We start from the raw sequence: 60,948 nt of genomic DNA, 5'->3' as shown, positions 1-60,948 counted from the left end.
TATATATTTGGCACTCTGTGTGCAAATGGAACACAAGCCCGAGTATGACAGTGACAGCTGTTGCTAATAGGAACATACAAATGCACTGTAAGTGTTCCAGCTCCGAGTAGCATAATTCATTGTTTAGAATAAAATGAAATCCCAAACTGAGATCCCAATGGGATCCCAGTGCCAGATCCCAGTGCAATGGATCCCACTGATCCCAATCCAGGCAGGATCCCAGTCTTGGCAGGATCCCACCATAAATGGGATTGAATCCCACCTTCAGATTCAGGCGGGATCCCAGTAACTATCCCAACAAATATTCCTGGTGGGATCCCACCCGACATCCCAGTGGGATCTCAGTGGGATCCTGTGGGATTCCCACCGGGATCCCAGTCACTTTTTTTCTGGGGAATAGGGGGCTTTGTACATAGTCAGTTCCTTTGATATGGTACGTTAGCACGGGCAGTGGACAGTCGGCTGGTTGCTAAAGACCCGTGAAAACCGCAGTGACTGAGTTCAAATCATGGTTCAACCTTTTGGACAAGCTCCCTTAGTCAGCCCTGTAACTCACCAATACTATTTTCACTGCTTCCCTATTCCAAACTAATGTCTTACTGATTATACAACATTTCCTCTCAGTGAACAGCTTCAGGTGAAGAGTTGCAACCTTTATTATTCTATACCAGGCAAGATGTGGGACGGAGGGGTACCCCCTTACCTGTCCAATGCCTACACACACTCTGGACTATTGTTACCAAACACATCCCCCCTAGAAGTCTGTAAAGAATTCCTGAGATTCTGAGCAAACAATGACCAACACAAGGGTGGGGGGGTTCTCTCCACCCCATATCTTGCTTCAAATGTATTATTCCATGCATCACACTTTTAGTTCTCCTACATTTGGTGCTCTTTTGCCTCCTGATAATGGACTGAGCATACTGCCAACCCCCACATGACTTCCCTGGATCTTTTAAGAACCTCCCTGACAAACATGGTACAACTACGGTACATACTAACTCATATGAAATCAACACATCATTAATACTCACACAAGGGCTCTCTGCCCATGACTATGAGGAACCTCTGTGCTTCTGAAGACAAATTCCTGCAAATATAAAAGAGATTGATCAGTAACATCAGAAATTTTATATGAAATTATTCGCAAGTTTTAGAAAGCTTGATCAACACTCACAGAACATTTCATAAGAAATTACATGTAAAGGGTCCGTGCAAGACATTGTTTTAACAATCCTTATCCTTCAAAATGCACTGCTGTTTCAAATAACTGGACTAAACGTTTTGCCTGGCTATTATTGTCCACGTTTTTGGTCTTTTATGCTTGCGCCTTATTCTTCACATGGGTTTTTGTTGTTTTGCTCTTTTTTCCAAAGTACTAAGAAATATGTGCAATACCTTGCAAGGAGTGCACAGTCTGATTGGCGGTAGCCTCTTGCTTATTAAAGTGAGACATGGCGTAAGGCCTCTGCTCCCAGAAAAGATCCTGTTTAACACAGATTCCACCACTATATGTACAATGTACGAGTATACTAATAAGAATTGAAAGGCTATTGTGACATAAATTGAATACACTGGCATCACCAAAAAACACAACAAATATGCTGTGGGCAGTGTGGAGGGTATACATCCGTAAAAATGCTCATGTTTAAACAGACACCTGAAAGATACCAGTAAAATATGTGCGCATGCGTACAACGCTTGGCAAATGAGAACGCCCCATTGAAATTATGCGTAGCAGTCAACGTGTTAATCACTTAGTTCATGAATTCTTAACTTTGAATGTTTTTTTGTTTACACCCATGAAATTTTCTATTTATTATTTATTTCTTTATACTGTGCATATATTTACTTCAATATCCAGATATTTCTCACGGGTACCCTCTTGCGAAAGCAAGATTTGTTGTATTACGCTTCTGCTCCTAGGTGAGATTCCATACCAAATAATTTTACTTAATTATTGATTTATTTACTGTCTTAGTTGTCCTGGATATTTCAAAGGTCAAATGTTCTCATTTCAGTTTACTTAATTTCCAAAAATTATTTGTTTTGATTTTGTACATTTCTGTTAACAACAGGTGTTGGGTTGAGTCCACAACCTCCGAGGCCAAGGCCGAGTCCAAGTCCTGGATCTCCAAGCCAAGACCGAGACGCTACTATTCGAGGCCAAAACCAAGGCCAGAGTTTCCGAGACCAATGCCAGTTATTACTCACATCCATGTATATACATGTATATAACATAACTCTACACTTAAATGTGATTTTCTCTGTTTTTTTTTAGCACTGTAGGCTGGACGCAAAATTTGTGCAGATTCTCAAAAAACTGTGGTACAAGACAATATCATGACAAACTTGTTTAACCCCTTCGCGCCGGAAGATGGTAAGAGCCACCGTAAAAATTGAGATCCTCAGCCCACTTTTCAGCTATTATTCTCAGCCCACGCTGGAGCGAACCTGGTGAAAGAAGGCAGACCCTTGCTCTTGTATATATGGCGATTGGCCTTTGTGTGTAGCCCAGAAATGAAATGACTGAATTTGCATCATAATCACCAGCTTCACAATAGTCCCCACTTTGAAAAGAGGCAACGGGAATGTGGAAGCGTATAGAGACAAGCGTGGAAGCATGTACAGTATAGAGACATGGTACAAAGTTGCCTGTAGACCTGGCTATGTTTATCCTGTCGTAATTATGTTAATAACCTGTTACATCGGGTTAGGCTTGGATTTTAGTCAAAAGTTATTGATGACAATTGTCATGACACTAGGTTGCTGTTTAATATCACTTAATATAATACAATAAAGATTGCTTAATGGTCTAATTGCTAAAAGTACTGATGAGCAGTACTTTTACAGCTTATGACTTTGGGCATTTTTTGTTAAGAAAATGAGCAATATTCACAAAACTTTGAATGGTTTAACGTTTCCTGTGTCAACTACATTGTTTTTTGAAGTGCGCAATATAAATGTTCCCGTTGTTGAATTTAGAGCTTTTTCATCATTAGTTGAAGTTGATATCAGAAAGTTAAAGAATTCTGTGCTAAACTGGCCGCTTATCTTGATCCAGCCCCCACAGGTTTAGTCATTGATTGTGTAGGTGTTTTACTTCCAATCATTACTGAAATTATTAATAGATATTTGGAAAGGGACATATTCATTGACACATGGAAAAATGTTATCGTTACTCCGATTTGTAAACAAGTTGATGTCGACTTAACCCCAGAAAATTCAAGTCCTATTAGTATCTTCCTCTTTTGTCAAAAATGGTTAAGAGGGCAGTACTGAACAGTTTCACAATCATCTCACCCTCAATGGTCTATATCAACCATTTAAATCTACTTATCAAAAAATGTTAGTTACAGAAATGGTTTTGTTACGTATTCAATACAATATTTGCATGAAACTCAATAATCAATTATAGTCTTGCTAGTGTTACTTGTTGAAGTGCTGCCTTCGACATGGTCAATCATGATATTCTGTTGAATGAATCAGATTAAATGTAAGTTTGGTGTCACTGGCTTGGTTTGAATCTTACTTGTGAGGATGCAATCAAAATGCTTTTATACATAATTAATATTCTGATGGGTTTGATATACATGTAACATATGGGGTTCCACAAGAGTCCTGTTTACATGTGGGTCCTCTGTTATTTACATTGTATGCATCTAGTGTTTTCTGATATCATTCAGCCCCCATCTTCTTAACCACTTGCCGCCGGGGACTCCGGTTTCAGTCACAGTGTGTTAACCACTTCCTGCGGGGGACTCCGGGATTGGAGACGTATGGTTTATATGGGTGGCCGGGGTCTCCGAACTCGGACAAAGGAAACAGGGCCCTGTAACCAAAGACCGTACTCCAAACAGAAGACAGGCTGCTGGGCATTACCGATATTTTTCATTCTCAAAAGTGGTGATAATCCAGCCTTGTTTTGAAACCATATACCAGGGTTTGGGGCATTGAGAGCGAGTGGATTACCACCAGGGACAAAAGTGCTCCACCACCGCAGCGATGAGCCACAGAGCACCGCTGCACGCTAATCTGGCCCCATTGAAAAGAGGTCAGCAGTGCACTAAGCCAGGTTCGTGAACAAAAGACAGTTATATAACACCGCACAATCTGGGCTCTGTTTACAAGGCTGCAGGCCTGGCTGAAATACTTGGGTGTCAACTTAGAGAAGTGCCTACAGATTACTTGGTGCGGCTATAAACGACCGTTAAATGAATTTTTGAAGGATTTTAAAAACGGAAAAAATGATAGTCATGCCGGCCCAGCATCATCAACATTGAAAAATACCCTGGCATGAAGTGGTTAATATGTGTGGCCAGGGGTCTCTGAAATTGGACAATGGGAACTGGGCCTTGTAACAAAAGACCGTACTGGGAACAAAACACCAGGCTGTTGAGCATCACCGACATTATTCCACTCTCAATGGTGGAGATAATCCAGCCTTGTTTTGAAACAGTATACCACGGTTTGGGGCATTTAGTGGAAGCGGATTACCACCAGGGACAAAAGCACTCCACCACCGCAGCGATGAGCCACACAGTACCCCTGCTCACTAATCTGGTCCCTATTGAAAAGAGGTCAGCGGCGCACTGTGCCAGGTTCGTGAACAAAAGAAAGTTATATAACACTGCACAATCTGGGCTCTTTTTACAAGGCTGCAGGCCTGGCTGAAATACTCCAGCATCAATAGATGTTGTCTGTCAGCTTAGAGTAGAAACCAGACAGTCCTTCGTGTTGGTGTAAGTGTCCAGTAAATGAAGATAGCCATTTTTAAAGAAATTTGAAAACAGAAAAAAAAGATCATTATAAACACTGATGAATGTAACCGGCACAAGGTGGTTAATATTTATTGCTATGCGGACAACATGTAATTGTACCTTTCCTTTAAGCCTGATGAATCATTTAATCAAGATGCTGCTGTTACCACTCCCGAAAATTGAATTTCGGATATTCGAGATCAGTCACGCCATGATAGGTTACCAAGAAAACAGAATTGTTGGTTTTGGGGACCAAAAAACAACTAGAAAGGTGCACATTCCTCACATCCCAGTTGGTAATTTCTTTATTAAACCAGCTCATTCTGTTGAAAATTTGGAAATCTGGTTTGATTGTAAACTAATTTTGGACAAACAAATAAAGTCTGCTTCTCAAGTTTTTTTCTACATACATAACTTGTGGCAAATAAGTAAATATTTAAGTCAAAAAGTCTCTTAACACTTTGATTCATGCATTTGTCACCAATCACCTGGACTATTGTAATAGTTTGTATTTGGAATTACCAAAGATTCAACTCATTAAGCTTCAACAAGTTCAAAACACAGCTGCTAGGTTGGTTGGCTAGGTTGGTTCAACATGATAATAAATTCTGTCATTATACTCCTTTGTTGATGGAATTGCACTGGTTGCCAACTGAAGGACAAATTTTAGCTGTTTCGGACACTGGCCAAAACAGCTTTTGGTTTCATAAAAAAATTTCTTTGTCTGTTTGGGGGCTTTTCCGCATTGCGCACTATGAGGAAAAGGCTTCGTTTTTCTTCGTCTTCCAGTACTTTTTTTAATCACCTCTTTTCACATTAAACAAAGTTGATGAATTTGAAACTTCACACATTAAAGTATTATAACAAAGGTCATTTGCAAAACATGACATCATGCAATCATCACCTGATTTATGATGGAATTTTAAATATTTAATATTTCCCTGTGTTTTATACATGTCTTCAACAGCCATGGACGGTGAGCGAAACTTCCATTCCTTTTCCTTATCACCTTTTTGGGCATTAAATAACGTCATATGTGACTGACTCTACAAAAAGGTGTATAATGTCACATTTTTGGGATTTGGAGTTATATACATGTATGCTATCAAATTGCTCACATCCTAAGCTATCATCTGATATATAATTCATCCCAATGGCATTTTGCCTTTTTTGAGTTATTTGTCATTTGCGTATTCATATAATTTCCTTTTATCACACATGCTTCTTGAGATAATGCTCTTTAACCCTAATACTCCTCAGTCCTCCAACAGGTGAAGGATTGAGGAGTGTTAGGGTTAATATAGTGGACAGAACATTTAACTTAAATTAGACACTCTTGGTTTTCCTTAGCAACATAGGCTACGTTCTATATTAGGCGAATGATGTATAAATGGCCACGCAAAACGAATTTTGATTGGATACTGATCATAGTCGGACTTGTGCTCAAGTCCGACCGGCCTCCACCGTGCAACAAGATATGATTCAGGGGTAGCCTAACTTGGCCTTCATTCGATCATATTTGATCCAAGTTGTCATGTGAATGCGTTGTAATGAAAGTTTGCCAGATCTCTAAATTGCCTGCAAATCTCACAAAACAAAATGCCGTCCATTCGAAATGAAAAAACAAAACTGATGATAAAATGCCCCTTTGGCCATGTGGGCGCTGTCCTGGAAAAGAATGCTGACTTGATACCAAGTGTTTGTGATTTGGAGCTAGGAACTTGGCCGGTGGTAACACATGTAAATTCAAGGCTTCGTGCCAGTTAGAAACAAAAGTCCGCCTAAGTACGGCAAGTTTTCCAGTTCCAGACTTTTTTTTTGTTTCTGATCGCTTGTTAACAAGAGCTACATGTACATGTACATGTACCTTTCTTAGTTTTGTATATCACATTTTCAGATGATTGCTGTTTTTAAAGGTAAAATGTAAGAAGCTTCTTGTGCAAAATTAGTTTTCAAAAAATTTACAGTTGAGGAATTTCAGCTAGATTTATTTATTTATTAAATATCATGGAAGCCAAAACATCGACCCAAGAATTACAGGGCAGAACGTCATTCATTCACTATGTGTGATTCTTAGTACGTTTCTATACCAGGCTTGGGCGAATCCATGCTGGAATCGGGTAGAATCAATTCCAAATTAGGAATCGGAGTCACCATTCTCCTTTTTTGAGGAATTGAATCCACACCACCGCTGATTCCATAGCCTTGAGATCCGATTCCAGGAAACGTCCAGCTATTCCAAAAGACTCCCGTTTCTTAAAAACGATCAATCAATTTTTGAAGAAATGTGTGGTTTTATACCAAATAAAGGAACCTAAACCGTGCGGCTTTAATTTCATTGCCAAAAATTGAAGTCCATTATGAGACGTGGCCCACATGCTTTGCAGAATCATCGCAGCGCCGTGCACAGCGTGCAGTAATGCAACCCATTCGTCTGAAGCACACCGATGGCCAACTGTTGGCTTCCTGCCAGTTTGACTCCTTAACATGCTGAGCATTTGGGTGCTACATTGTGCGTGATGAAAACTACATCAGAGTTTTTCCCAGACGCCAAATTCCTCACAATGAAATTCCTTGTCTCTGATTACCCTGTATTTCTTATTGGAAACTCAACTGCAATATCTGAAAGATCAACACCAATCAGAAACTCATTCCTTGGAGCATGGAGGAATGTGTTTTATTCCCCATGCTTGGACTGTTTATGTCTTCCGAGAAAATCTTTCGCTGGACCAATGTCACAGTTTAATCTTCAAGAATCAAAGCAAACTGTCATGGAAAAAGTAGGCCTACTTTGTCACATATTACAAAAATTTGCTCAGAACTGAAAAACCTAAATAATGCAGCCCTCAGCCCAACATTTATTCTTCCTTTACCATAAAAAAACTCAAAATGCAAGCAATTGCTGAAGCACTTGAAAATTCCCATGGTACCAGCTTTTGGAAAATTCCCCAAATCCCAAAAACCTTGGCAGTGAAATCTGCCATAAAATCAGTGATCCAAAGTTATTTAGAGTCAAACAGGGTTTGACAACTACACCTAAACCATTCATAAAAGAGAGCAGCTGGCGAGATCGGCAATGGCATCACTCCAGGTGGAGATCAGGGTTCATGCATGTTTCTAATAGTCATGCATGCATCGACCGCTCTCCATTGGTGCATGGACATGTGGTTTTGGGCCGGCTGCAAGTGTTTCGTTGTGGATGCTTCGTTTTTGAGTCTGTGAGATATGCACCATAATAACCGTCATTCACTCTGCCAAACACAAATCTTAGACTACTTTTCATCCTTCATTTCTGCCACAAAGGAAACAAATTCTGCTCAACCTATTGAGTGAATTGAAGGCCAAATGAGCAATTCTCAAAGTTTTCCATCTCCCCCTAGAAACAAGACTAACCGCCACGTGTTGAAGCTGGTAGTCGGCACAGACATAGGAACGTGTGGGTCAAATCACATGACCCTTCCTTTCGGTCGAAACCAGAAGTGGGCTTATTGTTTAAATGTGATAATAGGTATCAAGTTGTTTTCAACGATGTTAGTCTGTTGGGGTATAGCATTCTTCAAATCATCTATTGATGACATCATGTAATTGTCCAGCGCCCTCTGGCGACAGGTTAACAATTCTGAAAAAAGAATTTTGAATAGATTTCTGAGGCAAAGTTTGTCTGAATTGCCTGAAAATTGAATTGGATGATGATCTTTACTTAGTTAAAGGTACATGTTGGGTCATACTTTGGTAATTCCCCCAGAAAAAAATTGTTGGATTTTTATCCGAAAGCATAACTGGTATAACGATGGTAATAGTACTAATCAGACTGTGAAATTGTTTTGTCTGAAATGTCCCCGTTAATTAGAAATCAATAAAAGTATGTCAAAAAATTCGAATCTCCAAAAGTGCTGGCAACTTTTGGAGATTTTTGTAGTGGCTGTTGGAATGCTGCCCTCATGCAGTGAAAATCTGCCAGCCGACAGAGCCGATTTGCAATCAGGGCATCAGTGAATGGGCGCACTGCATTCCCATTGACCTTGTATTATGCAGACACACTGCGTTGTTTCAATGCAACACTGCTTGCACTGCACAAAGTGGCAACTTGCCTTGATAGACAGCACACCATACCGGTGGCGCACAGTCCGAATTAACTTTGGAGTTGGGTGACCGCTGCACATGTGAGAACCAAACTGAATCAGATCGGTAGAAAAACTTATAAACTCATAAGTGAAAACCAGCCCAATGAGGAGTACGATTGCTGTCTCTCACTTAGATTGAGTGGCTGTTCTTCTTTATAATTCTAACAAACTATTCATGAGGCACGGTTTACATGCAGAAATGGGATTAGCGTGCAAACCATGATATTTTGTTTCATTTCAAAGAGTGATGACACTAATGAACTAGCAAGTACTGTGATATCTTAAAATTCAAAACAAGTCTTAATTTCTATACAACACTTGAGACTTTGAGTATATGCACATGAGCTTTGCAGAAGTCTGGGAGCGCCACTATTTTCGAATTTCCAGATTTCAGTTTATAGTTTAGTTTCCAGTTTCCAATTTCTCTTTTTGAAATAATTCCTCAAAAATTCAGACTTCCAGCAAACCAATGCCTCGAGAATTCAGATTTTCGATAACAAAAATAGAGACTGGTTTATGCATTTATTTTGTGCCAGCTTGATTGCTGCAATAGTCTGCTTGTTGGTCTGCCTGATTCCCAAATTGCAAATTTACAACAAATTCAACACTCAGCTGCTAGACTTGTCACGTGCTCGTCACCCCAAAAAACACATCACCCCAATTCTTTGTTCACTCCACTGGTTACCTGCATCCAAACGCATCAAATTCAAGGTGTTTCTTCTCACATACAAATGCTTCAAGGGAAGTGCACCATCATATCTCCAGCTCACCCGTGTTTATCAACCCGTCACACCGTCAGTTCTTGCTCCTCATCTCAACTCACACCAGTAATGACACGCACTAAGTCCTAGGGTTATCAGTCCTTTACCTTCTCGGCTCCAGCACTCTGGAACTCTCTCCCAACATACATCAAGACTGCACAAGCTGAAGCAGATTTCAAATCTCTGATGAAGACTCATTTGTATAACTGATATGTTTTTCAAATCATCATTATTGGTCCCTGTAATATATGTTATATATTGACATATATATTGACAACACATAATTGAAAACTTTGTTTCCTTCACTGGATTAACTTGTAAAGCGCTTCGGGACGCAAGGGGGAAGCCCTATATAAGTACTGTTATAAGAATTTTTATTATGTGTGACGTACTCATGAACTGACGGAAAATTCAGACTTTGAATGAATAACTAGAAAATGCGGCTTCCCTTCCCATTCAGACAGTGAATGATAGCTTGAAATTCATGATTTAAATTTATTGTCGCGAGTCCATATCTTGTATTTTTGGAATCATGCATTTCTTGAAGAAAATGAAATGTCTGGCTATGGGCAATATAATTAGGCCAAACGGCTTTTCAATCTCAGTTTCATCATAATCCCTCAAAACAGTAACTGTTATCAACTCAACAAAACTATGCCTCTTTTGCTGCTTTGTCCAAACTTACGTTTTTATTGTTGAAGAGAAATATGTCACGAGACTCAGAGATGCATATACATACATGTACTGCGTTCTTTCCGCGGACTGGCCAATGTTGAAAAACATGATCAACTCGGATATACACTTAACCACTTGCTGCCGGGTAGATTTTTCTTGAGCAAGACAAGATACCGGGTCATTTTCAAAATGTTCCGTTTTCAGAATTCTTCAAAACTCCAACGGTGTCTTTGTGAAGCGTGTATATAAGTGTTGCGGAACCTGGACGAGTCGGCTGGTGCGCGAGTGTGCCTGGAAATAAGGGCCCCATGCCTACCCTGCAATCGGACGTTCCGTGTCCGGAATAACCACAGCGAGTGCAGTGCGAGTGGCTAAAACCAGTCAAAAGAGGGCGCCACTATTACCAGTATGTCCGGGGCACAGAGATCGGCGAGATGAAACAACATTACGTTGCAGTTCTTACAAAGGTGCACTGATAAGGCGTTGACAGACTTGGAAAACGTATGATGCCCTAATCGGGACAAAAGGTTTGTCGTTTACAGCTTCAGATAATACGGTTTGGGAAAAAAGTCGCTGTAAATGGGCCAAGAACAATAATTTTGCTCGCATGGGGTCAACACAAATCGTCGTTGTAGGCAGAGTCTCGCAGTATTCATGCACGTAATAACCAAATATTTCTCCACAGCAATAAACACAAATTGTTCGGGACTCGGCAAGCCAGCTAGGTAAAGTTGCTTGCAATCTCAGAACCTCTTCCGTGTACAAGAAATGTTGAAAACCTGTCGCACCCAGTCCCAGGAAACCAATCCGAAAGCCAACGCCTGTAAATTCCAGTGGTAACTTACTGCTACCGAAACAGCTTGCCGATAGGGGGAAAACTATCGTAAAATTCAGCAATCCATAAGGGTTTCCTCTTCCATGTGTAATGGAAATATCGGACACAGATCAAGGGAACCATTCCCTAGGCCAAATGACTGAAACAGCTTGATGGTTAAGAAACAACTGTCGTAAAAAGCAGCAATCAAACCAGCAGAGTTTTAATTTGTGTGTTGCCCCTTCAAAAATCTACTGTAAGCCGAAGTGGCCATTTTTAGCACCTAACTTACCATGGTTAAACAGTAATTTCCTTGTGGCCTTCTGGTTTCACAAATTATTACCCTCGAGACAGTTTTAGGTGTCTGGGTCCTGAAGAAGTACTACATTCTCTCAACCCTGTGAGGCCTCTACTGATTGATGCAAAGCCATGCAGCCAGTTTGCTGAACCCATTAAGCCAAATATGTCAGACAGTAATAGGTGAGACATAATGAGCTAATCTGTATTTTGAAAAATACACTACAGAAAGTTGTAAAATTTTTATGGACATCCACGTTTATTTCTAAACAAGTGCTAAAATTAAAATTGGGTGTCAAAAATTTTTCAAATTAGGTAATACATGTACATGTACATAATAATCAATCCAAATATGTTATAGGGGGAATAAATAAGAATAATTACGAATCGAGAAAATATCCAAATGAAGTACATGTATGGGCGTCAAAAATAATAGAAAAATAATCAATCCATACACCTTATATAGGGAATAAATGCTAAACTGTTCAAGGAGACTTTTTTCTTATTTCCCTTTGGTTTTCTGCTTATTCTCCTGCACCCTTCATCAATAGCAATGACAAATTTCTTGACCTAAAATTCCTCATACTCTTTCTTTGGTACTGTTGCATATTTCTCGATTGTGTCCTTCACGAAAGTTAGCCAGACAGAATCCAATGCCTGTTTGCTCTTTAACCCCCTACAGTTGAATTTAAATATTTCTTCCTCTGAAAATAACTCTCACACAAGAGTTAACGCAAAGTTGGAAATAGAGTTGTACATTCTCATGAGATTTTCTTGAGGAAGTAATGAATCCTCAAATGCACATATATGTACCAGTTTACCCTCGGTGGGCTATGCAAATGTGCCTGTGCTCTGCACAGAATAATCTGGCTGGTTGTTGCTGACATTTTCTTTGGGTAGAAGTCACAGAAGGCGATTGTTCTTAAGAAGCAGCTCCCTGTTGCTCAAAGCCTGTCTTTGAACGACATTGACTGTCTTTGAGCAGACGCAGTTGCATGACTCCCTGCATGCATTCAGCTATATAAGAGAATGTAAAAGGTGATGCATGGTTTATTGATGATCATGTTAAGTAGAGAAAATTTATTCTTAGCGTACTTTGTATCCAAAAATCATTTACTTTGTGTTGGTATTCATTTGAACTTAACTTTGACATACCAAAAGTTTGTTTTCAATTTGAATTTATTACAATTAAGAGCTACATGTAGACACATCCATGTTTGTGCACTACGTCACAGGTATTAAGGAAAACTTAACTGAATGCTTTTATACACAATGCATCATTGGTTGGCTGCCTTTCTGCATCATTGAAAATCAAAAACAGACTGCAAGATCATTTAATGAGCAATCCATTTTCATTTGCTCAAAAACGCAAGTGTATTTGTAGGGGATTGTTTGGCCATGATATACACATATGGCATGTTTAACGTGCAATTAAAATTGCACATACATGTACATGTATTTAATTTGTTATTAAATACACACAAGAAGTCAAAATGTTTGCACAATGAATAGCTTTCAAGGATGTCCGCAGAAAAGAACGACAAATACTTTTCTCTTAATTCAATTCATGATCTCTGGCTGTCCTATTAAAAGTTTCACCAGACCAATATTGATGTCTTCAGGTTAACAAGTTTTCAGCAATAGTCTTGCTCAGAATGCTAAAGTTAACAAGTGCCATACCTCGATGGAATGTCTGCTTGCACACTGCTAGAAGGCAATGGAATTGGAGATAATGGCCAGTCGTGATCTTGCATGTGGGATGCATTGTCTGCTGGTGTTCTGTACTTTGCCTTCTGCATCCACTTCCTCATGCTCTTGAGTGCCTTGGCTGTCTTGCAGCTCTATCTCCATGGCAGTTTCCTCATCCAGGGTTGGGGCAAGTCAAGTCCATACCTGCTTCAATGAGATATTACAGGAACTAAGTGTAGATGTACATGTATACATCGGCCTTTAATAACAGTAAAAGCCCTGGCATTTAATTTTTTTCAGTGTTCAAAATGCCACCAGCCATTTTTATGATGATTTTCAATTTGAATGAACTCATCAGTGTAAAATCTCTTAACACTAAACATGGTGAATATTTAACCCTTGTATCAATCTCATTTTACAGTTCGGGGAGATATTGTGGCTAGTGCACTTGTACGCGTACTCTATGTGAAGGACCAGACCGTGTGGTGAGCAATGTACTCATTGTTTTTTTAAGTAAACTCTATTGATAGGAAAACTTAAACTTGGCCATTATGAATACTTTTTAAAAGGATGTAAAAACACTGGTAAAGAAACATTATTTTCAGTCCTTTTCCTGCATCCACACAAGCAATTACAGAAGAACATGTAATTAAGCAGTGAACCAGGAAACAAAATGAAAATGAATCCTTGCTTTCAGAATTAAAGTCTCTAAACCAAACATATTGCTGAGTGGTCCCTTACGGCTAACTCTCGCAGTCTGAAATTGAAAGAGAATAGGAAGCATTGCACCACTTAATATGGTACATTGTACTTGGATTTGAAGATGGCAAAAATATAAAAAAATAGGCTTTCATAAAGTAAAATATTTTGACAACAAAAAAAATATCCAGTACGGAATCCATGTCAACATTTTGACATACATGTAGTGGAATTTATTGTAAGGATTGAATGGCATCCTTCTAACATTTAATAGGAAAGGGCCTGTGATGCAGGCATGTCACACTTTGTTTACACATGCAGTTCATTTTATGGGAGCAACTTAGGCCAGCACTGTGTGAATATGATTAGCCTTTGTTTATTTTATCCCTAACTGCGTGGAAAGAAACTTGTACATTGTGATATTATGTAATACTGAAAGAATGGCTCAACTTGACATCATGAACCGTTTTTTAAAAACACATTTAAACATACCATCTTACCTCTTTCTTGGAACTGGACGTTTTCTTCTGTAGGTCCGCATCTTTCCAACTCCTACTTTTCTTTGTGCATGTAGTGTCCTGTGAAAAAGTGCACAAGATCTTTGATAAACAGTATGTACCATACATGTAGCTCATAACTGCTCATCCCTTTAAACATTTATTACTCATGCCAGTGCTGTATCCACAGTAATCTTTGATATTGGTAAAAATTATACAATCGCCCTTTATGGTTTTGATTAGAAATAATTTTATTTGCCCATGGGTATTCTGCCCCATTTTGCTATCACAACTGATTTGAATAGAGATTGGGTAGGCTTTGGACATTGTTGAGCTGAAGTGATCTATCCTCGGTGAACAAGTACATGTACACAATGTTTGTTAACAAAAGGGGCAGTGTATGCATGTTACTTTCTTGTAACATGTACTTATGTGCACTCTACATGTGTATTTAAACAACATACATGTACCTCTGTGTCTTTCCGTTTAACATCATAACTCTTCGGCTTCCTCGCGTTCTTCATCTAAGTCTTGCTTGCCTGGATAGAAATATGACCAGAACAAATCTAAACAGAACTTAGACCATCAGAGGTCTATTCAACCATATCACATGTTCCAGTTAAAAAATAAAAAGATTTTCATCTGTTTTTCTAATAAAGCCAGAAGAATACATGAAGGTTAGAAACTCATTGTCTTCAAAATATTTTCAAACCGGTACATGTACTCCAAAATTTTACAAAAGTTACAAATAGACTAAGTTTAAAATACTTACACCAGTCTGGTTGTTTTCATCCTGGATTCCTGGCAGCCCTGTCATCACTTCAGCTGAGTTGACCTTGGTCACAAAGTCATCATCCCCATTCCCCGAGGCTATTGTATCCTGCATAGAGTGAATTAAAATTAAAGAACTAGATGTGCATTCAAACTTTCACAAAGGGTCATGATTTTAAGCGTCAACAAGCGTCAACAAAGCATCAACAAGTTATTCAAGTATACTTATGAAAAGATTTTTATCCAAAATGTTAATCTGGATCCTAAATATCAAATTCTATGTGTTATATAAACATGAAGTGATATTTGAGTGTTGAAATTTGAGTTACAAAGTCATGCCTGGTTGTGCAGTCCAATCGGCCACCATCTTGTTTTCGCGTGGAAGCCTAGGTAGAGGAAAGAAAGATGGCCCCCATACATTATGAAAAGTTCGTTTTCCTGCGAGAATCTGGCAGCAAATTTGGTCCCTAAAATATAATAAAACCACTTTTAATCCTCTCATTCCCATAAGCGACTTTCGTCGACAGCGTGCTCACCCATGCTCATTCCCATGGGCGACTTTTGTCGACGCGCGGTAACCTGCGCTTCGTTACCATAGGCGACTTTCGTCAACAGGCAAAATGCCCATGTTCAATTAGGTCTAAAAACTTTATTTGCTGCCCTCTGTTGATGACCTTTATACAATTGGAAAGCCTCTAGCATGGGCTTTTCAATGACGTATAATTCAATAGGGGTTCCCATTAGATAATTCCGAGAAAACGTCATGCGAACTTTGACAAAAAACCCAACTTTTTCAAAGATTTGCAAAGTTCTCGACATGGATGAGAGAGATGCCCGAATTCTTGAAGAGATTTGTGCCGACAGTGATTCCGACTATTCTAAGGAGGAATCTGAGGTGGAATCTGCCAATTTTTCGTCAGATTCTGAAGGGTCTGACGACAGCAACACGTCGGGTCCGAGCGGTGCAACAGCGGGTGGCATCGGTCGTGGGCACGCAACAGGTCCCGGCGACGCTGGTCGCAGGATTCATGGCAGAGCACCTGCTCGTGGTGGACGTGGAGTACATACTCATGGGGGAAGCGGTGGCGCTGGCCAGGGCAGAGCTGCAGCAGGTCGCCCTGGTAAACCCAAGCAACCAACCTTCCGTGAGGGATGGCGAAGCATGGCAGACCATTGGAGGGACTGATCTTGCTGATCAGTTCTTCCAGTACTACAATCACACTCATCGTAGTGTGAAATGGTGGAAACGTGTGTTTTTCCAAATGCTGGAGGTATGCCTCGCCAACGCCTCCATCGTGTGCAACAGCTTGCCAGACAATGCATCTCTGACCACAATCAAATTTCGGCAAGCTGTGATCGAGGGCGTGCTTCGGGGATGGGAACGCAACCAGACTCGTCGGGGACAAAGAGCTTCATGCGCTTATCTCCCTGCAAGAATGACAGAAAGAGGGCACTTTCCTTCCAAAACGGACAATGGCCGAAAACCAGACTGTGTCGTTTGTAGAGACAGATCCAAGCAGGGGGGACAAAAACGGACCTCCATATGTTGTCAACTTTTTTGGGTAAAATGAATTCTTCACCAAGAAAAATGAGCTTGAAAAATGAGGCATTGGATGCCCGCATTCCGCCAAAAACAATTCGGTACTGAAGTGCACACACCGTGCACACAATGCGGTCACCAACCACTTCCTGTGTCAACACAATGTGGTACTGATAGGGTTAAATGCGTGGAGGGTATTTTCAAGTGTGTGTGTTGATGCTTGTTGACGCGAAATAGCATGACCGTTCACGAAGGGACATATTCAACCTAATGATTTTGTTTTAAACCCTTGTTTCCAGCTCAAACGACCAGAGCAAAAAACACCCTCTACAGATTTAAGAGTGGTTTTATTATATTTAAGAGACTCTTGCCAGTATGTAAAAGAAACACCGAACTTGTTTCCAGATTCTCGCAGGAAAACAGAAATTTTTTTAGATGTATGGGAGCCACCATCTTTCTTTCCTCTGCCATCCACGCAAAAACAAGATGGCCGCCGATTGGACAGCACAATCAGTCAACTTTACAGTATCATTTAGGATAGATATTTGGTATTTGTGTCAACATGGGTTACACTGGTACTTAAACAAACATACTTACTACACATTGTTCTAAAAGTGAGGGTACTGTCATCTCGCATTGAGCTCGGAGAAGCTCAGAATGGTCATCTGTAATGAGAGCCATTGAAAATTTAAACGTAATTTTTGCAATAGTTACTGGGTCATGCAAAGTTACATGCCATTGAAAAGGGCCAATACAGTCAACTCATTGAGATCTCTCCAATTCCACTCACAGTTGTTAGAAAATTGAATGAAAACAATTTATCACCATGAGATTTTCAACATTAAAGGGATCTCTTCAACTTGGACCCGTACAACATGTAGCTCTGAAACCCTAATCTGGTCTGACATTTGAGCAAACATGTGTTGGCAAACATACATTTGTACATTTAAAATCTGTTTGGCTATCCTGGAAATTATATCGATATCGTAATATTAACTTCTTTTTCTTTTCTCTCCAGTTACTGAACTTACCAGAAAGGATGGATGATTTTGCAAGGGACTATGTTGTTTTCCCAGCAAACCTCTACTGTCTCACCGACTTTCAGCATTGCGCAGGCCATGCCCCTCGCCAAATTCGTGGCAATAACGGCAGTTGTAACTTCTTCAGTAAATGTACATGGGCTTCATGAAAGACTTTGAGTTCATGACGAATCGACATGTTAGAAATGAAGCGACTGAAGCATAGGGAATTGGGAAGAACTCTGAGTTGTGATTTTAGCTAGCTGTAGTATAAGTATTGGCATCAGGTCACCTCTGGCTGACGCACCTGTTCTTCTTTTGTATTGGAGATAATGCCATAATGATCATGGACCTTTCAGTTTAAGGTCACCCCCCTTCCCTGAATTGTTAACTAACGCTAGGCGGCTTGTTTTAACTTTGACACCATCCAGATCTTCGTCGCAGTACTCAAAGAAACAAAGCCTTTCATTTGATAAGGCTTTGATTGGGAGCAGGCAGTCATTCCAGGTAAAGCCATGCAGAATGTGACGCTGTGCGACTGATTGTATCATTAATCATCACGAAGTTCTTACAATACAGGCAGTAATTTGTGTAGAAAAAATCTTTCTTGCTATGCAGAATTGGAGCATTTTCATGATTACTCTTTGGTGATTCTTGATATAGGTATAGAAACAGAGTCAACTTGTCATACTGGATGTACATGTAGATGTATCCACAAATCATCACATGAACACTTCATATGGACGTCTGAAAGGAAATCATTCTCACTACATGCTACACATTTTCTTTAATCACACAGCTTTAAAAATGTCTTCGAATGATCCTGTGCGAAAAGTGATAATTTGATCTGGTTGAACACGGTGGGAGGAATGTTTAGGGTAACCTCAATGTTGAAACCCCTTTTCAGTAGTTTAATTTGCAAAGCTATTGATCTCAGTTAATCCAAAAGGAACTTGTCTGTAATCCTTGATTTGCACTAATCCATTCCCTGATTTGTGGGGTGCTATTTTATTGTATTAAGAACCCAGGTGATGGAGCACGTACAAAATTGTACATGTAAGAGTTGTGACGCAAAAGCAATGTTCAATCAAAGTTGGTTTTTAATGTGCTGAACAATAGGTAACTAAGCCCCATGATTTCAAATTGGAACCCCAGAATGTGCTGTCGGACATTTCCTCAGACTCTTTTGCGAGGGGATATATTTGGCTAAAATCAGAATTGTCGATCAATGAAACCATAGTTTTATTTTCTAAAAGAGAGTGTGATCTTTAGGTCCTTGAAAGCACTGTGCTCAATTGGTGAAAATTCGAGCATGTCCATTGTGGCAATTCGACACGTACGGAAAAGCAGTGGAAACTTTAGCTCAAAGACCCTGGGATCTGAACCCCAGTATAGTGGGGCACTTACGTGTACATACATGTACATCAGTCGACATGCCAGTACATGTGAATACAATCAACGTGACTTATGTTTAAACTCCATCATGTTTAGGTTTTTGTAATAGTGATGTGAAGTTGGTTTGATGCATCACTGGAAAAAGAAGGAGTGGGTTTGAGCTGATCTGTCTCACGAAAAATGGCAGCTGCGTAAGAGCAGTGAGACTGCTTTCACCAAATGGCTGTCAAAGTGGCTGTAAATACATGTAGTTACAAAAGGCTCTGTATGGGGAAAATGCACAGCGACGATGTCGGCAAAAATGAGTAGTGGAGTCTAAAAAGTTCGGCATCAAATTTCAGGATAGGAGCCTTGGGGTCCAATTTCTCTGTTTTTCCTGGTTGTACTGTAGTAGGTTAAGTTATTTAATAGTAGTAGTTCAAACCCATTTTCTGGGAAAGTGGAAGTACTTTCTGGATATTACAATGCCCTTCACTAACTTAAAAAAGCCACACCCTTATTACTTTGGCTGAAGTCCACCAAAGCATGATTAATAAAAGTGTTTTCTTTAGTTTGAATGAAGATCGCTGCTTTGTAACTTAACATGGAAATGACCACGTCCTATGTTAGAAATGCTTATCCGTGACCATCTACATATCATAAGTATCTATAAATACACGTCGGAATGGGCAAAAAATCCAAAATTAATTTCATCTCCCTGGCGCCAATCCATCTTTGAAATAGTCATCTACATATCACGCAATATAATTGTACAGACTCAACATTCTTCTTTCAACCCCTTTTGTGGTGCTTTTTACAACCGAAGTCTCTGTATGTTGACCCTGTCCTTGTTTATTCCAAGTCTTTTGCAGTGACTTTCACGTACGGAAAAACATCTACAGTCATGTACTCTGATTCAAATTACCATAACTTTGATGCTTGGTTTAGATGAGTCAAACCCCCTATATAATCTGATACACACGTACATTATAAACAGACAGAAAGCAAGTCAATATCTCTTTCCTAGAGGTGTTGGCTCTGAAAACAGCTGTTTAGCTTGAATATCAGCTTTGGGCGTTAATACCCAGATGCAGAGCCTTCCCTCTCCACTGCTGCTTGCATAACGTTCTACAGGTGGTCTATGTACAGTACATTTTGTACAAAGTTCATGGGTCGGTGTTGTGTTCCAGAACTACAGGATACCTGTCTTGAACTGTTTGGCAGTCTTGGGCTTTACTTGTCGTCGAAGGTGGTAATTGAGCTGATGCCACAAGTTTTTGATGGGGTTGAGGTCTGGTGATTCAGTGGAGTTTTAAACCAGTTTATCCCTTCGCTTTCATAAACTTTTGTTGAAATCTGTACCCCTCGAGAACGCAGATGCCACAAATGGCAAAAGAGTATTTTTCAGGATTTCTTCTCAATAAAATTTGCTGTCCATGATTTTCTCAGAATAAGCACTTGAGTGACTCCTAGCTTCGATATTCCTACCCAAATATGAACCTTATGTTTTGCCTTTGTTTCAATTTTCTTGCACGGCCAATTTTTCTGTATGTGAGTTTGCTACATGTATGGGACTCCATTTGGATCGAATACTCGTCGGTAAAAATTACATCATCAAAGTTCTTGTGCCAAACTAATGCAGTTCTGCAGAATTCAAGCCTTGACTGTCTATTGGGGATGCGAATCAGTTGGCACTACTTGGTACCTGTTTTGACCCATTGGGGTTTTTTCTCACCCTCTTGATTGAGAGGGAGACCTTAAGGAGCTTGCCTTGAATATCTTGGGCAGTAAGCTTGTCATCCTGATAATAAAAGGGTCTATGAGGTTAAGATGCTGTGGTAGAAGTCTTAAGCTTCGCCCGGGCCTTGGCCTGTCGGCCAATCTTCCTTCCTCCCTGTTATCACAAGAGAAAGCGTCAAACTGTTCTGTCTCAGTCTTGAAACCGTCAAGGAAAAGTTTTCGGCAAATGACCGCTGGGGAGTGTCCATCTTTATTAAGACAGCCGATTTGATGTTTTACTTGTAGACGCAGTCGCGACATGATGCTGTGTTAATTTGCAAACTCTTGCAAACGTGCAAGGAAGCCAATTTACCAATTGCTACCACCTTCCTTTTGAATGCTTACCTCAGCTTAAAATTCGTTGCTTAGCAACTACAGGTGTTGACTTTGTTCACCCAATCACAGTGTCACCATCATCGCCGCACAGAGTCAAAACATCATTAACAAATTTCCATTGGTTGGAAACTTCCAATTCATAAGCTTTAATCATGATACCCTGCATGATATGCGGTAAAGGGGGACCCCCCAATGTAATGCACAAGCTGTATACCCTAAGGCTATTGTGCGTACTGCATCCCCTTGGAAATCTGAAAAGAATTCCAAAGAGTCCACCAACACAAAAGAAGACAAAATAGAGGGGGTCTCCTTTGTCGCATATCGCACATCGCATGTTAATCCCCTGCTCATGGCCAATCGAACCTGTGTAGCAGTATAACACTGTTCCTGAAAAAGCTCCTGTCAGTTGCCATTTTGATGTCTTGAGCCTTTTCTCAGCCGAACCGCATTCTGCCAAAGCTATTCCACTTAGGACACGAGCGTGTGGTGTTAGCGGAATCTTCTATATGGTCTGAAAACTGGTCCTTTCCATAGATTTGACGGCCTAAACCTCAAACTAAATCTTCGGTCGAAATTTTTAAGCATTTCTACACTGTACATGTATTTAGTGGGCTTCATGTTAATGAGCGGTCACATGAGCTGCGTGGACAACCGGCCCTCACATACATGTACAGTATACAGGAAATTCTCGGACAACAGTGCACAAATGCAAAGCGAATATCCTGATTTTTGAGAAAAAAGTGCCTTACATGGCTCCTTTAGAGGTAAATTTCGAAAAAAATTTAAAGATCTGCTGCCAAAAAGGTTCAGGTTATTCCTTGCAATACATATCCGAAAATGGTGTTCCCCATACGCATATTGTACAGTAGTTGCAGAGTAATACATATTTTTGAAGTAACCGGAAACGTCCTAAAAGCCGCTGAAATATTTTTGGGAAATCTAACTTAACGTAACATTTAGGCAGTCGACAGCTTCCCAGACATGTGACCCGCCTAACATGCCTAAAGGGTTGGATGGCAAAACCAACGACCGACCACGTGACCATGAGCAACACTCTAAAAATTATTTCATACAGGAGTATCAAAGAAATGTTTCGGGGACATTGGAAAAAGAATCAACAACCTTTTATTTCCAGCATTTTTTTGTTTTGGGGGTCTCCAAGCATGTTTGTTTTGACAAGTCACCCGCTTCCAACGTGAGAACAAAATGATTAAACTTGCTTTAGAACTTTCTTTTTAAAATCAACCGGCCCAGTATGTCGAAGTTCATGTCAGCACAGTTAAAACTGAAAGTTAACCTTTTTGGAAATTCAAGATAATTTTGTCATGTGTATTTCTTTCAAAGTGTGAAACAATTTAATGCACCGGTATTTCGTGATCCTGTTATCAAGTTCATGTACATGTACACGTACAAAACAATGACATTAGGAACATTAAATAAAGATAACTATAAACAGAACTATGCATAGGGCAGGTTTCATGAAAAACAGACATACAGTAGAGAGCCATTAATATGGCTATTAGCTATTAGCTATTGTTTCTCTTATTTCTCAGACAGTGCTTTGTATCTGGCTTCTAAGAGTGTGAGGTGGAACGAAGGATATATATACATGTAATTATGACACATAGTTTCCGTCTCCTGGCTCCTCTTAATTTAACACAACTTGACTTCAAGTTTCGAACGTCATGGTTTTGGACGGACACGAACTACCTCGCAAAAATTCATCTAAATAACTTGAGACATCAAAGACCCTGCGTGTAAATTTTTTATCCATACTTCAGAAGGTTTTCTAGGGTACATGTTTATAATGATGACAACAAAGGCGGTCTTTCCTTCACAATGTGGTGTCATACTTCTTCCTAAGTTTGCGAACGTTATTTAGTTCCGTCACAATGTCAACTTTTTAAAGTACCAAAGATATTTAAAATAATGAACTCATCAACGGGTTGCCAAATTGGTACGGGAAGGACCCATCTGTGAACGAGTTCAAATGATTTCAGTAAAGCTGTAAGTCAGTCACAACCAACGGCACATGATTGTGAATTTTGCGAATGTTATTTTAAAAAAATGTCTGTCTGAACGAACCCATAACGCTCAGGAAAAACGAACTCCAGTTAGTGCGTTGACCTTCTGTCGTGATCGACCAAACTCAACCGCCCTCTTTCTTCCGACGCCGAAGTCATCAAGAATGGGTAGTATGGTGCTCCTAAATTTTCAGGATTTCTGGTGAGTATGATTGAAGAAATTTCATCAAATATATGACGTACTGTAAAGAATGACATTACAGACCAGTTTGAATGTATCAAATTAAATAGTCAGTCCCTTTATAGCCAACGACATGTCAAAATTCTTTCTTTGATAACATTACATTAATGCAACATAAGCAGCCACAGAATAACTGAAGCACGCAAACTACGCGTTAGTCACATGACAGAAACATTCCCTAATATTATAAAATTTCAGACTGATTGCGAGCGTCATTATATATTGACGGACAGGCAAATCGCACGTCATTTTTGACAGACAGGAAAGTGGACTTTAACATCAAGTTTAACCTTTTTGATGATACATTGTACATGAACATGTATATTAAGGGTAGCCAGGAAGTAACCATGATTTGTTGTGTAGCTCAATTTATTTGCTATTATATAGGCCATTAACTGCTTATTTTTGAAATGACACGGGTGTCGGTAATATGAAATAAAGAAGCAGACAAATTAAAAACCCAGCAATTGTTGCCTCAGTTTGTTTCACATTTATTTCTGATTTAATTTTTGTTAAGCTAATTGTGAATGAATGGATTATTTTGTAGACTGTTGGGGCTCCAAATACGAAACTACCAGATTGTTCCTTTAATACTGTCATTGGGGTAAAGTGGATGCGGGTAAATAGACCTTTTCACAAATAAATTTATAACAGTGCTATCCATGAGGGGCTTTAGCAGGGCAGCCCGCACCGCCAAAATTTGTGTGGCCTGGTAGTTTTTTCTTTCCTGGATTTTTCCCAATCTTAACTGTCTTCACGGTTTATTTAAGTGCAAATTAAGAAACACGAAAGAAGACTGGCTTAGATACGGCAATCTCATGCGCACGTGCACACGAAAAATCACAGTTGTAAAATCTTTTTACAGGTGCACTAAAAACCCGGCTTGAATTAGAAATTAATAGCAAAACGATTTAATTGGATTTTCTGAAGGAATTACTTAAAGCCAGAGAACCTGAAAGAAAATAATCAAAACTGCATCCTTGTTCGTTTTCAGTGGCCTGCTCACACTTCTTGCCGCCAAGGCTATTTGCGCATACATGTTATGAATTTATTAGTGAAAAGCTCTATACAGCTTGAAGTCCAGTATCACCAGCAAAATGTACTGCGCTCAACCACAGCCTTTTCATTTCCAATGTAACAGGTCCTTTGCACATCACTGCTACCCATCAGCACCACTCCCATGACTTAAAACCACCTTCCTTTGCACAAACTGCACCGGCTGCTCGTTTTGCTTGTAACAAGTCAGCCCACAAAAGTAAAGATGCAGTTTCCCAAGAAGTCTTCATCCAGTGTGGCTGCAGGTCACGTGCCGGCTAGAGCAGGAACAAGGGCGGGAACAGAGGCCAGGAGAGCCTACTGGCGTGAGAGAAAACAACCTGAAAGGAAAAGAATGAAAGAAAGCAAGCCGCAAAAGCTGAGACGAGTAAAAGAAAAAGACAGACAGCGTAAACGAGAACAACAAGCCAAAAATCTGGATAGAAAGAAAAACAGGCAAGAAGATGAACGGAGTCCAGGTTATCATTCAATTAACACACTAAGAAACCATATGACGAGAGCACGAAAAGCTCTTCCCGGAACCCCAGAAAAGTTTGCGACAGTTGTGCATGGACAGATAACAAACTCGTCTCCCTGGAAGAAGCAGGCCCTGAAAGAGCAAGGACTGACGAAACCCGAGGTTTTTGGCCCCAAAGTTCGAGAAATAGCAAGCAAAATCAAGGACAAAAAGCATTGAAGCGATTTGCTTGTACCTCCATTAAGTTTGCCACGCGAGTGCAGCTAAGTAAGCAGCTAAAATTAAGCACTGTAACTATCACCAGAGCACTTAGGACCAGTGGGCAGCAACAGGTGTCAGGGTGTGGAAAGGTGGCCCCTCGACTGCAACAGAAGGTAACTGATTTCTACCTTCGTCAAGATATTTCAAGACCGCTACCAATAAAAAGATACGCTACAAAGCATGGGCCAGGGCACGTGATGCAGATGTCAATGCAGACTGCATAACGCTTACATGTATTTGCATCCAAAAATCCAGGAGAGAAAAAAGGTTACACAAAATTCACATATTTTAGACCAAAAAATGTCCGACTGCTCTCCAAATTTCACCATGAAGTCTGTGTCTGCGTCTACTACACAAACATCAAGTACAAGCTTCTCGTTGTTAACCGGGCTATTGACGCGACATCAAGTACTTCTAGGAAAATGACCGATGAGTTGATGTTAACAGATACCATCCTTTGTCCAGTATCAGATGCCGAGAGATTCCAGAAAGGAGAATGTATGTTCGGTTCTTGCAGTAAATGCGGAAACCATGGTGACAGCATCCGAAAAATGTATCAGGATATCAAGCAGAAGTCCAATGGAAAACTCACTTGGCTGCACTGGGAAAGAGAAGAAGTAGTTGACAGAAAGGCACGCCGGGTCCTAAAAACGAAGCATGGGTCAATAAAAACCATGGTAGATGAAATGGTCAAGGATGTGGAAAAACCTGTCCAGGGTGTGTCTTTTGTCAGGCACTTGTTCACGGCACAATGGCAGTAGAGGCAATGCGAATTTGCGGGGAAACCTTCAAGAAAACTGGGCATTGATTATTATGGAATTCGGACAAAATAGAAAGGTCTTTTATCAAGATGAGGTCAAGGCAGCTTATTACGGCCACAGGCAAATTACAATGCACCCGATAGTTACATATTACAGAAGCGACAACACTCTTGTTTGGGATTCCATCATCTTTTTGTCTGATGACATCAATCAAGATTACCATGCTGTGGAGCATTATCTCAACCTGGCTTCACAGCAAATTGCCGACAAAGTGCATGTGAAGAGGGAGGTGGTTTGGAGTGACGGATGTCAGAGCCAGTACAAGGGAAAGGGCACATTTGCAGACCTTAGCCTTTTGTCTGTCTATAGAGAGTGGAACTGCTTTGGGTCAGAACATGGGAAGGGAGAAGGAGATGGAGAAATTGGAGTGGTTAATAGGGCAGTGGATCGTGCAATACTTGGCTGAAAAGTCGTGATCAACTCGGCCAAGGATATGTGGGAGTGGTGCACAGAAAACATTGCCAGTGATGAAACCTACTCAAAACGCACTTTTGTCTATGTGGGTTAAAGTGAAATCCAACGGGAGAGACCACAGAGAGAAGTGACTACACTAAAGGGTTCTCGAGGCTACCATCAGTTCCAGATTGTGGGCCCATATCAGCTTAATGTTAGGAGGTTGTCTTGCTTTTGCATGCAGTGTCTAGCTGGCAATGCAAGTCAGCGCAAAAATGCCAGTTAGACCACTGGTGATTTCAAGGTGAAGCGTCTGACACAACAAAGGGAAAGGTTAGCAAGAAACAAAATTGTAAATCCTGGGTGAACAGAACAGCTTTGTACGGTGGTAATCATTTCACTCCTTTCACTTCGTCCCTTTCGTTTCATATTTTAATCACGCACCCTTCACAAGCACATCATTAAAAGTCACATTCAACGTATTTGCACAAAACTTACGAACAGCTTAATTCTTCGTTTCCCGTTACATTCTGTTTTGATTAATTATCGTTTAACGAACCCATAACTTTTAAAAATTCTTACCTGGTGTTGTCAATCGCTTTCCCACATAAATACGTTACTGAATTTGTGGCAGGAACTGTGACGGAGGTTGTGTCTTCAGCTGCCCAGTCCAAGAATAACTTCACTACAAATGCCCAAGTGGCAGCACCAGATGAGTCTCAGGTGGCATCCACGTCTGGCCTCAACACTTTGCAAAATGGCCCAGCTTCATCAGGCAATTTATTACATAAATTGTTTCCATTTTGAGAGCATATTGTTCTTGAATAGTTGCAGTTTGCGAAAGATAATGCTTCCCGCAAATGCATTCATAATCATTTTTACGGGGTAAATTAAAAAAGTTCCTGTATCCGTAAATGCTCGTAGGGAAAATTATGACGTTGATTTCAAGTTTGCATTTACGAAAAGCGTGAGTTTTCTTTTACACTTTTTATTATATTCTTTTACCACAGATGGCAAGTTCGCAAGTGAACCAACAGACGGAGACTTCATACCTGTAAAAGCTACAAGGGCGCCGTGGTTCATCGGACTGGTATTTAGCCAAGGTGAGGTTATGATCTCAAAGTTTGATGGAAATACAAGATTATACCAACTAGTGATTACTCTGTGTTTTTCTTTTCTTTACAGGTGATTGATGTATCAGGGAAATCGATGCTGCTGTCGTACTTGTCAAAGTCAGGATCCAGACAAAGAAGACATACATGTATCATGGCAGAGCAACAGTGACTACCAATGCCATGTGAAGCCAGAGTGGACTGTGATCGGCAGCCGACTTAAGATGTCCCTTGGAGCCAAAGATCACAGATGCTGTGTTGAAGCTCACGCCAAGTCAAACAAGCGGCCTTAAAGCAATAACTACGGACATATTTTTTTTCAATGTTTCGATCTGTGGTTTCGTAGATAAAACTGCACTGGAATTTGGACTTTGCTTGTTTGAGTGAAATGTTGCTCTGTTTGGGATGAATAACGAACTTGTATAAATGAAAAAATTTGAAATGCTTGTGTCACTTTCAGAGGTTATCAAATCATTCCATTTTGAAAAAAAAGAATTTCTCTTGTTCAGTGGTGTTCTAATTACTTTAATCTGTAGTTTGATAAGACCGTCCGCTGGTGCCATGCTACATCACCCTGGAAACCCAAAAGTTTAAGTTTAATATGCAGTTTTGATTATGAGTAAACGTCATATTCACGTGGCATTGTTTGCCGCGCGCAATTAAGATTAACAACCAATTATTTCATCTTTAGAATGGTAGGCCTATTGTTTTTGAAAGTTTGCTCTTATTCCTCATAGTGCCTACGTTGGCCTAATCGATTACAGTTCAATAACGTTTGCACACATTTGCAAAAAGTCCAGGAACCTGACGTATAAATCTTTGTAAACAAGAACGACGTTGACTTGCAAGTGTTGGAGGAGACACCAGCTTTTGTGTGTCAGGAAATTTCATACTGGAATAAACATATTCAAAACTGCATGACCTCGGTTTATCACCATTTATTCTCTTGGACGATGGAATAAGAAAGCCTTCACGTTTAAATACAGCATGAGTACTGTTTCTCGGACGAGCGTAGTGAAGATACCACATGTGCTTGAGTTAAATAGGGCCGTTTTCCAATACTCAACTTCCTCTCCGTCGTAGCCTTCGTTCCCAAAACCAATCCCCGATTGTGGGCTTGAAGCGTTTAAATTACATTGGATTACTGTAATTTGTGGTTTTCTTGCATCTTATTTGATGTTTTGTGGCACTATTAGACTGATTAATGCGCTTACAGCTTCAAAGTCAGCTAGTAAAAAAAGAGCCAAATTGAGGATTGGAAGACGGCCGAGACTGTATTCGCAGCGTCCCCAACTTCAGTCGTATTCCTGAACGTACGGTATAAATTATAAACCCATAATGGGGCGGTACCAGGTGATTTTGAGATGAAATCATAGATTATAGTCTGGTTCTTTGAATTTAACGTTTCCCGATAAATACACTACGTTGGGGAATATGACTGAAATTGGGGACGCCGCAAATACGGTCTGTTAACGGGCGTCCCAAACGTCACTTGCTGTCCGTCAAATAGTTTGAACGTCATTAAATTTCCGTCAACTATGACCAGGTTCTACAGAATGTCTCTTTACAACAAAGGAAGCTACATATACTGCTTATTTTATGGATATGAAAGGTAGGTGGGAAGGAAATTGTGTTTGAGGAATTAATGCTCCATTGCATTTACAACAACGGAAAACAAGGAATTTTCCTCTTTTATTTTCGGTCAATTTTACACATTTTTTCAAAGGTTCAAGCAACTTTTCACGGCTACTTTGACATCTTGTAAGTCCAATCGCAGCATAGAGGGACCCTTGTTTCTCATATACAGCTATGGAATGATGTAGACACCTTTTATTTTCATCATGCTTTATTTGACAAACCACAGCACCTACATGTATGTGATGGGGTGGTTGACACTGTGCACTTCAACCTTGTCATACTTGCAAAATATACCCAATCTTATATTTATTTGTTTCTGTAAATGACAAGACATATATCGTCAGTTACAGTGCGTCAGAACTGCATGGAATCTGTTTTAAAAAATGACAGCAGAGGTTGCGCGCCTGTTCACTTTTAATGAAATCTGTCACAGACCTGCAGGATCACTAAGAACAAACTTTTGCCGTCAGTATTGTTTCGAATTGTACTCTTCTTCACGAGAGGGAGAGTAGGCCTACTGTAATCCCTAAGAGGTGAAGGAACTGAGGACCAGTTTTTTTTTATTATGTGAGTTATTTTGCCTTAGTAAATAAGATAAGATACTTGTTATTTCTCTAGGAAAACACAGTACAAAACAGCGCTTAGTGACAACCATGAACTCATGACACCATAGACAAAAATCACATAAATCCGGCCTGTATACGGTGGCACGTGTGAGGCTACCGCGTGCGGACACAAGTGCAAGTTGCTGCACAAGTTCGGTTTGGACACGGTTCTGAAATTTTTGCCGAACTTCGGTTCGGGTTCAGACACACACACATTTACATGTACGTACATGTTCGTACATTTACAATGCACATTGAGACATCGAAGAGCACGCTACAACCGTGCTGTATAGTACTTCTATCGGTATGTTTAAGCTACGTTAACACAAGCAATGAATCTACTCTCCATCCCCATCCACAGCCAACTTCAATGTGAGCATAAGTTCTTTCTAAACAGTTTCCCCAAAGTTTGTTTAGGCATTAAAATTGCATAGAAAGTTACCGTTGGAAGTGTGACAACTTCCAACTACATGTACATGTATGTTTTGCCAACCAAAAGCGGTGTGTTTGGACCACGTTTGACTCAATGAAACGATCGTACTACAATCGATGAAACAGAAAAAAAGCATGCTTAAATGGGAGTTTCCTCCTTTACAGGATATAAGATCAAATTAGATTTCGAGCGAATTGCGTTTTAGTTATTTTTCATGAAACAGAATCAACTGCCAAATCATGGCTTTTGATGTATTAGAAGAACCTTGGTATCAAGTCAGGATTCTTCCCAGGAGAGCGCCTACGTGGCCAAAGGAGCAATTTTCCATCAGTCTTTTTTGAATGGATAATGGCATTTTGTTATTTGAGATTTACAAAAAAAGTAGAGATATGGCAAAATTCCATTACAACATATTCACATTACTACTTCTATCAAACAAGATAAAAAAAGGCAAGTTCAGCCAAGGCACAAACACTACACTGGCCCGCTGGCAAAATCAGATTTCCTTCCAGAGTTGCCTTTGATCTAGCATGAGTCCGACCATGATCAGCATCCAATCAAAATTCAGTTTGCACAGCCATTTATGACATCATTAGCCTGATATGGAACCTGAGGGCGTGGCTATAGGAGATTGGCAAACACACAATGCTAAATCTGAAGTTATAAGCACAATTGGATGTATTGAGAATTTAGAATTATCGGTTGATTATTAGTGAATTCTCACCATGTGCTTAATTTACAACCATCGCGTCATATGGGGCCTTCATAAGTAAATGTATCCCATGCCGTATTAAAGCTGAATACCCGAACTGACCAGTTTGATAGGGTTAGGTTCGGTTCGGAAGTGCCATGTTCGACAACTTTTGGTTCGGTTCGGCAGTTTGGCTGCAGCACTAGCAGACGCCATGTTGACCTGCCACCATGCACACACACCCGGCAGTGACCATTCAGAAAATAACGGTTCACTTCATCTCTCAGTGGTCAAATGCACTCAACCTCACAATCTAAACCTCAATCTTTCTCAGGTGTTTCAGACTTTTCCAAAACTGATACCTAGTTTCCCACAGATGTACAGGAAAGCCTCTAAAATGCAACTTGTAAAAATGCCTACGTGGATCAAAACTTGCAGAAAACTTCGCCTTTTTTGGCGGAACTTTTGACAATGAGATAAGGCAACTCAAACCCTATCCATTCATGCAAAAATCACTGAAATTAGTGTGGTCCCCATGGGCTAGAAATCTTTTTACTGTGCTTTCGGGAAGTCTGGTGACCACTTCTTCAGATTTCCTGAATAATGCACGAGGCAGCAGGAAAAGTTATGCAGATGAACATAAATCGGTTTCAGTAGCATCCACAATGAATGGGCGCTTGGGCAGGGCATAATTGACAAAACACGAAATTACAGAAACCCATGGTACTTTTTCTATAGTAGAAATCATTGCATGAGGTTTGTGCTATGTATTTGGAGTAAATTTCCAAGTCAGGAAGCGTATGTACACCAATACGCATGTTATCTTAGCCCCTGATAGACACACAGCACCTCCGGCTGCGTAACGGTAGCCTTTAGTCAAGGCGTGTATGGCACCAACTGGTGCACCATTGCATTGGTGTCTTCGTCATGCATGGCAGATTAGAGGTGCACGTCTTGTGTTCTGATGCACCTTGAGTGAAGGCTAAATCGCAGGCAACTATACCTTGTGTACACGTAGTTCCCTGGCTCTTTTAATTGCAGGCAATCGCGCGCAGCAGACCCCATTGTGTTTGATGTACAGTAGCTTGGCCAAAAGGGCAAAAATAGTTTCAGTTCAAGAAACACACTGTACATGTAGGACTGTGTCTCTTAATTTTCCACCTTGAACTGAAACAGTATTTGCCAGTGGGCCAAGCTACATGTACATCAAACGAAACATGGTCCATTGCGTGTGATACTGCATGTATTGTGCACTATGTACATGTACATGCGTCATTCTGGCAATGACATGATCCATGATCCAATCAGCCTGGGAGCACAAACAGCCAAAAGGGGATTTTTTGTGGGCAGGGAAACGCGGGATCTCTTTATTTATGTTGCAGTCACAATTCATGTTGTTAACATGGTAAACATTAAATTTATGATGATTTGAAATGGTTACGTATTTATTGTTATTTTGAATACTACACGTGAACTAATGTTTTCTACTTCCGTAACCCTTTCAAAGAAAAGTACATGTACAAGTCTTATCAAGACATCTTTATTAAGTTTAAGTATACAACTGTTAATAATCAGGATAATGTTCTTCATTTCAAAATGGAATAAGTACTGAACGGTTTAACGGTTCGGTTCATTTGATGTTTCAACATGTCATCTTTGAAAATATTCAGTCAGACACATACATGTAGCAGAAAAGTAGGCCTACTACTGACAACAATGTTCATAGCTTCAACAATTTTCAAAATATTAAGTCACTTACCTGCATATTGGTACATGCTGAAACCCCTCACTGCTATTGCTATTATGCTAATGGCATGTCTTCGCGGCAGGTGACTGGTAGATACATGATAACGAGCCTTCAATTTTGGGAAAGCCTCGTACTTTGTCGTAGTCGTACTGTCGGACTCGTAGTCGTATTCGTAAGCAAGCTGCCACTCAGCTCAGTCCGTGAACACCGTTTATGTGTACATGTACATGTACACTGTACATGTAACGTTGGCGCTATGGTGCACGACTACGATTGGCAGTGCTACATGTAGCGTCCCGCTCAAGCTTAACGTTGAGTACTGTTTTCTGTGGGCCAAATAAACACGCCCAGTATCTGTCGTTTTTCAAACCTCCTTTTATCGATATAGAAATGCGACACAATTTCAGACCTATTCGATGATCAACGTTACTGTCGGATCATACAGCTGACTTCGTTCTGATTTACCACATGTGATGATGTTAAGGTGTTTTCGAGCTCTGACATGACGTTTCGATAGTAGTCGTCGATCAAGACGTCACTGAAACCAAAGTGTGTAGCGCCGGCCCCGCGCACGAATTTTTTTCCCGTAGGTTGGTCAGTCAAAAACGTACGGAGGCGTATAATGGCCACTAGCAAAATATTTGTTTGAGAAACTTTCTCGCCGCGACGAGTTATTTATCTCGCTGCGGCAACTTACTGCACTATCTCGCTGCGGCGACTTACTATCTCGCCGCGCAGCGAGTTAGTTCAACTCGCTGCATATAAATACTCAATCTGGACACCAGACAGACCCAATAATTCCGACTACTCTTCTTATCAAGGGTCCTGTATCACCCAATGTCCACGTGACCAACACTCCCCCCAGATTTCTGGGAAAAGGCGAACCATTTCGAACGTATCCTGTCCATATTAAATTTAGTTTTTTCTTTTTCTTTTTCTTTTATGCCCCGCAAAACTGTAAAAATTGTTACAAAGATTAAAATTCGTTGCCAAATGGAAGGGGAGAGAGAGGAAAAAGACCATTCGCGTGGTATAGTTTATATTCAGGCATTTCCGGCCTCGTCTGTACCAAGAATTTTGTGAACTGTTCGTCGGAGTACGCCATCCACTACAAAGTAGAACTAGGTTACAAAAAAATTGCAACCTGTTTTTGTTGAACGGAATGCATTATAGTTTTAAATTTAATGTGTTTTAAGCGAGTGTCACTTTGTAAAAGCTCGTAGTTTAGAAGTTTAGCATATATTTTTCAAAAACCGAACAAAATCTTCAGGATTTTTTAAAGAGCGAATGGATTTCATGTATGCAACGTAATCTCTAGGATTGAATGAATTTTTAAACTTCGAAATTCGTTAAAAATATAACAAGAAATTAACAATGTAAACCATTTTGTAGAAATTAAGACATTTTTTTTACAATGTAACGGCTTTCTATTTACGGAAAACTCATTTTATCCGAATTAAAAAATGATCTGAATTGAGAAATTATCAGATCTGAGAAAGTATCCGAATTGAGAACGCTTCCAAAGCCGCGTATTAAATGTATTCATGAAGCATATTTTTCCAAGATTGTTTTAACGAAGTTTTCACAAGTTGCTTTTATTCGTGGTTGCTTATTAAAATTTGCATATATGTTACTTTGGATGCTCTCTCATTTAGGATGGTATGCGATTTTGAGTAAAATACTTAAAACTTCGTTGCAGTCTTTTTTTTTTTGACTTTGAAAAAATTTACATTCTTTTAAAATTCTTTAGAATCTCGAAAATACACAGAATCAAAGAAAATTCGTCTAGTCTTTTTAACTTCATTCGAATCTAAAAAAAATGTATTAAATCCTTAACATTTCTTTCTGCTTTTGAAAACAAAATATTCCAAATTTCGAAATTGCGAAGTTTTAAAACACCTTCAATTAAAACAAAATGCTTTTCATTTATCCAAACATGTTCCAGTCATTTCGACTCTAGTTCTGCTTCGTAATTGGGGAGTACTCCAACTGATATAACCCAGACAGTGCACAAAATTCTTGGTACAGACGCGGTCGAAAATACCCAAACATTACCGATACAATCCGAACGGTCTTTTTCTTCTCCCTTTCCTCATTTAGCTTCCAACTTTATTCATTTTAATCTTTGCAACAATTTTTACAATTTTGAGGAGCGTTAATAACAAAAGTGGTGACGTTAAACTGACAGGATAAGTTTAGAATAGTTCGACTATTCCCAGAAATCTGGGGGAGTGTTGGTCACGTGGGCATTGCGTGACACAGGACCCTTGATTAGGAGAGTAGTCAGAATAAATGGGTCTGGTATCTATCCTGAGTCTTAATGTGCAGCGAGTTGAGCTAGTTTTAGCTAACTCGCTGCAGCGAGATAATAACTGGCCACGGCGAGATAGTAAGTGGCCGCGGCGAGATAGTATCTCGAAAAATTTTTTGCAAGTGGCCCTTAGATGCCTCCGTAGAAATGTGAATTATTCATGGCCTACTGATCAATTGAGTTCCAATGAACCAACATTATGGTGTACACAGCATACATGTACTGTACATGTACATATATGTACATGTTTACGTACAGCCTATGGGTGCACCACTGCAAGTAAATTTCCATAGAAAGCAGTGATAAATCCCCAAACTTCATAAATATTTTTAAAATACCCACAACTCTCACAGGTGTTCAGGCTGCACAAAAAATGATGTTCCACATGTCCCCTTTTATTTTCATTTCAATTTTCGGGGGTTGACAAATGAATTTTTGAAAAATTCTCACCAGAAGCAGACCACCCCTAAACTGAAGAAAATGTCCCCGTCCAGAAAAGTAACCATTTTGAAAAACCATCCCTCTGCAAAATGGCTGAGTTTTTTGGTTCACTTTCGGACCCAATTGCATCCAAATTGCTCAGAATTGGAAGCACTGAGTCGGTGCCCAGAGGTTCATATTTCTTCAATTCCCCAGTTCCATGGCTCTCAGGACCCTCGAATATAGAATACTTTGAGATAACTTTTATTAATGAGCTCGGCGGACCGATTTCTGGCCTAAATACAAGGGTGCACCCTATGCACAAAACACGTCTGTACGTGAGTCGGGGCCCTTGCATGGTATAATGCACTGCAGCTTGCATCGCTCGGTCCGGATACCACTATTATACCGTTGACTGCTGTCGGAATGATTCCAGAGAGTGCGAGTGTTGAGTCTGCTCATGCAACGCCAGCGCCCGCTACCATCAGTCGGCCTGGAGGGAGTTCGGCGCAAACTTTGGAGCCGGGTAAGTCCCCTGTTGCTACTCCTTCTTCCAGTTTCACGTCCGTGGTGTCGGGAACTTCAGCTCCAAGCACATTGTCAGTTACCTCTTCTTCCTATTCGAATATGGCATTAACTAGTGTCTGTGACGATCTCGGGGCCGCGATTCCTCAACATCTAAAAGAAAAAATTTGCAGGGGGGGTACGTAGAATTCGGAACCTTGTTGAAGTCGTCGCGCGGCACGGGCTTGGATAATTCCTTCGACGAGACGCTTTTTACAATCGGGTCCAATGTGTCCCCACTTAGGCAGATTCGTCCACATAAGCAGGCTCCGCGTATTACGTCCATCGAGCAGTGGACGTCGGCGTTTCTAGTTTTTGCATCTGTATATTTGTTGCGACATCCTACCCACGCTCATTCGTTACTGAAGTACGCAGACACTATTCGAGTAGTAGGAAGTACCGGTTCAAGACCAGCCCCCCCCCTTTCCACTCTGCTTCCGCGCTCCAACGCCCACAATGACCCATTCACCCTAGCGCCGGGACTTCCCACTTTGCCCACTTTGACCTTTGACCCCGGCGCTTCCACCGCTCGCACAGACTTCACTTGTCCACACAGAAACAACCACGACCTTTGGCTCCGGTAAACAACTCGTGACTCTAAAACATAAAAAAGCGTATTCCCCTCTTTTTCCCAACCGCTACAAGTCTCGACTCCTACTTTAAGCACCACTGAAGCTATGAGAAAAAAACCTATATAAAATCAGAGATGAAAAAAACAGGCCAGAAAACAACAAAACAACGTCAATTATCACTTTTGCAAAAACGTAAAAACGTCTGTTAACGTAATAGACGGCAGCGATTCTAACCACTGTTCAAATTGTCGCTGTATTTATTCATGCCAGGACTGCAGGCATTGCACACATTGCGCAGGACGTACCAATTGTTTTGATTGTGAATCTTGTCAGGAATGCGATAGTTGTTGGGACTGTGAATCTTGTAAAAGTTGTATCGAATGCATCGGTTGTTCTAATTGTACTTATTGTGTCAATTGTATGGACCTGAGTAATAATGAGTTTTTAATATTCAATGGTGATCAAAATAATGGGATTACAAAGAACTGAAAATAATTATGCCAAATGACCCCGTGCCCAAAATAGAAAACGAATTGAACATTGAGTTGAGAAAAATAGGCTTGATGATTGACCAAACCGTGCAAAACATAAGCTTATCTCAAGAAGCTGAAATTCGAGCCGAAATGGAATCTCGGCATAGACTGGCTTGACTTCTTGTTAAATTCGAACCCGGGTGTATCTTTCAAAGTTCACTTAGAGTCTAAGAGGGTGACATTGGCCATAACGGGTCCCAACCTCAAGTTGAGGCTAAATAGAGAGGTGTCTAATTTGTTAAACTTGCCCAAGATCAAACTTTTACCCAACGTCATTTACGAAGGTACGTATGATTTAAACCCCTCGAAATTTGCGTTTATTCATTGTGAACAGTTGAATACCCACGGCAACATTAATAACAGACGGTCTTCGGACTTGTTGGGCGTGATACCTACCGAGCTCTATAACTTGACTATCGCTTATGACAGTAAGACGCCTAAAAAGTTAATTGACAGAAACGTCGGCGAGTTGACCTTTTCTTTAAAGACAAGCGAGGAGAACTCGTACAAACAAAGGCGCTGGAATTTTAATCGAGTTGGACTTTTTTTTAAACGCGTACATAATTTTTTTTAAAACGCGTATATAATAAAAAGATGATTTATCGAGATTTGACTAAGCACCTAGAATTAAACTCGGCCGAACAAGCGGAAACTAAAGTTTACAGGCTCAGAAAGATCGAAGAAATCAAATCTCAAAACGGGTTTTAACAGCCTTCGGTCACGTGGAATACGGCGTAGAGGCTATAGGCGGTACTTTGGCATCTATAGGAATTCCAACCATTTGGGGAGCCACTACCGGCCCCGTGGGACTAGTGACGGAAGGCATTGCTATCGGCGCGTTTGGTGCTTATGCGATATTAAAATACGCCAGTCGCAGGCTGTCCCACAAAACTAAAAAACACGATCAAATCAGAATGCTGGCAGACTCTAAATTAAACATCATCGAGGAATACGTCTCTAATGCGATTGAAGACGGTGACATATCGCAAGAAGAATCGTACTGATTTTATCCGAGCTGAAAAAGTTTGACGAAATTAAAGAAAAGATCAGGTCAAATGCGAGCACCAAACTACAAGAAGCTAAATCGACGAGCAAAGAAGAATTCGAACGTCAAGAAAACGAAGGGGCAGAAACACTCGCTAACGAACGAGCGGCGGTTTTTAAAAAAGATCTTATGAAAAAACTTGGCGAGTAAGTTTCACAAAGTCGGTTAAATACGAAGATTAACCACGTGCTTATCAAGAAGTAAAACCAACAGCACCTCCTTTAAAAGCGTAGCGCAGTAAATAAAAGCCTAGTATATAAAAGCGTATAAAATAAATGGGAGCCAACTTTAGTCAATTATTGATCGTCGTCAATAAAGAAACTGGTTTTTAGCCGAGTTTCCCAATTTAACACACGTGTATAAATTACTGAGAGTGGGTTTTGATCTACTGTCTGACGCCAATCCGTACGAGTCGGCTTTGTTCAACTTTCACGTATATTACACCGTGAGAAAATTTTTTTACGACCGCGTGATGCCCATTCTGAGTGACGACGTATTTGACGCATTGCACAATAATTACGATCATCGGAAATTTGCAGACACTTGTTTACTGTGCGACGTAGACCCGAATAAGTCCTACAAACAAACTCGCGACACTTTGTCAAACGGATTAGGGGCTGCTTTTTATACACCGGATAAAGCTGGCGGTTTTGCCGGGTTAAGCACAGACTAAATTGCGGCCTTTAGAAAATGTGCAGCAAGCTCTGCAGAATCACCGGCCATCGAAGAGGAACGAAAAATAGAGCAAAGACAGGAACCAAGTTAATCCCGGGTAAAAATTATAACAAATGCGACATGCACATCGTAAGCGGGATAAACGCGGGTCTGACATACAAGTCGATAGATACCGATCACCCGACCGCGTACAAAGTATCTTTTTCACAACAGTCAAACGCGGCCACTCTGGCTTGGTGGGATTTTATTCCTGAAAAGTCTAAGTTGACACCCGTAGGAATCACAAAAGTGAACAAATAGATCCGAGCTTACGTATACGCGTTAAAGGGCGCACAAGCGTAAACAAAATCAAGCGCTTTAGCCCCCGGCATCGGATTAGACGCGCATTTACGTATCGGCACGTTTGAAGGTTATAATAACAATTTATGAATTGCCACCAAAGACACGCAGACTGGTTATGTACCGGGTTTAAATTCACAGACCGAGGTTGAAGACGATTTTGAACCTAGAGAAGTGAAAGAAAAAGAAGAACCAAAACTTTTACCAGAGCCAAAAGCCAAACTCAAAACAATTTTACCAGAACCTTTACCCGCATAACCAAAGGAGAAGTAACTGTTAGACATGCACAACGAAGAAAAACTGTCTTTAACCGTAGGATCCATTGCCGTAGGTGGTCTCGGGTTTATGTTGTATAAGTGTTAACTTAGAAAAACAAAAGGCGTCAAAAAACCCTTCCCAAATTTGAGAAGGGGTTTAAGTTTAGTTTAAATTTTTTCCCAATATTTTTTTTTTTACCTACTTACTTTACCCTCTGCACATAAGTCAAATTCAAAATGCCTACACCTACAAACAAAGTCCACAAGTGCTCGGCGAACCATCCAACTGCTTTACTCGCCACGTTGAACCTTCAGCTTAAAATACTACCGATGATTCCAGGCAAAGCTTTAAAACCTAGTTTCTTCAATACATTTGCCAAGTTCCACAGTTGCCTTTTAACCCATTGCCCCCCTTGCTCGGTGGTTCAGGTGGTGTGGGACTTATATTAGGAGTTCTGGCGGCTCTGACAGCGGCTACGATGCTACTTACGATGAAACTTACCGCTAAAATGCTTACGATCGTTACGCCTTGTTCTCTAAATAAAATATTAATTCGTTCGCGTAAAGTTAAATCTTTGCCTAGAGCTGTTTGAATCGCCTCCTTTAACATTAAAATTTGGTTTCTAAATCCATGTTTAAATTTTTTCGCTGTGTATTATAACCCGAAAAGTTATATGGATCGACACAAAAGGATGAATTGGGACAAAGTTGTACTGTAGTTGATGTGGTTTATTCGGCTGGATCGATGTGCGGCTCTCTGCTCAATTGCCAGAGCTCATAGGGTTTTGCTGGACATTCCATTTTTCATCGATCATACAAGTTTCCTTGCCTTAGTAGGTATTAGCTACCAGTCTTTGAATATTAATACAGCGTGCATGAATATGTTTGGTTCATTTGGATTTGAGGGTGGGGTGAGTCAAATTAATGGACACTGACTTTTCCTTATAAGGCCGGTGGGCTGCCTCATGACCCATCCAGTCCAGCCCTGCTTTCCTCCCCAAGGACCTTGTGGTGCAACAAGTCATTCCTTAAGTGAGGCTCATTACTTGGAAAGCGGTTCTACTGTTGAAGGTCAACCCGTGCACTGGACTTAAGTAGCAGTACAACATGTGCAGTTGTAACATGGTGATAGTATTTAATGCATTTAACTCATTATATAAATCTATAAGCATTTTAAGCTCTGAGTTTTTTTTTTTGGTGTAATACCTGGTTCCTTCAATGCATCTTTAGTTGTTTGAATATTTTCTTCTACTCTTGCAGTCTTATCTTCTGTAAGTCGTAATTGGCCTCTGATCGTTTGCAAGATTTGGTCTAACCCGAGAAGTTCTCTCAGGGGATATTCTTCGTTTTCACTCCGTGTTTTTGGGTCATGCATGTAGTCTTTCTTAATTTGATTGAGTGCTTGATCGAGTTCATCAGGATTGGTTTGGTCTGTTATTTCATTCGGTAAATTATTTAACATATCGCTTAACTCTTTTTTTTTTTACTTTTAGAGCTTTCATTTTGTACATTTTGAAGCCCAGTTCTTCTCGAACAAAATTTACCCCGGATTTGTATCCAGCGTCTTTAGCACGACCTTCAATCGTTGATAAAGCTACAAATTTATCTGAGGCTTTTTTGTTAGTAAAACATCTTTGAAGGGCCCGCTCGATTTGTAGTAAAGTTCGCCATTGTTATAACCCAATTTTTCATACGCATGTAAATTTGGTACGTCAGTTCGGCCTTCATTTTTAAGGAGATTATAAAAGGCATCTACCTTTGGGGTAAGTTTAAATATTATTTGCCCTCTTTCTAACGTATCGCCTGTAGGTTTTGCCAAAGTTGAACTTTGACCTTCTATAAAGGAGGTTTCATCTTGCATAGAATCAAGGTTATCCACCCATTCCTGGTGTTCTTCATCGGCTTCTATATCTTCGGTTACGTCAGTCGTTTCACACCCGCCCATTTCAAAGTCATCAAATCCACCTTCTGCCATTTTACTTCAACTTTAACTTTAAAATAAACGATTTAAACTAGAGACCGTACTTTAAAAAACAGATTTAAACTTTACTTAAACTTTACTTTTTGCTGCGTCTTCTATACTCACCCGATACAAATCTGGTGGTTTAATTCTTAACAACCTTTTACCAATGAAGATTGCAGAAACTACGGCACCGTGGTAGATTGTATTGACGATCCGCTTACGTCGATCGATTTTGTGTTACTCATTTTTACTACATACGGTTTTTAAATATACGGTTTTAAATTTACCTTACTCCATATCTAAAACTTCTTGCGCAGGTGCTTTTGACGTCGGATTAGGTTCTGGTTCTTTTGGTTCAGCAGGTTTTCTTTTCAAGTCAAACGCAAGTAAAATTCCACTGATGACTAACCCGCCCAGGATCAAATATTGGTTATCTTTAAAATTATGAAGCACGTCTGCGTAGCTCGTTGCACTCGCTTCGCTACGTTGGCTCGCTTCGCTCGCTGCCATTTTAGCTAGCTGCTGTTTCATCTTTTTGTTATGCTCAGCTATTTTTTTCCCTGCTCCACGCGTTTTGGGATCTTAATCTTAGTTACTGTCTGTACTGGAGTCTTTGCTGGACTCGGTGTTGGTGTTATCATTTATTGTTCTTCTCCTGACATCTTCTTTTGATATAAAAGGACTTTTGTTAAACTCCAGATGCTTAGTCGTTATTAACGTAGCCACCAGGGGCGAAAGGTACACGCCATAATTGTAGCAAAGTTCGCTTAAAAATGACCCATGCCTACTAAACGCGCGTACAAGCTGCAAATCGAGTGACCTAACGTTTTCACGATTTCTTTGCCGAATTTGACCTCGTACAGATTAAACAATTTTTCTTGATTTTGGGGGCTAAGTGATTCGATTTCTTTAACGGTGAATTGTTTACCTAAATATTTTTTAGATTCGCCTGAGGCCACGATTGAGCAGAGACGATCTTTGAAATTGGGTTTTGGTTCGTTGGATTTGTATTTGTGTCGCTGAGGATGTTTTTAATGTCATCCATTTTAATACATGTTTTAAATTGGTTGAGCGTTAATTTAAGTCATAGGTATTCGTAGGTGTAGTAGGTTAAATTAGCCGCGGTAACCAGCTCGGTAACTAGTTGAATCAATTGTAACATTGATGTTCTTTATTAATAACCAAACTTAAATTTTGGTGTAGCTAGGATAAATTAGTCAATTTAAACAAATCTTTAACTAGTTTAAGCTAGTTTATTAGTTAGCTTAGTGAAGTGCATAATTCACCGGCGGTTCAGTGTTTAAAACCAACTTACTGAACTTTACGTCGCGCAAGTGCCTTTTAATAATTTCTCTTTCTTCGTCTGGCACTACGTCATTTTCAGTTAAACACTGGTCAAAGCTGTTCCGATCCTTGCAATGAAACAAAGCAGTCCACGCCGTATTTTCTCTGTAGTCTTTGAGCACCGAATTATACTTTTGTGTTAACAACCAGCACGAATGGTTTAAGTGTCGGCCACTAAACGCCGTTTTGCTCAAGGCACACGTACTGCTTCCTTTAGATTTTTTACGATATTTAATAAACTGATCAGCAGCGCAGTCGTCTATGATGAATAACGTATTTACTTTTTGATATATTTCTATCGCGTCGTTTAGCTCTAGTCGTTCACGATCCAGGTCGCATAAATAAACATCGTCGTCTGCGTAGATCCACAGTCGGTCCAAATAAGTTTTATTTTTAGACAAAGTCGGGCATATAATCACAATTGCCTCAAATGCAAACCGATATTCAGTTTCCAATAAATCAAGCACCCACTTTATTGTACCTGACCCAGTTTTACCCACTGTTTACGCGCAGTGAGGTCTCTTGTACATGTTTAGACTCATTTTATTTTAAAACCGATCTGTTTAACTAGATTTAATAAACCAATCTCTTAAAATTCCCGTCTTCCACAGTCAAGTGCGCATCCATCACCAAAAATACGTATATCATCGTAAGACTTGCAGACTCTGCCTGTTGCTCCATTTATATCGATATGACGCCGCCCACACCGAGAGGCCTTCCCAATACGTGCACAGAATTGTCGTCTTGTCGAATTGAACTTCTAAAATCAAGCCACACACCGTACTTATCTTTCAAATAGTCGGCCATGTTTACTCCGGTCAAGTTTAGGTCCTTGGCAACCGAACGAGCCAATTCAGTGTCCGAGTAACCAAAGTACTTGTTGACTTCGGCCCAATGCTGATACTCGAAAAGTCCCTGTGAATACCATTGATTTGGTTTACCTTCGACCGTGACGACCGTTTTAGATTTGTGCGGGTTGTAAAATCTTTGGTGGTTTTTGACGGTCGGATCTTTGAACAAAATCAAAACGCCTTTAAGACTTTTAATCGTCTCGTCAATGCTAATGTTCCATAACGTTTCTGATTTATTAACGGCTTGTTTCATCCACGAGTGTACCCTGTCAAAAAAGTCAAATAAGTAGTAGACGGACCCTTTACATTTCTGCCCGATACTCGTTGCCAAGTCTTGATTGGTGAACCCTTCGTTTTCTAAAGTTATATCCGAAATCAAATATTCTGCGGCCGTGTCTGACGAGTTGACCACTTTATCATGCGAGTTAAAAGTCAACTTGTAAGTTAGAGGCTCTTTAAAACCCGAGAGATAAAAAGGACCGTGATTTAATTCCCGAGATCAGGTTTCTTGCCACGTTGTTATATACGGTTCTGTCGGCGTCAGATGCACCGTCTAAATCGAGTTTAAACGCCAGTTTCGTGGTGCCGGGTACGATTACCTGATCTGTTCCTAAAGCGGGGAATTTTACGTTCAACTTGTTACCTGATGCGATGGTGCTCGGATTATGCGTGATGGTCATTTCTCGTCTTTCACCTTTAATCGCACGAGGCACTTTGAGTCTGCGACTTGGGTTTAGTTTTTTAGTGTACTGTTGCGAAATTTTCTTAATATATACGATTTTTAATTTATATGATTTTTAAATCTTACTTTTTAAACTTACTTTTACGTAAATATCTTAAACAGGAAAGATAACGCGATAAAGGATGCAAGGAACATTTCTGCATATTCCGTCAACTTATTTCGCTTGCATATCAGCCAACTTATCTTTAATTTCTTGATCCTTTCTTTGGTTCATTTTTTTCTTCTTTTTAAAGTAGATTAAACTTAACTGTACCGATAAACCAAAAAACGAACTAAAGCAGTTCCGCCTAAAATCCATACAAGCTCGCGAATTTTCTGGTCTTCAGAAGGTAGAAATCGGATAATTTCGGCTCTGGAGGCAACGGCAACAACTGTTTACCCGTCAGGTCCTAGTACTCCCTTGACGCATCGTCCACGTTTACAAATGTGCGCTCACTCACGCTTTCCTGTTTCATGCGTTCGTTTAAAAAGTCTAACATATGCTTGCGATTTTCCTCCCAGGTTTCCTTTGCTTGATTCAGTTTCTCTAGCGCGAGGTCGTGGCGTTTGCATTCTTCGTCTACCTCACTATCTTTCAAACGACTAAATAAAACATTTTAATTTAAAGCTGATTTTAAAAAAGCTTTCGTTAAGAAAGGCGTGCCGGTACAAGTGGGAGAGCCGGACGTTCATAGGTTGCAGGGCGTTTATTCGGTCATCATTACGCGCAAGAAATGTTAAACGTAGGTGTACGTAACGTAGAATGGGTACAGCGCTTGCCTCAAGTAATAATATCGCTAAACGAAGAAAAAACGCGTTTAATCGACAAAGAGCCTGTAGAAGCTGTCAAATTATACCGAGTGAAACAAACACCGAGTGTGCCCGTTAAAAGTGAGAGCGAACTAGGTCCAGACGTGGTTGTGCGATACTTATATTACCCGGGTGAGCAGGAAGGAGGCACCGCCGGAAGGACGACAGATCCGGTCTGGTCCGTAGACGTTTACCAAATTGAAAAACGCACCAGTCAGTTTAAACGGGTCAATGGCAGGCGAGTAAAAACGGGTCCCACTTTATATTACTTGTTAAACGGGCAAAATAGAAGTTTCGTCAAAGAAGAGCTTCAAGTAGTACCCGAGGATACCAATTACCGCCCGAGAAAGCTTAACTGCGCAAAAACCAAATTAATAGCTTTTTCTTTATCTATAAAAATCTGAGTTATACACGCAGTGATAGATGAACGAATCACGTTGTTCTTTTGATCGCTTCGCTCGTGATAACGCTCGCTTAGCGCGCTCTAGGTCAGTCGCCATAAATCCGCGAATTAACATTGGCAGTGCCCGTAAGCTAACGTATCTATGCCGTTTGGTAAAATTTAGCGCTTAGTGTCTAGCGGTGAAAGACTCAGCTTATTTTGCGTGATGGTGTATACTTGATGTTTATCTAAATAACTGCTGCTTATTAAAATGTTGCTGCCGTTCAAATAGGCAAGTTTTATACGCCTTGTGGGTTAGCCGTTTTCGGTTACGACTTTAGTGACGCCTTTTGCGTTCTTTAAATTTTGACCTTCCATTAAAATCGAATACATTTTAGGCCTAATGCAAACGACTTCCGAAATGACCTTACCCCCATAATTCATCTTTCATTTTGCTTATAACTTTTTTGTTCTTTGGGTCGTAAAGTTTATGGTCGGGCGGGTTATTGCTAAAGTCAAATAAGCTGCTCTTTTTACTCAAGTAGCCGTTTAAATTGTCAGTTTGAATCTGGAGTAACAGAGAATCAGTGTTCGTATAAAGTAAATTTACTTTATCGCCAAAGTTGGATTTTAATTCGTTGTAGTAAAAGTCGTACATTAAAGTTTTAGACAAGTCGAGGACGCTCACTCCGCAGTAAATTGGCTTGTTCAGCTTGGTTTTTACGCGAAACATTTCGACAAACGAGAGATCGCATAAAGAGAGATCTTTAAAAGACGTAGTCGACTTATAGTTCGGTTTAAAGGTAATTTTTTGTATTTGGTGGCGTCTTTCAAATCTCTCAATAAGTGCCCGTCGATTCAGGATCTTACATTTCCCATTGTCTTGCCGAAGACCGAATTATTCATCAATTTCTCAAATCAGACTTGGCTTATTTGCGCACTTCGGTATTTTTATCGATGTAGCTTTTCATCCAAGGAAACTGTTTAAACGACCTGACGCGGTGAACCTCTTAACTGGAGGCCGAGTTCCAGGTACTTCTGCAACGTACGATAATGAACCACGTAGTTATGTTCAGTGCCTAATGTGGCCACGAGTTTATCTACCGAGGTTACTTGCTCGCCTTTGTCGATTGATTTTTGTTGGTAGCAGGAAGTCGATGCGTTTGTCGTGCAAGTGCTGTGGATATTCCAAAGTGACTTCAAACCTGTATCCCCGCGAGTCTTCAGGTGACAGTTTAAGAATGGTTTAAGGGTAAACGTGCCTTCAACCCACTGAAACTCACCCACGGTAACGATTGACTCATGGTTCAGCTGTACAAATTATTCGCGTCCAGGTACATAGTATGCGACTCCGGTTGATTTGGGGTGCAGTCTAATAAGCTCGGTTGTTCGCCTTGGCATAACGCTTGGCACCCACGCTCGAGATACCACCTCTTTTAGCCCTTTCAAAGAACAAGTGCTGGTCTATGTCCGTCAATATTTCTAATTTGGCGCCCGAGTGCTTTAACAGTGCGTCCCACGATAGGCCGGTGACGTGTAATAGTTAGCCGGGTAAAGGCCATAGTTCTTTTTACAGACTTTGCAGAAGTTCTCAAATACACCAGCTAGTAACAGTACGTCCGTTTGTACATATAGGTTGTCATAGTCTCCGAGATTTTTACAGCCAAAAGCTTGCCATAACGTTTGCGCTCTTGCGTGTTCTTTCTCGGCCACGGTGGACTGTCTCAGGGAGCTATAAAACGCGTCTCTAGACGGTAGGCTTGTTTCTTCAAATCTATCAAATGAGTGGATATATTCGTAAGGATAAATGCCTTTTTCTAATAGCATACCCGTGTTTTTCAGGAATCTTTCTCGAAGTAAGTTAAAATCATCGGGTGAACAATTCTTAGCAGTCGATCGAGCGAAGCCGCCATGAAATGAAATGACTCTAGGTACCTAAGTTGGCCAAATGAAAAAGAAATGTAGTTCTCTGTATATCTAGCAATTAATTTGATTTCCTTGCCGTTAAACTCGCGAGCACCCTGCATGATTAAATGCGCGTCGTATTTTTTCCAAATTGTGTAAAATCACTGGGACAGGCGTTTGATTTGGGACGACTCTTAACTTGAGATTGCATAGGGCGTGCGCTGTGTCTCGGTACCTTTCTAAATCTGTTGATGGGTTTCTCGCACGTCATACAAATGTAATCCCTGAAACCAACTTCGTTTGCAGAACTGTAAGTCGCTCGATTGCCTTTTGTTTTTGGCTCGTTTGGAATTGGGCACTGACAATGCGATTCTTTTGTCTTACTGATAAGTTGCTCACAGATCCAACAGCAATTGCAATTTTCGTAGATTTTTGTCACTCGCGCGACCAGGTTAGGGGGTTTGAATTTTCAAATGTTTTGTTGATCTCGTCTACTTCTCCAGAAAGAGACCTGACAAAATCGCCTGCCGCATCTTGGCCTCTGTACGTCTTTTGACTCGTGCATTTACCGTCGCATCTGACGACTGCGTAAGAATAACCGCAGGGCTTGTGGATCTGGGTCTTGACCCTGTTTGACGAAGTCGGAGGAGGGCGCTCTAAAACTGACTCAAAATCAGCGTAAATGACAAAATGGGCGTCTTGCTTATTTTTATAATTTTCAAATTGTAAAACGTTTTTGCCTTCGGAGGCAAATTGACTTTACAAGGAGCCGCATCTAATCCTTGGCAATCTTCTTTGTGCCCGCTTAACTTTTCTTCTGTTCGAAAATGCGACATGCAATTAAAGCACCATTATGTTTATGTTCCTGTTTACTAACGTCGCCCGTCAACCGAGAAAAGATTTTGATCCAGCAGAAGTGACTCTTTTCGCCTTGCGGAAAGTAAAGTGAATTGATCGGTTCACCTAAGCGTTTAGTTTTGTGATGTATGTAAACGCCCTCCTTTTTGTCGTAACCAAATACGTTGATCGCCAATTTGTTTTGTGATTCGATACGCGGAATCTGTGAAACGGGCGTTGGAAAGCTCACGTTTGTGAAATTTAGGTTGTTGCTTTTGTGTAAGTCGAGGTGCGCTCGTTATGTATTTTGTAATTTTGGTTAACTTCTATCTGACGTTTGACGTTGTCTTAATATACCTTTAAAGCAGATCTAAGAGCCTCTCTGATGCACTGTTGGTCTTTGTTTTTAACGTTAATGATTGCTTCCTTAAGTGCCAATTGCTTAGGCAGCGGAATGTAAGTCGCACCCACCGGATTATACCTAACGACGTTGATATAAAAAGCGTCAACTTTATCAAAGACCCATCCTGATCCGCGTTGCGTGTGAGCCTCCACGTCCTCTATCTGTTTTTGTCTCTGTTTCGCGAGTGCTGTCACTAGGTCCTTTTTACTCACAACCACTGTATTTTGACTCGGGAAGGTGAATACACCAAATCGGTTTGGTCGCGTTTTTCCGATCTAAACTGCACTTTTAGGGCCGTTTGCAGTTTATAAGAACCAATTTCCTTTAACTCGTCTAGCGCTTTCTTCTCGATAAAAGTCTTGTAAAAATAAAAAAAGTGCACTAAAGTCAAAGAAACTGGGTATTAGTACCCAATTGCGGTAGTTATCCTAAAAGCGCCTCACTTTTCTTATGTCAACTTCTTCCATTTCCTCGTGTTGAGTGTAAGCTTTAATCGCTTTAATGAGATCTTTCTTTAAGATTCTGCCCGTGTATGTAAAAGGAATGTCATTCTCCCGGACTGTTTTTAACAGCTGGCGATATGAGTGACGCAGGAGGTACCTGAATCTTCTTTGGTTCGTTCGGATGGCTTGAACGAATTCGGGCTTAGTGTGAAACTTACTTTTAGGTGCCGGTAATGGGATGTTGTACTGCTTGACAAAATCTGCTAAAACGAATTCTTGAATCAATTGAAGGTCGATAATAGTGGCCTGTGTTTTGGGTTGTTCATGTCTCTATTTATATATAGGTTTTAAATTTTTTTTTTCATTTTTTTCTGACGACTTGACTAGACATGATTTTATTTTTTATTTTTTATATGTATAGTCCATTTAATTAAGGCGGTTGTAAACTCAGCACATTTGGCCTAAAACAGAGCCACGCTTTAAGTAGGAGTCACGAGTTCAGTCCGGGTAAGTCGAGACTTGTAGCGAGGGAAATTCCCTTTTTTGTTTGAGAGCCACGGGGTCAAAGGTCTAGCTTGTTTATGCGCATTGTTGGAAGTGCCGGAGTCAAAGGTCGAGGTGGGTAAAGTGGGAAACCCGGCGCTGGGGTGAATGGGTCTGTGAGCGAGTGGAGCGCGGAAGTAGAGTGGAAAAGGGGGGCTGGTCTTGAACCGGTACTTTCGTACTACTATTCGATCTGCGGCATTTCGACACGTGGGGTATGGTTGGCGCGAGTACGACATCCAGTTTCGAATGCGCCAGGCGCGTCTGCCGTCGCGCTCTTAGGCAACTATTGATGCCGAACTTTGGCTGGTGCTGCTTGGTTCGATTTTGATTTGCTTGGTTTTTCCCATAACGGCCAATTTCGATAAATGCATGCCTATGGGCTGTGCTATATCCTGTGTTACGTTCGAGCGGTTCAGTACTTTCCTTGAGTACTGTACTCGTAAGGTGCCCAAATCTCCTAAACATTGTGCATTATCTGGATGATTTCCTGTTTGTTGGGGCTAATCATGCCGAGTGCGCACGTTCCCTCCAATCTTTCAGAGTCGTTTGTCAGCAATTTGGGGTACCCATCGCGGAAAAAACCGAAGGTCCGGCTACGAACCTCACTTTCCTGGGTTTAGCGATCGATACGGTTGCACGACAGATTCAAATACCGACTGATAAGCAAGTTGCCTTACAAAATACGATTGTTAGTGTGCTCGATCAGAAGAGAATCACACTGCGCAATCTTCAATCCCTGCTAGGTCGTCTCAATTTTGTTTGTAAGGCGGTAAGACCTGGTAGGGCCTTTCTCCGTCGTTTGCATGATCTAGCTAGGGGTATCTTCAAACCTCATCACAAAATTCGCATCACTTCAGGTGCACGAGCAGACTTGCTGGCGTGGCAACAGTTTTTGTCACATTTCAGCGGAACGATAATGTTTCAGGATTCGGTAGGGCACAATAGTGACCAATTGCACATGTACACTGATGCTTCTGCTGAAATTGGTTTTGGGGCTTACTTTGCTGCGCACTGGTGTCAAGGGAAGTGGCCCGAGCATGTAAAAAGTCAGTCCCTTTCTATTGCCTGCTTGGAGTTGTTCCCCATCGTGCTAGCGGTCCAGCTGTGGGCTGTCCCATTACATAATAAACGTGTGATATTTTGGTGTGACAATCAGCCTGTAGTTAGTGTAATCAACAGACAAACGTCTAAATGTCACTTAATGATGCGTTTGGTGCGCCGCCTCGTGGTGACATGTCTCACAAATAATATCCAGTTTCGATCTCAGCATGTTCCAGGCCTGGATAATGGCATTGCTGATACTCTTTCACGTTTTCAGATGACCAGATTTCGTCATCTCGCACCCGCTTGAGACCGCGATATGACCCCCCTTGCCCGATAATCTGTGGAGTGTCTTCAGTTAGAGGTCCAGAGTCTTTTGCATGACGCGGTGGCCCCCCGCACGAACTTGTCTTATCAGAGGACTTGGCATCTTTTTCAATGGTTTAGTCAAACCCATGGTTTCGACGCCGCGCACTCCCCCTTCCCTGCTTCAGATAGTTCGATTTATTGCATTTTTTGTCGGTATCTGGGTATGCCCTCACAACGATTACCTCTTACGTCTCGGGGGTTTCCTCCAGTTTGCAGTTAATGGGTTATCCTGATTTAACTAAGCATTTTCTGGTCAAACGTTTACGGAGGGATGTCGTAGGCGTAGTAGTCGTCGCAACCGACGGCGCCCTATCACTTATGATATTTTATGTCGTATGGTGCCAACCTTGCAGACTGTTTGCTCGAGTAATTTCGAGGCTCGGCTTTTTCGAGTGGCTTTCTTACTTGCGTTTTGGGGGTTCCATCGCTTTGGGGAATTTACTGCCCAATCCCACCAATCTTCTAGCCCGTTGTGTCGGTCTGATGTTACCGTCAAAGACTCCCCTTTAAAGGTCGAACTTATCCTATGTCACTCGAAAACAGATCAATATGGCCATGGTTATGTAGTTTCCATCCCAGCAGCACATAGCCAGCACAACATGATGAGCCCCGTCCGGGCGACTTTGTCTTACCTTGCCGGTTCCACATCCCCCCGTGGCCCGTTTTTGTCACATTTCGACGGGAGTCCTGTCACGCGTTACCAGTTTGTCTCGGTACTCCGTCGTGCCCTTGAGTCTATAGGGCTTTACGACGCCAGCTTTACCTCTCATTCTTTTCGCATAGGGGCAGCTACGTCTGCGGCTATGGCAGGTGTGTCTGAGGATGATGTTAAAACTTTGGGGCGTTGGGAGTCTGGGGCTTACCGACGTTACATTTGGATTCCCCTGCTATTTTCCATTGAAAGCTACATGTTGTATTAGCTTAAGTACATGTACTTTGCTTGTGTTTTCTTCCGATTTCCTTTTCATTTTTCTTGCGAGAATGGCCCCTGGCAAGTCAACAGTCTGGGTCATTGGGGACGGCTCTGTGTGCTGGTGTGCTCGGGAGGCGGGGTCATCGCCCTGGGGAGAGCGTCTTAATCGGCTGGCCTATATTCCGAGTTACTGCCCCACCAAACTTACCCTCACGCCCTAAAGCAGAGTTCCCTCGAGCGTACACGACGTTCGCTGAACGCGTACGTTCATTCATTATTTCGAAACGCTCATGGAGGTGTTATTTGGCACCCCCAGATCCAGTGGTCGTCCGCGGCGTTATTTCATGCGGACGAATTTCATTTGACTGATGATAGTTGTTCGTTCATTCTCGACAACTTCTACCAAGCCCTGGCGCCATATTGTTTGCCTGTTGCATCTCTCCCTAATACCACCACCTGAGGCCTATTTGGCGGCGGTCATGTTGCCGACTTCATTCAGCAACAAGCCCGTTTGGCGTGAATTTCATTCAGAGACCGCAAATTGACCTCGGTATTAAGGCACTGTATTCTTATTTACGACACTTATGGGAATGTGCCGAAAGGAAAGGCCTGACCTCTTCCTTTGTCGGGGGAGGCACTAGATTATTAAGGGCCAAATTAAGAAAAGCCATTTCGTACTCACTAATTTCTGTCGTTTGACATAAATAGCTGTAAGTGGTTGTTGAAAATGCTCATTAGTTGCCCATTATTCCAGCAACCCAGTGTAAGCCCAAGTTGGGCCGCACCTCGTGGAAATTGCTGTCCGATCCCAGCTTTGATGGTTGGCCCAAAGTTGTTGTATGCCGGAGTAAATCCTTGTTAATTTGTTCATGAAAGTTGGGTGATTTTGCATTCTGGCAGATGTAATTGCTGTTTGAATTTGAATATCGAAGGCTTTGTACCGCACAGGTACATTCAAAAATTAATTTACCGTTCCACGTGCTTTGGGCGGAGACAAATGCTGATATGATAATTGCTTTTCATACATTTTTGCTGATAGCTCTATGTATTTGCTGATATGAGTTGCGGTTCCGCGTCACCAGGCTCGGGCGGGAACAATCTGTGTAATTTTTGCTGATTAGCTACACCTTGCCTGAAACGCAATGTAAGATGTATTTGCAGTTCCGCGTCACTAGCTTCGGGCGGGAACTGTTTCCATATATTGCTACGTAGCTTTACTTTTATTGTGCGCAATGTAATTTTTTTGCAGTTCACGTCACCAGCTTCGGGCGGGAACAACTTGAACTGTCTCAAGTTCAATAAACGGCTGCTCAGGCCAATCGATTCAAAAGTTAGAATTCAAGTGTCCACCTGTCCCTGAGCTCAGTTTTCTGGTCCTGTGCATGCGGGGATAATACAGAGCCTTCGTAGGGCGGGGTTGAACTTGGGTAGTGGAGAGCACGTCAGATTAAGGAAAACAATCAAGCAGTTGCTCAAAACCTTGCGCTTTTTTTGCGGTTATTTCCGAAAGTAAAGCACATAGGGATATGAAACTTGCATGAATCGAAAGAGGAGCATGTTTTCTTTAAGATCACACCACGATTGTTAGATCTGAATTTTTTTTTTGATTTTTCAGAATCGCATATACGAAGCCTTCTTTAAGCGGGCCTGAATTCGGGTAGTGGAGAGCATTTCAGATATACGCACAAATTCAAGCAGTTGCCTGCAAACTCGCACTTTTTTCTTTTGGGATTATCCCCGAAACTAAAATAAATGGGGATATGAAACTTACATGAATCAAAAGAATAGCATGTTCCCTTTAAGATGACACCACGATTGTCAGATGTGGAAATTTCTTTTTTTTTTCAGAATCGCATATACCGAGCCTTCTTTAAGTGGGGCTGAACTCGGGTACCGGAGATCATTTCAGATTTACGGGGGAAAAATGCAGTTGCAAACAAACTCGCGCTTCCTTCTGCAGATATTTCCGAAACTAAAACACCAACGTATATGAGACTTGAATGAATCGAAAGAGGAGCAAAATGTGGCCATGAAACTTACACAAGTTGATAGAAAAACACATTCTCTTTTAGATGACACCAGAATTGGCTCATTTGGAAAATGTTTGGATTTCACTTAACTGAGATATATAGAGCCTACCCACGACTCAACATGCAGCGGACAGTACACACAATGTGGGAAATGAGAAAATAGTATGCAGGACACACTCTAACGCTAGCTTTCTTTCCAAGATAATTCTCTAACACGTCAAACTATGGTCATCTAACTTTTACCACTGGATAAAGAAAGATATTCTTTTCCAGATGACACCACGATTGGCTCATTTGGAAAACCTTTAGATTTTCAAGCTGAGATTTATAGATCTTATTATATGTCTGAGAAAACACATCCCAACATACGGACAAGGGGAAAATCTCGAAATATAAAATGTGACCGACTCAAACTCTTTCCTTCTTTCGATGATAACTGTCTAACCTGTCAAAATATGGTCATAAAACTTTTACCAGTGGATAGCGATATATATTTTTAGATTTCTAATCTGAAATATACAAAGCATACCCACGACCCCAACGTGCAACGTACAGCAGAGACAGTGTGGGGAATGAGAAAATAGTATGCGCGACAAACTCAAACTCTAGCCTTCTTTCAAAGATAATTCTCTAACCTGTCAAAATATGCCCATGAAAATTGTACCAGTGAATAGAGAAACATGTTCTGTTTATAAGATGATGTAACCATATAGCCCTTCTGACAGAATAAAAAACTTCATTTGAGAGAGATGTGTGCTGAAGTTCTATGGTGCCCAGTTGACGATGCGCCCACCTTATCCCATTTTCAATGGCCAACTTGCCTCTTGTTGCTGATACCTGGGAGCAGCAATCCCATTGGCGCAAATTTACTATGGACTCGGCCCTTCCACTGAAAAAAATCATGTACCAATGGGTTATTATAACCCATAGCTCTCGTATTACTAAATATTAAATAACTATTTATTGGGGGGGGGGTTATTATGCTCTTGACAGGGCATACTACCACACCTTGCCTATGATAGTCATTATTTATTCCATTTCATAACCATTAATGCTTACGGCATCACACAGCAGCGCCCAAAACAGCAACGCGGCAAATCCCTGCCCTAACGGGTAACACAGAACCACACTTATGACACCCACTGTCCACTCAGAAACTCAGACAATCCTGGACAAAATAGTTGGAACACCTTGTGGAAGCGCGTTGAAAAGATTCCCCCTTCTCCCCCATTCAATGTTGCGGTCATTTATTGGACCAAGATTCAACCAAACTTACCCAATGAGAAGCAACATTGACAGGTGGCGAGGGGGAGGCATGTTCCAACGAGATTTGTCCAGGATTGTAGATGCGCATTTTTGTTATGGTCTCGACTGATCTCGAGGGAGAGACCCGAGACAATGGCATCCAAGACCGAGATCAAGACCAAGATCGAGACCGAGACCGCAAAAAAAGGTCTCGAGACGGTCTCGAGACCGACAGCAGGTCTTGAGACCTACAACACTGATGATGATCCACTATAGGCCTATACAGACATTTTGTGCAGGAACAGGACCAGTTCAACGTGGATAAATGTAGAATTGCACAAAAATAGCAAGAACAGCAAGAGCCCTTGCCTCCTTTAGAGGATATTTCCCTAAGTAAAGCAAATATGAATATGAAACTTACCTCAATGGATAGAAAAATATGTGCCCTTTCTGATGCCACCAAGATTGCTCGATATGGACAATTTTCTGGTCATTGTTGATCCAGTATAGGCCTATACAGACATCTTTGCGCGGAAATAGGACCAGTTCAAGGTCGATAAAGGTAGAATTGCACAAAAATAGCAAGCAGCACGGCAATAACCCTTGCCTTCTTTTAAACTATTGTTACTGTCGAAGGAAAACCTAATCAATTGTATTAAGAAGCACTGGAACGATATATGCAAGGTTTTTTGGAGATTCATCCACCGAATCAGGTCGTCACGTCGCAAAAGACCTCAACTTGGCAGGTATCGATGTAGCCGATTATCTAAAAGAAAAATACGGTTTGTGGCTCGACTCTCGTTCAAACAATGACACGAGTTGTCACGGCAGTGGACGTAGAGTTGGTGACTCGGCTTAAATCACGATACAAATGAGACGAGAAGCAGAAACTGTAGGTGATCTCACGATGTATGTGTTTCTCATCATGGATGCCCAGATCACAATCGAAGATGGAAATTTTAAATCGTTGACAATATTAAAAACGAACTTAATTTAAAAAAACATGAACAAGTGAGCGTCCCAAAATGCTTTAATCGTTGGAAAAACTAACTTGGGAAAAACCAAATGGGTACTCGATTTACTCCAAACGGAACACCTTCACATGTTTGAAGTCATCGTGATCATATGTCCCACGATTTTTAAAAACAAAACATATCTTTAAAGAGGCTAGATACTCACAGATCCCAACGTGTACCTTTGCGACATTGATCACGAATGTTTAGAAATAAATGACCATTGAGTTGTTTCAAAAAGTGTTTGACGAAACCAAAACGTTGTTTTTGATCCATGATTATTCTTCTGAACAGCTAGTCAAGTATCGTAAACAAATACAAAATGGGTAATAGCTGTGCCCTTACCGAGACATTTTCTAGCAGGCACTTTAACCATTCTTGTTGGTTGCTCATGCAAAAGTAAAATTCAGTTCTTGATTTTTTTTGGTGTAAATCTGACATGCTTTCAAATACCCAAGTTCAGCTTCGCTTAGAGAAGGCTCCGTATATGCGATTCTGAAAAATCCAAAAAAATTCCAGATCTGACAATCGTGATGTCATCTAAATAGAAACATCCTCCTCTCTCGATTCATGCAAGTTTCATATCCATATGTGCTTTAATTTCGGAAATAACTGCAAAAGAAAGCACAAGTTTGTGTGCAACTGATTGATTTTTTTGCGTAAATCTGAAATGCTCTCCACTGCCCGAGTTCAGCTCTGCTTAAAGAAGGCTCCGTAGATGCTATTCTGAAAAATCAAAAAACTTTTTCCAGATCTGACAATCGTGGTGTCATCTAAACGGAAACATGCTCCTCTTTCGATTCAGGGAAGGGTCATATCCATATGTGCTTTAGTTTCGGAAATAACCGCAAAAGAAAGCACAAGTTTGTGTGCAACTGCTTGATTGTTTGCGTGAATCTGAATTGCTCTCCACTACCCGTGTTCAGCCCGACTCAAAAAAAGCTCCGTATATGCGATTCTGAAAAATTAAAAAAAAAAATTGCAAATCTGACAACCGTGGTGTCATCTTAAAGGAAACTGCTCCTCTTTCGATTCATGCAAGGCTCATATCCATATATGCTTCAGTTTCGGAAATAACCGTAAAAGAAAGGGCAAGTTTGTGTGAAACTGCTTGATTCTTTTGCGTATTTTGACATTCTCTCCACTACCCGAGTTCAACCCCGCACAAAGAAGGCTCCGTATATGCTATTCTGAAAAATATAAAAAAAACTTTTTCACATCTGACAATCGCGGTGTCATCTTAAAGGGAACAACCTCCTCTTTCGATTCATGCAGGTTTCATACCCCTCTGTGCTTTACGTTCGGAAATAACCGCAAAAGGATGCAAAAGTTTATGCGCAACTGCTTGATTGTTTTGCGTAATCTGACATGCTCTCCACTTACCGAGTTCAGCCCTGTTTATAGAAGGCTCCGTATATGTTATTCTGAAAAATCAAAAAACCTTTTCCACATCTGACAATCGTGGTGTCATCTTAAAGGGAACAAGCTCCTCTTTCGATTCATGCACGGTTCATATCCATATGTGCTTTAATTCTGGAAATATCTGCAGAACAAAGCGCAAGTTTGTGTGCAACGGCTTGAGTTTTTTGCGTAAATCTGAAATGCTTTCCACTACTTCAGTTTAGGCCAATTGGGGCTTCAAATAATTTATTGCTGCTAGGCTGGGTTGCTGGAGTAAATACCCCCGCTGACCACACAGGCGCTGGATTTACGACCCAGCTATTTGGTTACAGCTTCACAGGCAGAACCAATGTGTGTGCTGGTCACTTTTGTCTGAGCAGTTTGCCAGGTCAGTTCGTTCGGTTTTATGGGATAAATAATCAGTGTAGTTGTAAATTTGCAAAGTATCCTGCGTAGGTTAGTCGTCTTCCACATTCTGCAATTTATTTGCAGCTTTGCACGTTTAGTCCAGCCCCTTCCAGTTATTGGGAAAAGATGCCACGGACAGCACGAACAAAGCGGCGCACTGACGGCGCTGAGGGGTCGAGACCAAGGGGGAGGCCTCGTTCGGACCGCATCGCGCCGGCTGATGTTCTGAGTGATTCCTCGGCGCCCGTCGCACAGACGACTGCTGTTTCATCGGGTGAGTCTTTTTCTATCCCGTCAGAGCTAACGCCTAGACCAGTAGTTTCTATCGCATCTGCCCCTGATGGCCTGGCCATTTCGGTTGCCTCTCCCCTATTGTTCATTCGGTTATGTCTGTTACCACTTCGTCGGGCATAGGGGGTAGCGATGTCACGCCCCTAACAAGTGTTTGCGATAATCTTGGGTCAGGGGTTTCTCAACACCTTCGGGACAAAATTGGAATGGGGAATTTGTAGATTTTGCGCTTCTTTTGCGGCCCTTTAGCAGTGTCAATAGTACCAGTGACTGCGTGTTTACTATTGGGTCGCGCGATTCCCCAGCATGGCAAATTCGTTCCCACAGTCAGCCCCACGGATCACCTCAATTGAACAGTGGACCCCGGCTTTTCTAATTTTTGCGTCCATCTATTTGATGCGGAACCCTGCTCAGGCGAGGTAGCTGCTAAAATATGCCGGCATCGTCCGTTCGGCTGCTTTTCGGCGAGTAGGTTATGGGTGGCGCGACTATGATATTCAATTCAGGTTGCTCCAAGCACGCATGCCGTCTCGCTCGTGGGCCAGCATTGACGCTGAACTATGGCTAATGTTGGTCGGTGCACCCGTCCAACAAGCCATTTTTCGTCCCTATTCCAACCAGGGCAACCACCAACGGGCAATAGGTCACACCAACATTGGGGCAAGCCGCACCGCCCAGGCGAGCACACTACCTGAATCTGTTTCGATTTCAACCGCGGCCACTGCTTCAGACCCGCCTGTCGTTTCGACCACAAATGTGCAACCTACTTGTCCGTCGGCCATTCCGCCGCCTCTTGCCGTGGCGGCCCTCGCTCGATGCGGGGAGCACTCAATCCAACCACACCTCCCAGCGCCGGTAAGAATAAATAAACTGCGCCCCTTTTTGGCATCATATGGTGACAGGCATGACGCTCAGGTGCACTTTTCAGTTAGCACTTCTGCCCGTAATTTGATCTCTACTCGACAAAATAGAGAGGTAGTGAAATGCAAACTTGACTGTGAGTTACATTTGGGTAGGATTGCTGGCCCGTTCCCCAGTCCCCCATTTCCCAATTTTCGTTGTTCTAGGTTTAGTGCCGAAACAAACCCCTGGTGAGTTCCGTTTAATTCATAACCTTTCGTCTCCTTTGGGTGATTCAGTTAATGATCGTATTGACCCAGCCAGGGCTGCGGTGTCTTATACGACTTTTGATGATGCTGTTGAATTGGTTTCTAGTTTGGGCCCCAGAGCCCTTCTGGCGCAGTCGGATATAAAATCGGCTTTTTTTTACTCCCTGTTCATCCCGATGATTATGATTTACTCGGTTTTTCGTTCGACGATTCATTTTATTACGACAAGTGTATGCCCTTTGGTTGCTCCATTTCTTGTGCAACATTCGAACGATTTAGCACCTTTCTCAAATATTGCACTCGCAAGGTTGCAGCTACTCTGCACATTCTCCATATTTGGACGATTTTCTCTTTGTGGGCGAAGGGCAATCCAACGAGTGCGCACATGCGCTTACTTCTTTCACAGTAGTTTGCCGGGACTTTGGTGTTCCTTTGGCCAGTGACAAAACAGTGGGGCCAGTGACAAGCTTAGATTTCCTGGGCTTAACGATTGATACAGTTGCCCAGCAGATTCGGGTTCCTACGGCCAAGGTCCTTGCAATTCTGGCGAAGTTGGATTGCACTTTGTCGAAGCGTAAAGTCACCCTACGAGAACTTCAATCATTGCTGGGTAGCCTAAATTTCGTTTGTAATACGGCCGGGCCGAGCCTTCTTGCGTCGTCTCTTCCATCTCACAAGCGGCATTCAGAAACCACATCATCGTATCCGTATTTCATCTGGTGCGCGGGGCCGACATGCTAGCTTGGCGGGAATTTTTTTCCATTTCAATGGTTCGGTTATTTTCCCTCAGGAGGTATAGTATTCTAGCGGCAACTTGCACTGTCTTGTATACGGACTCATCCCAGCAGTTCAGTTTCGGAGGTTTCTTTAATGGGAGTTGGGCGCAAGGCATGTGGCCACTGAAATGGCGCTCCTTGAATTCATCCATTACTTTTCTTGAACTTTTCTCGATCACCCTCGCGTAGTGCTTATGGGGCCCGGCCTTGCAAAACTGGCGTGTCATATTTTGGTGTGATAATGGGGCTGTGGTGGCGATTATTAATAGCCAAACATCAAGGTGTCCCAGAATTATGAAATTGGTTGGCATGTTTGTAGTGCTTTGTTTGAGGTTGTATGTACCTGGTCTCGATGTTGGCATCGCTGATGCTCTATCTCTTTTTTAGATGGATCATTTCCGGCGGCTGGCGCCCGAGGCCGCCCCTGTTATTATTACGTGCGGCTTCTTTTGTGGTTATTTCCAAAACTAAAGCACATAGAGATATGTGAAATCGGGTAATGAAGAGAATGGCAGATTTACGCAAACAAGTCTAGCAGTTGCACACGAACTTTCGCCTCCTTTTGCGGTTATTTCCGAAAGTAAAGCACATAGGGATACGAAACTTGCATGAATGGGAAGAGGAGCATCGTCCCTTTAAGATGACACCACGATTGTGAGAACTGGAAAAAATTTTGTTTTTTTAGAATCGCATATACGGAGCCTTTTTTGAGGGGAGCTGACCTCGGGTAGTGGAGAAAATGGAAGATTTATGCAAAAAACCCAAGTAGATGTACAAAAACTTTTTCCTCCTTTTGCGGTTATTTCCGAAAGTAAAG

General features: G+C 41.2%; 1 long non-coding RNA gene and 2 pseudogenes across 1 annotated transcript; 2 read left to right on the top strand and 1 right to left on the bottom strand.

Moving 5' to 3' along the window:
• Positions 1 to 1,116: 1,116 nt before the first annotated feature.
• Positions 1,117 to 33,170, bottom strand: LOC147796157 (uncharacterized). The gene is made up of 7 exons (XR_002599452.2): positions 32,627 to 33,170; positions 17,225 to 17,292; positions 15,089 to 15,196; positions 14,787 to 14,855; positions 14,320 to 14,397; positions 13,112 to 13,324; positions 1,117 to 12,448 (listed from the first exon to the last, which is right to left on the bottom strand). It is a non-coding gene; the product is annotated as an uncharacterized LOC147796157 (long non-coding RNA).
• Positions 24,662 to 27,417, top strand: LOC147796158 (uncharacterized; annotated as a pseudogene).
• A 25,171-nt stretch (positions 33,171 to 58,341) lies between the features above and the next one.
• LOC147796156 (uncharacterized) lies at positions 58,342 to 59,115 on the top strand (annotated as a pseudogene).
• The last annotated feature ends 1,833 nt before the right edge of the window (positions 59,116 to 60,948 follow it).

Source organism: Acanthaster planci, linkage group LG18 (assembly GCF_054643075.1).
Source record: "Acanthaster planci isolate LZ-2023a linkage group LG18, COTS_SCS, whole genome shotgun sequence".
Classification (NCBI taxonomy): domain Eukaryota; kingdom Metazoa; phylum Echinodermata; class Asteroidea; order Valvatida; family Acanthasteridae; genus Acanthaster; species Acanthaster planci.
The sequence above is the reverse complement of the archived record's forward strand: the minus strand, read 5'-3'. Positions and strand labels throughout refer to the sequence as shown.